At 37.8% G+C, this 72,089-nt stretch overlaps 4 protein-coding genes across 6 annotated transcripts; all 4 read left to right on the top strand.

Annotated features, from left to right (window-relative positions):
• Positions 1–25,716: 25,716 nt before the first annotated feature.
• On the top strand, positions 25,717–36,240 carry LOC110942590 (tyrosine-protein kinase JAK1). 3 transcript variants are annotated; one of them, XM_022184367.2, is made up of 10 exons: positions 25,717–25,840; positions 25,998–27,091; positions 27,209–27,259; positions 28,121–29,107; positions 31,004–31,894; positions 32,252–32,398; positions 32,530–32,636; positions 33,896–34,316; positions 34,469–34,605; positions 35,544–36,240. In XM_022184367.2, exons 2-10 carry the CDS (start codon positions 26,192–26,194, stop codon positions 35,953–35,955), a joined length of 4,053 nt encoding a protein of 1,350 aa, XP_022040059.1. In that variant the 5' UTR covers positions 25,717–25,840; positions 25,998–26,191; the 3' UTR covers positions 35,956–36,240. The 3 variants fall into 3 exon arrangements, with proteins under 3 accessions (XP_022040059.1, XP_035836234.1, XP_022040064.1); XM_035980341.1 differs by having other exon boundaries at positions 25,719–25,840; positions 30,989–31,894; XM_022184372.2 differs by lacking the exon at positions 31,004–31,894 and having other exon boundaries at positions 25,719–25,840; positions 35,544–36,229.
• A 1,435-nt stretch (positions 36,241–37,675) lies between these two features.
• Positions 37,676–38,986, top strand: LOC110929114. The gene has a single exon (XM_022175025.1). The coding sequence runs from the start codon at positions 37,676–37,678 to the stop codon at positions 38,984–38,986; it is 1,311 nt and encodes a 436-aa protein (XP_022030717.1).
• Positions 38,987–43,989: 5,003 nt separating this feature from the next.
• LOC110942565 (receptor-like protein kinase FERONIA) lies at positions 43,990–46,050 on the top strand. Its single transcript, XM_022184341.2, has 3 exons — positions 43,990–44,735; positions 45,518–45,794; positions 45,914–46,050. The coding sequence occupies exons 1-3, from the start codon at positions 44,077–44,079 to the stop codon at positions 45,971–45,973; spliced, it is 996 nt and encodes a 331-aa protein (XP_022040033.1). The 5' UTR covers positions 43,990–44,076; the 3' UTR covers positions 45,974–46,050.
• A 334-nt stretch (positions 46,051–46,384) lies between these two features.
• Positions 46,385–54,847, top strand: LOC110942552. The gene is made up of 8 exons (XM_022184327.2): positions 46,385–47,378; positions 48,693–49,583; positions 49,916–50,062; positions 52,222–52,328; positions 52,463–52,823; positions 52,910–52,981; positions 53,096–53,232; positions 54,074–54,847. Exons 1-8 carry the CDS (start codon positions 46,491–46,493, stop codon positions 54,477–54,479), a joined length of 3,009 nt encoding a protein of 1,002 aa, XP_022040019.2. The 5' UTR covers positions 46,385–46,490; the 3' UTR covers positions 54,480–54,847.
• The last annotated feature ends 17,242 nt before the right edge of the window (positions 54,848–72,089 follow it).

Genomic DNA, 72,089 nt, shown 5'->3' with positions numbered 1-72,089 from the left:
AGAACACCTAGATCTTGGTGATTTCACGGATGAAATCCAAGTTTTGAAAGATAGAAAGATGGAGAATCGATTAATGAACAAAAACGTACAAAGATTGGAGTGAAATACTTACCGGTTTGAGAGAAATCTGAGATTTAGTGAGAATAGAAGGCTGGTCGGTCAGAGCTTTTCCAAAAGTGGAAAGTTTGACAAAGACAGCCCTATTTATAGGCTTCCAAAAGAGGAAAGGGGCTTCTGATCGAGCAGCATTCCTGATCGAGTGGGCTGCTCGATCGAACAGCCTGTTCGATCGGCTAGCCTGCTCGATCAGGTTGCCCTGTTCGATCAGGAACCTTGGTTTTGAGCGTTTCGCGACGATTCTCGATATTTCGATTTCGATGGATGAGGAATAGAGTAGGATAGAGTTTCTATTCAAATTACTTTCAGTCCCAACTACTATATCTAACATATAAGTATCCTTACAACCTATCTTTCCAGTCGGTTTCGATTGAGTTTGATTATCCTTCGAGTCTCGATTGATTTGATTGATTCACCACACACTTTAACATAAAAGTAAACATGCACAAGTAACACGTAAGGCATACACACACGTATAAAAGTACTAAAATCCCCACACTTGCGTTCGATGATTGATTTGATTTGCTTGGTTACTGATTGATTAACTTTATCGCATTGTTACTTCCTATTATTCACAGTCGGTCATCGATTCGCGGTTCGATTATCGGTCGATTAGTTTGATTATACAACACTTACTCCACATAATATGAAAATCAAAATGAAACTAAAATAAAATAATCTTTATTGATCTTTAATTCCAATCACAGTCAACACTTGACTTTGACTTTGACTTTTGAAAACACGGGGTGTTACACCTATCCACCAGAAATTTGCCTTCAAGTCCTGGTACATCTTGTCAGCTCCAGGATGAACGGAATATCGGGAACTGTGGGCTTCCTGGAGGATAACGTCACGAAGACCTCCATAAACAGGAACCCATATCCTTCCATTCAATCTTAGAATTCCGTCTTTGCCATAGGATAACTGCTCCTCAGTTACCCCTAGCTTTTCATTTGGATAGTTAGCTTCTAACACAGCTTCTTTTTGTGCAGCTAACAATCGTTCGTTCAGGCTGTTCTTAATTTCGATGCCCTTGGCATTGATCCTTATCGGTTTCACTCTCTCTTTCCTGCTTAGGGCATCTGCGACTACGTTGGCCTTGCCCAGATGGTATCTTATTTCACAGTCATAGTCGTTCAGAGTTTCCATCCAACGTCGCTGCCTCATATTCAAATCTTTCTGATTGAACAGGTGCTGGAGGCTTTTATGATCCGAGTAGATCACAAACCTAATGCCATATAAGTAATGCCTCCAAAGCTTTAGTGCAAATACAACGGCACCCAACTCCAAGTCATGGGTGGTGTAGTTCTTTTCATGCACTTTCAATTGTCGTGACGCATAGGCAATCACTTTGCCCCTCTGCATAAGCACACAACCCATACCGGTGTGCGATGCATCACAATACACGACAAATTCTTCCATTCCTTCCGGCAATGTCAACACTAGAGCATTGCTCAGCTTTTGTTTGAGGATATCAAAAGCTTTTTGCTGCTTAGGGCCCCAATTAAACTTTATACTCTTCCTAGTTAAAGAAGTTAGGGGTGCAGCAATTCTTGAGAAATTTTCGATGAAGCGTCTGTAGTATCCTGCTAGGCCTACTGCGAATCTCCGTAGGTGTCTTCGGCTCCTGCCAGTTCATGACGGCTTCGACTTTGGCGGGATCCACCTGGATACCACGCTCGCTGACTACATGTCCAAGGAATTGGACTTCTCGTAACCAAAATTCACATTTAGAGAATTTGGCGTAAAGCTTTTCTTGATGAAGCAATTTAAGAATACATCGAAGATGTTTCTCGTGGTCAGCTTGACTTTTTGAATAGATGAGGATGTCATCGATGAAGACAATGACAAATTTATCCAAATAAGGCTTGCAAACGCGATTCATGAGATCCATGAATGCGGAAGGTGCATTAGTGAGCCCAAAAGGCATCACTAGGAACTCGAAATGACCATAACGAGTCCTAAATGCAGTTTTGTGCACATCTTCATCCTTGACCTTCAATTGATGGTACCCTGACCTCAGGTCAATCTTGGAAAAGTAGCTCGCTCCTTGCAACTGATCGAACAGATCGTCGATCCAAGGCAAAGGATACCTATTCTTGATTGTAACTTTATTCAGCTCACGGTAATCGATGCATAGACGCATCGAACCATCTTTGGAAAACAGGTGTTGGGCTGCCAAATGAATGGTGAGAGTTTGATCTCCGGAGAGGTATGAAAGCTGGAGGCTAGTTATTGGGCTCGTTTTCAGAATTGGGCCCAAATGAATGTTGGTACGAAGGAGAGGAGCTAAGAGATACTGATCGTCTCCCGGGTTCAACATAGAGCCTCCATGGCTCTTGCGGGCTAGTGCTCATGGTGATGGAAGGAGTGCGTCGATGTGACGGCCCGGCCTCGTGATCATGGCCTGTCATGTGTCCTTTGCCTCGACCGCGAAGGAATCTGGGTGGCATGATGACCTGCATAAAATATTTAGATAACAGCAATATAATAAAAGACTCAAAATAAAACAATTCAGAATTTGTCCTATGTTCAATGTCTAGACTTGGAACTCGAAGAATGTGCAAATTTGTGCACTGAGATTAAACACAAAAGACTAGTGTTTAATTCACTCAGTGTTGGCTCTGATACCAACCTGTCACACCCCTGATTTCCACGTGTCACCGGTGGGCCCGGTGGGGGATTACGTGACGCAGTTGATATCATCAAATGTCAAACAACACAAATTTATAATGCACAGCGGAAGCAAATGAAAATAGATTTATTTCGACTATTTATTTGTAATATCAAGTATCACAACCAGTCAAAATAGATCCACAGGCGGATCGAAATAAAAGAAAAACATTGTTCAACAGATTTCGCATCCCAACAGCTTGCGAGACTCTAAGATGCTCAGGAGAAACCAGCCTATTACGTATAGCACCTGCACTTAATCTTTTTGGGGAAAATACGTCAGTTTGCACTGGTAAATACAATTTAACCGACTCATTTTGAAAACATTTGAAATTTGGTTTTAAATGCACAAGGCACAAAACATTTTTATAACTTGGGAATAATTAAACAGAGTTTAACTTGTAAAAGATTTACATGTTTGTTGACCGTTCGGTCGCCCGAGTCGTGTCGGGTTTAAGGTTAAATGACACACCACATGGTATAAGTCCGTGGCGGGAAGCCAACGTTAATACCTTAAAATAATAGACAAAGTACCGGGTGTACGCCTACACCCGGCAGTCGAGGTCGTGGCCAAAAATGATGCCAAGGATATCCGGGACATGGTCATTAAGCTCCCAAAGGCACAAGAAACAAACAACACTAAATTTTTAAACGGGTCCCATTGGTAATACCCAACTACTAATGAGATGGAACCAACCGCCCGACCAAGCGGTATATTATATACCGTACCCCCAAGCCCGTATAAGGGAAAATAAGTTAAAAGTATTTACCTGAGCAAGTACAACCACAAATTCAAAAATGCACGTGTCTTTTACTGGGCTCCTATTCTGGAACGAAGGTTATAATAACCTATTAGAATCCTAACGGGTCTTTTAATATAGCTTAAGCTTAGACCGGTTAGTTTCAAAGAGTAATTATGGTTTAATCGCGAAGAGTGCGAAAACCGGGAAGGAATATGATTTAGACCCTACAAGCTTGGATACTTGCATAATATGGGTAAACTAAATATATTCTGAATTTTGAGACTTAGATGATATGGTTTGACCCGTTTCGGCTAATACGTGCGAACTAGTCACATAAGCCGATCCGAACGCGAAAGTGCGTAACGAGTAACCATATAAGCCATATGCAAGTTTTCTGAGACTAAATGCACCAAATATGTTGTAACATCAGAACGGTATACCCAAATATGCCCCAAATGTTTTTATACGCCAATTACGCCTCATAAGGGCATTTTAGTAATTTTACATAGGCTAAAAAAAAGGTAAAATGGGAAATCTGAGTTTCTAACCTTAGGCTACTGATATAATGTATATTTTTATAAAGTATATCAGTAGGCATTAGACCTTTTATATAAAATCTTATTTGACATATACTATGTCGTAAAAATGCCTAAAAAGGCGATTTGGAGCCATTTCCGGGTTTTTATAGAAAAGCTGGTATTTTTACATTTCCAGAAGGCTTAAAATATTATATTTAATATAACAAATCAGTAGAAATTGGTTTGAGGTCAAAAAGATTAGTAAAACTCATTTTATGGCTAAAAAGGGTATAATCGGCATAAACCGAATAATTCTTAGAACACTAGGTTAAGCTCAGCCTAAAATTAAATAAAAATTTCCAAAAATCCTAAAATATTATTTTATAACAGAGGGTATAAGATTTGGTATAAAAATTTGGGTTTTAGTATGCCATACGTAATTTACGCTAATTAACTAGTAAAGAAGTTCTTAATTACGCTAATGGGCATAACTCATGATCTAGACCTCAAATTGATGCCAAATTTTGGGGACAACTTTATATTTCAGTAACTAAGGTGTCTACCCTTTTACATTTTCAAAAGTTATGATTTTTGGACATTCGGGCATAATGGTCAACATATGGCATTTAGCGGAAACATGCATACGAACTAGATGTCTAATGAACCACATTGTATAATCACAGGAGGATATACTAATATGTTAATAGGTTCAAAAGAAGCTCTAAGGCAGATTCAAACTTGACTAAAACGGGTCAGAACTGAAAGTCAAAGCGAAAGTCAAACTATGCGACTTTCGGTTCCGAACCGGGTCTAAACAGAAAATTGTCGAGTTGAACATGTTGGAACATGTTCTTATACTTATTACCAAGTTATATAAATTTTCAAACAGGTTACATACAACCTACATTGCTAATTACGCGTTAAATCAAAGATAAGCATTCTGTTGACTTTTTCTAATTAGCTTTGACTCGACAATTAGCATGTTTAGAGTGGGAATCTGGAAATACCCTTTTAAGGGTTTGTTACCCACTTAATTACCTTCCTAAAGGTACTTTTAATTCGTGATTAGACAAAGCACATTATGCTTAATCACGAAGTCAAACCTTAATTACGACGGTTTGACTTTGCTTAATTAACTAAGCTAGAAAGGATTAGAGTGGGTTAAGGACACTTACAAGAGTCCTAAGTTGATTTAGAGAGCCTAAGAATTTGCCTTGGTGACCAGAGAAGTTCCAGAATGCTTGTAGCCAAAGTTCCAAATGAGTGTGACCAAATGATCAAGCTTGTGTTCTTATTTATAGTGAACTAGATGCCTCAAGATCAAGCCAAGCAACTCTAGGATGTTTGTAAGATCATCCCAGATGTCCCTAAGGGTCTATATACTGCCTAGGAAGCCCATAGAATTCAAATTTTACATTTTAAGTCGGTTACATGCTTTGGACAGGCAGCTGTCCTGAAGTTACTGCCAGCGACGGTCTTACGGACCGTAAGCTTCGGGCCTTACGGTCCGTAAGGACCCATGCGGACCTGATCCTTTAGCGCCCTGCTTACGGACCGTAAGCCATGAGCCTTGCGGTCCGTAAGCGATGGTCAGAAGACAAAAACTTTTCAAACTTTAAAGTCTTGACCATGCAATTTACTAAAACCGAAACATGCTTTGATTTTTCAGGTGTGGGACCATCTGATCAGCCTTTGCATGGAGAGAAGGCTCTTACATGTCTCCCATCTCTTTTATTTATAAAAGTCTTGGCACATTGACGGATATTTCAAGAAATGGTCTTGCAACTTTCATATGACTTGGTTAATATTAACCATGAGGATTTTATTAGATTTAGGAGTAGTGACAAACTTCACTTCCATTGTCCTTTATAAAGATGAACTTTATTTATCGAGAACAACCGGTTATCGTAGGAGATGATCATAAACCGATTTAAGGATCTTGGGATTTATAAAATGTCGGGTCACTCAGAGGTGATTTAATAACATGTTGCCCTTGGGTCGTTCAGCGGTAATTAAAATACATGACGCCCTTTTTAAATAAATCCTGCCACACCTTTCCTTTATTTAACCCGGTTTCTCTGACGCGTCTGTCACAGAGGACACGTGTCTTTATTTAATTGGACAGGAATTTTCGAGGTGTCACATCCTCACCCCCTTAAAAGAAATCTCGACCTCGAGATTTTATTGAAATAACTGAGGGTATTTCTCCTTCATCGTGGATTCTAACTCCCACGTATAATCGGGACCTCTATGGCCCTCCCATTTGACCTTGACAATGGGCACGTGCTTCCTTCGAAGCTTCTTCACCTGTCGGTCCTCAATCGACACAGGTTTTTCTATAAACTTCAAGTTTTCATCAATGTGCACATCTGTATGGGGGATGACTAGCGATTCATCCGCCAGACATTTCTTCAGATTGCAAATGTGAAACACATTGTGAATACCACTAAGCTCTTCGGGTAAGTTCAACTTATAAGCCACTGATCCTACACATTCGATGATTTCGAATGGTCCAATGTATCTTGGGCTTAACTTACCTTTCTTGCCAAATCTCATTACTCCTTTCCAAGGAGACACTTTGAGCAAAACTTTATCGCCAACCTCAAATTTGAGGGACTTCCGCTTACCATCGGCATAACTCTTCTGCCTATCACGAGCAGCTTTCAGGTGTTCAGTGATTTGGACAACTTTATCAGTCGTTTCCAGGACTAACTCGGGTCCTGATATTTGAACATCTCCGACTTCGGCCCAGCAAATGGGGGTTCTGCATTTCCTACCATATAGGGCCTCAAAAGGCGCAGCCTTAATGCTGGAGTGGTAGCTATTATTGTATGAGAACTCGATTAGAGGAAGGTGTCTATCCCAACTTCCTCCTAGGTCTATCACACATGCACGTAGCATATCCTCTAGGGTTTGAATAGTACGCTCACTTTGCCCATCCGTCTGAGGATGATAAGCCGTACTAAAATTTAACTGCGACCCTAGAGACTTTTGGAAGCTTTTCCAGAAGTGAGATGTATATCTGGTATCTCGATCAGAGATGATGGATACCGGTACGCCATGCAGAGCTACTATCTTATCCATGTACAGCTGGGCTAACATGTCAGAACTGAAAGTTTCTCTAATGGGTAAGAAATGGGCTGACTTAGTCAGTCGATCCACTATCACCCAAATGGTGTCATTTCCCTTTGGCGTTTTAGGCAACTTGGTAATAAAATCCATTGTTACCATTTCCTATTTCCAGGTGGGAATCTCAGGTTGTTGCAGCAAACCTGACGGTTTCTGATGCTCAGCTTTAACTTGGGCGCACGTCAGACATTTGGCCACATGGGTGGCTATAGACTTTTTCAAGCCTATCCACCAATAGTTTGCCTTTACATCCTGGTACATCTTGTCCGCTCCAGGATGGACGGAATATTTGGAACTGTGGGCTTCCCTAAGGATAACGTTACGAAGACCTCCATAAACAGGAACCCATATTCTCCCATTCAATCTCAAGATTCCGTCTTTTCCATAGGATAACTGTTCTTCAGTCACTCCTAGGTTCTCATTTGGGTAATTAACTTCTAGCACTGCTTCTTTCTGTGCAGCTAACAACCTTTCATGGAGACTATTCCTGACTTCAATGCTTTTGGCGTTGATTCGAATTGGCTTTATCCTTTCCTTTCTACTGAGGGCATCTGCGACTACATTGGCCTTACCTGGATGGTATCTTATTTCGCAATCATAGTCATTTAAAGTTTCCATCCATCGTCGCTGCCTCATGTTCAATTCTTTCTGGTTGAACAAATGTTGCAGGCTTTTGTGATCAGAATAGATCACACATTTCGTGCCATACAAGTAGTGCCTCCACAACTTTAGTGCAAATACAACGGCACCCAATTCTAAATCATGAGTGGTGTAATTCTTCTCGTGCACTTTCAATTGTCGTGAAGCGTAGGCAATGACCTTGCCTTTTTGCATTAACACACAACCCATCCCGGTGTGTGATGCATCACAATATACTACAAATTCGTCGATCCCATCAGGTAACGTCAACACGGGAGCGTTACTTAACTTCTGCTTCAAGGTATCGAATGACTCTTGCTGCTTAGGCCCTCAGTTGAACTTGCTATTCTTGCGAGTCAGCAAGGTTAGAGGTGCTGCAATTCTTGAGAAATTCTCGATGAATCTCCTGTAATAACCGGCTAAACCTAGGAAACTGCGAATTTCCGTAGGTGTCTTTGGCTCTTGCCAATTCATGATAGCTTCAACTTTAGCGGGATCCACTTGAATACCACGCTCACTGACCACGTGTCCAAGGAATTGGACTTCTCTCAACCAAAATTTCACATTTGGAAAACTTCGCATACAACTTTTCCTGGTGAAGCAGCCTTAGAATACTGCGGAGGTGTTTCTCGTGATCAGCTTTACTCTTGGAATAAATGAGAATGTCATCAATGAAAACTATGACGAATTTATCCAAGTAAGGTTTGCAAACGCGATTCATGAGATCCATGAATGCGGCAGGTGCGTTTGTGAGCCCGAAAGGCATTACTAGGAACTCGTAATGACCATAACGAGTCCTAAACGCAGTTTTGGGAACGTCTTCTTCTTTAACCTTCAACTGATGATATCCTTATCTCAGATCTATTTTAGAAAAGTAGCTTGCCCCTTGAAGTTGATCGAATAGATCGTTGATCCTGGGTAGGGGATACCTATTCTTAATAGTAACCTTGTTGAGCTCTCGGTAATCGATACATAGACGCATCGAACCATCTTTCTTCTTGACAAATAGAATCGGTGCTCCCCAAGGAGATGAACTAGGTCTAATGAAACCTTTAGCCAGCAATTCATCTAACTGTGCTCTCAATTCTTTCATCTCCGTTGGCACTAGTCTATATGGCGCTCTAGCAATTGGTGCGGCTCCAGGAACGATATCGATTTTGAACTCTACTTGTCTGTCTGGTGGCAAACCAGGCAGTTCTTCTGGAAATACTTCAGTGTATTCGGATATAACAGGGATATCTTCAATCTTTGGCTCTTGTTCATCGATGGTTACTTGTGCCATATAGATGACACAGCCATTCTTCAAACATTGGGATGCCTTGAGCATAGACAACTGCTTAGGCAATCCATGACGAGTATCTCCCTGAATGGTGAGAGGTTCACCAGATGGGGTCTTGATTATTACTTGCCTTCTACTGCATATAATCTGGGCTTGGTTACGCGATAACCAATCCATACCCAATACTACATCGAAACCGGCTAATTTGAAGGGTAGCAAAGATAGAGGAAAAGAGTGGTTCTTAATGGATATAGCACATCCATCTAACACAGTCGAAACTGCTTCTAAGGTGCCATCTGCTAACTCTACCTCATACTTAACACTAAGGGCTTTAACTGGCAATTCTAATAGCTCACAGAATTTACTATCCACAAAAGATTTATCTGCGCCCGAATCAAATAATACTCTCGCGTAAACGTCATTAATGAGAAACGTACCAGTTATGACATTGTCGTTCTGGATGGCATCCTGAACATTCATCTGAAAGACCCTAGCGTTGGTCTTCTTTCCTTCTTCAGCCTTCTTAGCGTTCTTCGGGCAGTTAGTCTTGATGTGCCCCTTCTCATTGCAACTAAAACAAGTTGCATCCTTTAACTTCTTGCATTCAAGAGTCCGATGTTCAGAGGACTTGCAAATCCCACACTTCTTGGACTGGGATCCTTGTTCAAACCTGCACCTCCCAAAGTGGTGCTTCTGACAAGTCTTGCACTTGGGCTTATCGCCCGATCGATTCTCATTCTTCCTGGCCTCAGAGCCCCTCTTACCATCACCGTTTCCCCTATGCCTCTTACTAGACCTATGAGAGTTATCATCTTCTCGTTTCCTTTTGTCAGCTTCCGAACTTCTTAGGGCTCTCTGTCTCGCTGCATCCTGAGTGAGAGACAGAGATAAGTCGGTGAGAGATCGAAACGTAACTGGTCGCGAGGCCTTCACACTGGCCTTGATTTCAGGGGCCAAACCCCCAATGAAACGCGCGATCCTTTTTGATTCAGGGGTTACCAGGTAAGGTACCAATCTGGATAAGGTGTTAAAGCTGGTGAGGTATGCTTGACAATCTAGGTTCTTCATAACCAAGGATAAGAAATCAGATTCAATACGTTCAACCTCATGCTGAGGGCAGTAGTTTTCCTTGATAAGAGCAACAAACTGCTCCCATGACATACTATACAAAGTAGCTTTTCCAGATGCCTGGATTAACGCTCCCCACCAAGCCAACGCCTCACCTTTGAAGGATTGTGATGCAAACTTCACCATGTCCCTCTCAGCACATCCACTGATGTCTACCACAGTTTCAATCTCATCAAGCCATGTCATACAGTCAACAGCCCCTTTCTCCCCTGTAAACTCTCGAGGTTTACATGACACAAAATACTTATACGTGCAGCCTTTAGCACGTGAGGTTTCATCAACCACAAGCTTTTTAGGGTGGACACTGCTTTCATTGGAGGAATGACGATCCTCATCTTTCTTTGATTTGGGAGAAGCGGGTGGCGGCTTGTTACGAACCTCAGAATGGTTCTTTGGCTTAGCATGAGGTGTAGACAGGGTTCTACTACGGGTTTCACTGAATTCACTGTACTGACGCGCCATGGCTTTTTCAACAGCTTCATTTACAATAGCTTTTAATTCCGCACCGGTCACTAAGAACCTTGCATCATCACGGTTCTCAACCGGATGGCTATTGGCTTCCTCTGATCTGGTCATGTAGCTTCAACACTACATATAATTAATAGACAAGGTTTTACTTAAAGGCTCTTTATAGTATTTTATGTTTTATTAACCAAGGTTTTAAATTGCCATTTTAGGTTAATTTTGTTAAAACATCAGGACGTTATCATCCCATAATACTTTTATAATTGGCACATAAGGCCTAGTCACAAGGACAATTAGGATATTTCAATAACCAAGATTTTTACAATTTATCAAGGTGTTTTAGGTCGAATCGTAATTCTATACCTTTAATTAACAGGGAGTCATAAGCTACCACTGTCCTTAGTCACGGAGGACATTTAATTATTGCCCATGGGCACTTCACTTTCAAAGAAGTGGCTTAAATATTAAGGGAATTCAGAAATTAACCCAATATATATATATGTGGCCTGTGTGACTTTACTGATTCACAGTTTGCCAAAAGCATTAACATACTAGATGTTAATAATTGGAATCTATTATGTGGGTTATACCATCTTGGCCAGGTTTTAATAACCTTAAGGCTAGGTTTTACCTCTAAGATTCTTTTATGATTAACGCAGATTAGTCCTAAATTGAGATGTTAATTATAGATCTTAATCTAATTATAGAACTACCATCTTGGCTCGTTTTAATAAGCTAGGTCTAGGTTCTCTTTAGATTTTACCAGTTATTTATAATGGCAGATCCTTTTCACATTTTATTTATTTTCATAATTTAAGCATGCAAGCAATAAAATAAAACTTAACTTAAACATCTCACACATAGTTTTAAGACAGTACGACAATTGCCCAAACGGGACTTCTACAAAATAAATAAAAATGCCCACGCAGGGGCGGGAAACAAGAACAAACCCACGCAGGGGTTAACTAACCAACTTGCTCACGCAGGAGCGGAATACAAACAATAATAAGCCCACACAGGAGCTAAATACTGAAATAACAAGTCCACGCAGGGACTGAATAATAACATAAATAAATAACAAGGGTTTTCAATGACCCCTTCTCTTCGACTTCCCCTTAAGCAAGTCTGACAATCCCTTGAAGAATCCTTGCCGCTCTCTGCGGTCTTCACGAACTTCTTGCTCGACTTGGTTTAGCCTCTCAAGGACTTCCTGCTGAATCGGTGGCGGAGGCGGCTGATACACCGGCGGAGGAGGTGGCTGATGCTGATACCCATAAGTCGGGTAACCAGTAGTCCATGGCCCTCCATATGGTCCTTCGGGATGAAGGGCATTGTAATCCCGAGCTACTTGGTATGGATCTACCTCTGCATAACCGTAGTTGTAGTTGTAGTGGGTATGCGCCGGCTGCTCAAATGGGTTGTATGCCGCTGACCCGGCATACGCAGGAATCGGGTTATCAAAACCCAAAGGTGGTATCACAGGTACGGAGTTAACATCTGGAAGAGGGCTTGACGGACCACCATTATATGGGTCTTCTTCCTCCTGAAGTGGCGGATAATGGCTGCCACTTGATGGCTGGGGAGTAGCAATCCGAACTCCACCTCGCACGGACATTCGTGCATTTGACCTTCTACGCCTCGGTGGCTCCGGAGGCGGCTGCTGCTGCTCTACTGGCGGTGGTGGCGGTGGCGTGACTGCCACAAACTGTTGACCCACTGAAGGATCCTGATGCTGATCATGATGCGAGTGCTCAGACGGGGTAAAATACCAATCATGCTGGTTGAATCTCTCCATGAAACTGTCCGGTCCTCGATACGGTGATCCATGAAAGGATGACCCATCTGATATTTCAATTGGATGATTTGGTGTTCCTGATGCAGGTTCCACAGGGTCGGTGTCCTCATCCATGTCGTTTTCCTCAGAAAAATGATCTCCCGGTCCAAGTGGGTTAAAACCCACTGGTTCAGGCAAAAGGTTAGTCGGGTTAAACCGGCTTTGGAAAACAGGTGTTGGGCTGCCAAATGAATGGTGAGAGTTTGATCTCCGGAGAGGTATGAAAGCTGGAGGCTAGTTATTGGGCTCGTTTTCAGAATTGGGCCCAAATGAATGTTGGTACGAAGGAGAGGAGCTAAGAGATACTGATCGTCTCCCGGGTTCAACATAGAGCCTCCATGGCTCTTGCGGGCTAGTGCTCATGGTGATGGAAGGAGTGCGTCGATGTGACGGCCCGGCCTCGTGATCATGGCCTGTCATGTGTCCTTTGCCTCGACCGCGAAGGAATCTGGGTGGCATGATGACCTGCATAAAATATTTAGATAACAGCAATATAATAAAAGACTCAAAATAAAACAATTCAGAATTTGTCCTATGTTCAATGTCTAGACTTGGAACTCGAAGAATGTGCAAATTTGTGCACTGAGATTAAACACAAAAGACTAGTGTTTAATTCACTCAGTGTTGGCTCTGATACCAACCTGTCACACCCCTGATTTCCACGTGTCACCGGTGGGCCCGGTGGGGGATTACGTGACGCAGTTGATATCATCAAATGTCAAATAACACAAATTTATAATGCACAGCGGAAGCAAATGAAAATAGATTTATTTCGACTATTTATTTGTAATATCAAGTATCACAACCAGTCAAAATAGATCCACAGGCGGATCGAAATAAAAGAAAAACATTGTTCAACAGATTTCGCATCCCAACAGCTTGCGAGACTCTAAGATGCTCAAGAGAAACCAGCCTATTACGTATGGCACCTGCACTTAATCTTTTTGGGGAAAATACGTCAGTTTGCACTGGTAAATACAATTTAACCGACTCATTTTGAAAACATTTGAAATTTGGTTTTAAATGCACAAGGCACAAAACATTTTTATAACTTGGGAATAATTAAACAGAGTTTAACTTGTAAAAGATTTACATGTTTGTTGACCGTTCGGTCGCCCGAGTCGTGTCGGGTTTAAGGTTAAATGACACACCACATGGTATAAGTCCGTGGCGGGAAGCCAACGTTAATACCTTAAAATAATAGACAAAGTACCGGGTGTACGCCTACACCCGGCAGTCGAGGTCGTGGCCAAAAATGATGCCAAGGATATCCGGGACATGGTCATTAAGCTCCCAAAGGCACAAGAAACAAACAACACTAAATTTTTAAACGGGTCCCATTGGTAATACCCAACTACTAATGAGATGGAACCAACCGCCCGACCAAGCGGTATATTATATACCGTACCCCCAAGCCCGTATAAGGGAAAATAAGTTAAAAGTATTTACCTGAGCAAGTACAACCACAAATTCAAAAATGCACGTGTCTTTTACTGGGCTCCTATTCTGGAACGAAGGTTATAATAACCTATTAGAATCCTAACGGGTCTTTTAATATAGCTTAAGCTTAGACCGGTTAGTTTCAAAGAGTAATTATGGTTTAATCGCGAAGAGTGCGAAAACCGGGAAGGAATATGATTTAGACCCTACAAGCTTGGATACTTGCATAATATGGGTAAACTAAATATATTCTGAATTTTGAGACTTAGATGATATGGTTTGACCCGTTTCGGCTAATACGTGCGAACTAGTCACATAAGCCGATCCGAACGCGAAAGTGCGTAACGAGTAACCATATAAGCCATATGCAAGTTTTCTGAGACTAAATGCACCAAATATGTTGTAACATCAGAACGGTATACCCAAATATGCCCCAAATGTTTTTATACGCCAATTACGCCTCATAAGGGCATTTTAGTAATTTTACATAGGCTAAAAAAAAGGTAAAATGGGAAATCTGAGTTTCTAACCTTAGGCTACTGATATAATGTATATTTTTATAAAGTATATCAGTAGGCATTAGACCTTTTATATAAAATCTTATTTGACATATACTATGTCGTAAAAATGCCTAAAAAGGCGATTTGGAGCCATTTCCGGGTTTTTATAGAAAAGCTGGTATTTTTACATTTCCAGAAGGCTTAAAATATTATATTTAATATAACAAATCAGTAGAAATTGGTTTGAGGTCAAAAGGATTAGTAAAACTCATTTTATGGCTAAAAAGGGTATAATCGGCATAAACCGAATAATTCTTAGAACACTAGGTTAAGCTCAGCCTAAAATTAAATAAAAATTTCCAAAAATCCTAAAATATTATTTTATAACAGAGGGTATAAGATTTGGTATAAAAATTTGGGTTTTAGTATGCCATACGTAATTTACGCTAATTAACTAGTAAAGAAGTTCTTAATTACGCTAATGGGCATAACTCATGATCTAGACCTCAAATTGATGCCAAATTTTGGGGACAACTTTATATTTCAGTAACTAAGGTGTCTACCCTTTTACATTTTCAAAAGTTATGATTTTTGGACATTCGGGCATAATGGTCAACATATGGCATTTAGCGGAAACATGCATACGAACTAGATGTCTAATGAACCACATTGTATAATCACAGGAGGCTATACTAATATGTTAATAGGTTCAAAAGAAGCTCTAAGGCAGATTCAAACTTGACTAAAACGGGTCAGAACTGAAAGTCAAAGCGAAAGTCAAACTATGCGACTTTCGGTTCCGAACCGGGTCTAAACATAAAATTGTCGAGTTGAACATGTTGGAACATGTTCTTATACTTATTACCAAGTTATATAAATTTTCAAACAGGTTACATACAACCTACATTGCTAATTACGCGTTAAATCAAAGATAAGCATTCTGTTGACTTTTTCTAATTAGCTTTGACTCGACAATTAGCATGTTTAGAGTGGGAATCTGGAAATACCCTTTTAAGGGTTTGTTACCCACTTAATTACCTTCCTAAAGGTACTTTTAATTCGTGATTAGACAAAGCACATTATGCTTAATCACGAAGTCAAACCTTAATTACGACGGTTTGACTTTGCTTAATTAACTAAGCTAGAAAGGATTAGAGTGGGTTAAGGACACTTACAAGAGTCCTAAGTTGATTTAGAGAGCCTAAGAATTTGCCTTGGTGACCAGAGAAGTTCCAGAATGCTTGTAGCCAAAGTTCCAAATGAGTGTGACCAAATGATCAAGCTTGTGTTCTTATTTATAGTGAACTAGATGCCTCAAGATCAAGCCAAGCAACTCTAGGATGTTTGTAAGATCATCCCAGATGTCCCTAAGGGTCTATATACTGCCTAGGAAGCCCATAGAATTCAAATTTTACGTTTTAAGTCGGTTACATGCTTTGGACAGGCAGCTGTCCTGAAGTTACTGCCAGCGACGGTCTTACGGACCGTAAGCTTCGGGCCTTACGGTCCGTAAGGACCCATGCGGACCTGATCCTTTAGCGCCCTGCTTACGGACCGTAAGCCATGAGCCTTGCGGTCCGTAAGCGATGGTCAGAAGACAAAAACTTTTCAAACTTTAAAGTCTTGACCATGCAATTTACTAAAACCGAAACATGCTTTGATTTTTCAGGTGTGGGACCATCTGATCAGCCTTTGCATGGAGAGAAGGCTCTTACATGTCTCCCATCTCTTTTATTTATAAAAGTCTTGGCACATTGACGGATATTTCAAGAAATGGTCTTGCAACTTTCATATGACTTGGTTAATATTAACCATGAGGATTTTATTAGATTTAGGAGTAGTGACAAACTTCACTTCCATTGTCCTTTATAAAGATGAACTTTATTTATCGAGAACAACCGGTTATCGTAGGAGATGATCATAAACCGATTTAAGGATCTTGGGATTTATAAAATGTCGGGTCACTCAGAGGTGATTTAATAACATGTTGCCCTTGGGTCGTTCAGCGGTAATTAAAATACATGACGCCCTTTTTAAATAAATCCTGCCACACCTTTCCTTTATTTAACCCGGTTTCTCTGACGCGTCTGTCACAGAGGACACGTGTCTTTATTTAATTGGACAGGAATTTTCGAGGTGTCACATCTAACAAAACCCTTGGCTAGCAGATCATCTAGCTGTGTCCTCAATTCTTTCATTTCCGTGTGTGCCAATCTATAAGGTGCTCTCGCAATAGGCGCGGCTCCTGGAATGATGTCGATACTGAATTCCACTTGCATGTCTGGTGGCAAACGAGGCAGTTCTTCCGGGAAAACTTCAGGATAGTCAGAGATGACTGGAATGTCTTCAATTCTGGGTTTCTCCTCACCGATAGTCACCTGTGCCATATAAATGACACATCCTTTCTTCAAACATCTGGATGCCTTTAGCATAGATACATGTGCAGGCAATCCATGTCGAGTATCTCCTTGGATGGTAAGTGGTTCTCCAGACGATTTGGGCTTGGTTATGCGATAACCAATCCATACCCAACACTACGTTGAAACCAGCTAGTTTAAAGGGTAACAGGGATAAAGGAAAAGAGTGATTCCTAATGGATATAACACATCCATCTAAAACAGTTGAGATTGTCCCCATAGTCCCATCAGCTAGTTCTACTTCGTATTTCACATTCAAGGTTTTAACAGGCAATTTTAACAACTCGCAGAACTTATCATCCACAAAGGATTTGTCTGCTCCAGAATCAAATAATACTCTTGCGAATACATCGTTGATAAGAAACGTACCGGTTATGACGTTGTCGTTCTGGATAGCCTCTTAACATCCATCTGAAAGACCCTCGCATTGGTCTTTTTCTCATCTTCAGCCTTCTTCACTATCTTCGGGCAGTTAGTCTTGATGTGCCCTTTCTCGTTGCAACTATAGCAAGTTGCATCCTTGAGTTTCTTGCACTCAAGAGTCCTATGCTCAGAGGACTTGCATATCCCACAGGCCTTTGGCTGGGATTTCTTTTCAAATCTGCACCTTCCGAAGTGGTGCTTCTGACAAACCTTGCACAAGGGCTTATCGCCCGACTGTCGGTCATTCTTCTTGTTCTCTGACCCCCTCTTGTGGTCACGATTCCCCCGGTGCTTCTTTCTAGATCTACGTGAATCATCCTCTTCACGTTTCCTTTTCTCACTATCAGCATTTCTCAACGATCTCTGCCGCACTGCATCCAGCGTGAGAGACAGAGATATATCTGCCACGGATCTGAAGGTGGCAGGCCTAGAAGCCTTCACGCTAGCTTTTATTTCTGGGCCAAACCCCCAATGAAGCGCGCGATCCGTTTGGGTTCCGGTGTTACAAGATACGGAACCAACCTCGACAGAGTGTTGAAAGTTGTGAGACATGCCTGGCAATCCAGGTTCTTCATGACCAACGATAAGAAGTCAGACTCTATCTTCTCAACCTCGTGCTGAGGGCAGTAGTTTTCCTTGATTAGAGCAATAAATTCTTCCCATGTCATGCTATACAAAACAGCCTTCCCAGAGGCTTGAACCAGAGATCTCCACCATGCTAGGGCTTCACCCTTGAACGACTGGGATACAAACTTCACCACGTCTCTCTTAGCACAACCACTTATGTCCACAACTGTGTCCATTTCGTCTAACCAGGTCATACAATCTACCGCGCCCTTTTCCCCAGTGAAATCTCTGGGCTTCCAGGAGACAAAGTACTTATACGTGCAACCCTTGGCGCGAGGTGCGTCATCGACCACTTTCTTCTTAGGGTGGACGCTATTCTCATTGGATGAGTGCCTATCGTCGTCCTTCTTAGGCTTAGACGGAGTCGAGGGTGGTTTGCTGTGAGATTTAGTGTGGGTTTTTGGCTCTGAGTGTGGTGTAGATAAGGTCCTGCTTCGAGACTCGGTGTATTCTTCGTACTGACGATCTAAGGCCGTCTTTACAGCGTTGTCTACCAAAGCTTTCAATTCAGCGCCCGTTATATGAATTTGGGCATTATCGTTGTCATCCTCTTTTGATTGACTATTAACTCCACTTGGGTCAGCCATCGAGATCTTGATCTGCTACAAGGAATAAGACAGAATTTTATTTAGGAGTTTATTATGGAATTGTCTTCTGTGGAAATTCATTAACCATGGTAAACATAGACCATATTTGGTTAATTTGTTACTTACTTTTGTTTAGGATTTGGATATAGCTTATCCTATTTACAAATAATATTGTTAGTGGCACAAAAGCCTAGTCGCAAGGACGTTTTTATAATATAAGCCGGGATTACAGAGAATCAAGGCATGAAGGTTTGAACCGTAGTCCTTTTACCTTTTCTGACAGGGAGTCATAGACTACAACTGCCTTTTGTCTTATATGACAATAAGTATGGCCCATAGGCACTACATCACTAATGGATGATTTAACCCATGATTTTTAAATAATTTACTTAGGTCTGGGAATCCTCTGAAGGATTCTTATATAAGAATGGCGCGTGTGATTTTAACGAATCACATTTGCCAAGAATGTTAACACGTTTACAGAGGTTAACAGGAAATCTGAACCTTTTAATCAGGTCTTACCATCTTGGCCGGGTCTTATAATGACACTAGGCTAGGTTTTAGCATTAAGATTCTTTATTTAGTAGGCAGATTAATTTAAAAGAAATGATTTTTGATTTATTTATTTCATATAATAATGTATAAAATGACAAAAATGAAATTTATAAGCTTAACATCCCATTAATCATAATAATGATTACACACTGCCCTAAACGGGACTTTTTAATGGACAAATACCTACGCAGAGGTTTACAGAAAACAAGTCCACGCAGGGACCAAATACAAGGATAGATGTCCGTACAGGGACAAAAAGATAAGCCCACACAGGGACTGAAAAGTCAATTGTCCACGCAGGGACTAAACATAATAAATGTCCACACAGGGACTAAAACAAACAGATGTCCACACAGGGACTTGATTTAAAACAGAAATTACATTAGAACATATAAAGACTAATGATCTCGCTTCTTCTTTCCCTTAATAAGTTTGCTAGGCCTTTAAGGAATCCACGATTGTTCTTGCGTTCTTGCTCAAAGTCTCGTTCCACTCGGTTTAGACGGTGGAGGATTTCTTCTTGCTCCAGTGGAGAAAAACGTGGCTGCTGCGACGGCTGCTGAACCGGAGGTCTAGGAGGTGCTGGATACCCATGAGTTGCGTATCCTAACCCCCAAGGATCCCCATAAGGTCTGTCGGGATGGAGGGCGTTGTAATTGGCCGCTACCACGTATGGGTCGGCATCATAATTATAGTTGTAGTGCGTGTGAGTCGGCTGCTCAAACGGGTTGTATGCGGTGGAACTGGCGTACGCTGGTATCGGATTGTCATAGCCGAATGGTGGCGGAGGTGGTGCAACTGGTGCAGAATTCACCTCTGCAGGGTGACCCGAAGGTTCCCCTAACTGTGGTTCTTCAGGTACTGGCGGAAAGTGACTTGCACTCGAGTGGCGAGGGGTGCTAAAGTGGAATTCCACTCCTCGGGTAGACATCCGCGCGCCTGATCTCCTACGCCTTGGCGGATCAGGAGGTTCTTGCTGAACTGGTGGCGGTGGAGGCGGTGGCGTAACTGCCACGAAACGCGAATCCTCGGAGGGATCCTGTTGCTGCTGCTGCTTATGAGGCGAGAAGTGGTGAGAAGGTGTGAAGTACCAATCACACTGGTTAAACCTCGCCTGGTAACTGTCGGGACCTTAATAGGGTGTTCCATGAAAGGATGACCCATCAGAGATCTCGTTAGGGTGGTTGGGAGTACCTCGTGCAGGTTCTATGGGATCCGTGTCTTCATCCATATCTACCGCATTATCTTCGGAGAAATGGTCTTCTGGTCCTAAAGGGTTATAACCTATTGGTTCTCGGACATAATCAGCTGGAGAGGTATAAACGAAGGTTGAGGGTTACTGGGATCGTTCTCCGAATTTGGTCCAAAAGAGTGACGGTATGACGGTGTCGAACTGTGTGAGGTAGACCGTCTTGCTGGCTCAAAGAGGTTTCTTCTACGTCTCTGAGGCTCTTCGCTCCTCGTGCTGGAAGGAGCTCGCGTGTTTGAAGGTCCGGCCTCGTGATCATTATGAGTGGTGATCGGCCCTTTGCCTTTGCCTCTTCCTCCTCTTCTAATTGCTGGTGGCATATTTCCTGCTTAACAATTCTTTAAATCACAATAAACAATAAAAGACAAGCTGGAATAACAATTCGAATTTGTCCTATGTTCTTGTCTAGACTCAAGTATGTGCATTTGTGTCATTGAGATTAAACACATAAGGATAGTGTTTAATTCACTCAACGTTGGCTCTGATACCAACCTGTCACACCCCGATTTCCACGTGTTTCACCGGTGGGCCCGGTGGGGGATTACCGTGACGTAGTTGGCAACAATATAGTCAAACCACAATATTTAAATGCACAGCGAAAGCATAAAGATAAATATATTTCAACTATCGAATGTAATATCCAAGTATCACAATCGCCGAAATATAATCCACAGGGGATCAAAATAAGATAGAAAAATAATTGTTCAACAGATATGGCATCCCAAGCTTGCGAGACTCTAACAATGCTTAAGGAGTGGCCAGCCTATTTCGTACAGAACCTGCATATAATCTTTTGGGGAAAATACGTCAGTTTACACTGGTAAATACATTCAACCGACACTTTTGTAAAAATGTTTAATAAAATTTATTTGAATGCACAAGGCACAAACTCTTTATAACTTGGGATAATTTATTAGTTAAATCTTGTAAAAGAATTACATGTTCACTATGCGTTCGGCCGCCCGAGTCATGCCGGGTTTAAGGTTAATAGACACGCCACAAAGCATAAAGCCGTGGCGGGAAAACCAACGGTTATACCTTTAATTAATATAGACACATTGCGGGTGTACGCCTACACCCGCGTGTCGGGGTCGTGGCCATTTCGTAAAATGATGCCAAGGATATCCGGGACATGGTCATTAAGCTCCCAAAGGCGTAAAGCCAACAAAACCAATTTTTAAACGGGTCACATTGATAGTACCCAACTACTAATGAGTTGGGGTCAATTGCCCGACGAAGCGACATTTTAAATACCGTAACCCAAGCCCGTATAACGGAAAATAAGTTAAAAGTATTTACCTGAGCAAGTAATAATCCTTAATAAACAAATGCAAGTTTCTTTTACTGGTCTCCTATTCTGGAACGAAGGTTTAAACAACCTATTAGCATCCTAACGGGTCTTTAATTTAGCCTTAGCTTAAACCGGTCAGTTTCAAAGGATATATACGGTTTAGTCGCGTGAACGGCGAAAACCGTGAATGGAATGTGGTTTTGACCCAACAAGTTTGAAGACCTGTTTTATGTGGGTATAATAATCACACTCTGGATTTTGAAGTGAAAACGATAAGGTTTGACCCGTTTCGGCTAGTTTATGTAAACTAGTTACATAAACCGAACCGTGCGCGCAAAACGCGTAACGGGTAACCGTAAGAGTCCTACACAGGTTTCCTAAGTTAATATGCTCTAAAGAGGTTGTGGTATCAGTAGGATACCTTCCATAATGCCCGTAACGAGTTTTATTCCATTATACGCCCCGTAGGGGTACTTTGGTCATTTTAAAGATTATAAAAGAGGTTTCCGAGTTCTACAGGAAATCTGAGTTTTCTGAACAGTTTATAAAGTCCAAAATACTCCATTTATTATTTAAAATCAGTAGCAACTGGAATCGGGTCAAAAGACCATGTAAAACTCAAGTTATGTCCGAAAAGGGTATATTCGGTAATTACCGAACCGATGCCATAACCGCAGGTTATGAGCAGGTTAAAAATAATTAAAAATCTTTAAAAATCTCAAAATATTATTTTACATCAGTGTGTAAAAGGTTTGGTGTCGAGATTTGAGTCTAGATAGGCTTTATGCTAAATGCGCCGTTTAATTACTAAAGTTTCCGTAATTGCGCTATTTAGCATAACTCCCATTCTAGACCTCGGATTGACGTGAAATTTTAGGGACATGCTTAGAAATCAGTAACTAAGGTTATTGTCCTTTCACATGCCGAAAATTCTCGTTTTAAAGTAAAAAGGGCGTTATGGTCAACTTTTAAGCTTTTAACGGAAATGTGCTAAAGACTCGAACAAACAATGAACCGGTCACAGAGGGTTATACCATCATGTAACCTGGTCCTAAGAGAGTCCTAAGGTATATCTAAAACATACCATAACGGGTCAGAACTGAAGTCAAAACAAAAGTCAAAGTTTTGCGACTTTTGGTTCCGAACCGGGTCAAAACAGTAAATGGTCGGATCAAACAAGCTTAGACTAGTTAATATACTTATTATCATGTTATATGAGTGTCAAAACAGGTTACACGCCATCTACATTACCGATTATGCATAAAATCACAATTTAGCATTCTGTTGACTTTTTCTAAGCAAGTTTGACTCGACATTCGGACTAGTTAGAGTGGGAATCAGAGGGTGCTCTTTTAGGGGTTTAAAGCCAACATGATTACCAACATATAACTACCTTTGATTCGACAAACTACTGGACCAATTGTGATTTATCGTCAAGTCAATCGTTAATTACGACGGATTGACTCTTAAGCTATAACTAAGCAAAACTTAACCAAGAAAGGGTGGAGCATACTTACAAAAGTCTAATGCAAGATTAGGAAGGCTTAGAAATGGCACTTGTGCTCCAGAAAAGCTCCAGGAATGCAGAAGTGATGAGTGAACACAATGTGCAACTCATTGGCCTTTTATAATGAATTTAATCCATTGAGATCATGACAACTAGGTCTATGATTGTGTCCACATCATTTACAAGTGTCTCCTAATGTTTAGGATGGGTTAGGGGTCGCCCATGTCTCTGAAAATATCTTACCATGCTTGTTTTACCGTTTACAACAGCCAACAGCCAAGCTGCTGTCGGTGGGCATCCCTTACGGACCGTAAGGCAAGGCCCTTGCGGTCCGTAAGCCTTTGTCAAAAAAAAAAAATTAACCTTTCGCACCTTACGGTCCGTAAGGCAGGACCCTTGCGATCCGTAAGCCCTTGTCAGAAGCAAAAAAAAATTAACCTTTCATGATTTGAACGGACAACTTGCAATGCATGATTTTGGGTCTGGAAATGTCAGTATGGGACCCTTTTAACCCATGCTTAATCAGGTGTGCCAACCCATCATGAAGATTATTGGCTTGCATAAAGATGAGGTTCATGAACAAAGATTTGAATTGCATTATTTTTCTTAGGATCCAAATTAGTAAACTTGGACATCCTTTATTATTAGTAATTATCGGATTAAGGTAATTCAGATGTTTGTTAATCATGTTAGGGTCTTGGGATTTATAATGGAGTCGCTCAGAGGTGTAAATTAACATGTCGACGTGTTCAAAAATCCTTACCATACATCTTTAATTAGATACGGGTTTATAATACTTTTGTCATATGTGACACATGTCGTTTACTTATTGGACACAAATTTTCGAGGTGTTACATTATTTGAGAAATCCTTGTCGTGCATGGAGCAAAGAAAAAATGAGAGATGTTATGTACGCTTGTATAATCATGCATAATATGATGTTGGAAAATGAAGGAAGAGTAATATGCCAGAACTATGTATCGAAATACGTTCAGGAATATCCCCAAGCAACAATGGAAGACAGAGTGGAGAATGCACATGAAATGCGGTCTGAAGCCGCACATAATGCGTTAGCGGTTGATTTGGTTGAACGCTCGTGGTCGGTTCGGCATATTCCAAACGAGAGAGAGGAAAAATCGGATGACGAGGAAGACGAAGATGACGAGAATGGTGAAAACGAAGACGGAAAATAAGACGAGTAGTATTATGTGTTTGTGTTTTATTATTTATGTAATTTTTATTTAATTAATAAAATATTATTAGTTTTAGTTTGAAAAAAAATAATTGGGTAATGATTGCTTTAGCCACTACACCTATTTATAAAAAATGACCCATAATACTACTTTGCTGACTGGTTTGCCACGTGTCAAAAAAACGCCTATACATATATTTGGTTGTACCACTACACTACCCTGGTCTAAATATAAATGAGTAAATTGCCATTTTAGTAGTACCTGAGTTTTGTCAAAATTTGTAATTTTAGTTCAAATAGTTTTTTTCCTCTGGGTCCATGACTTTTTCCTTTTCTTGCCATTTTGATCATCAAACCTAACTCCATCCAAAAAATTCATTTAAGCTAAGGGCAATTTGGTCAGTTTATATATTTCATTCTTTTTTCATTTTTTCACTTTTTATTATTAAACAAAATATAAAATATAAAACCTGCTTTTTATTATATCGTGATGTTCTAATAATACTTTGTTCTTCAGATCAATAAAACTTATCAATTCATCTCCTAGATCATTCTGTTGTAGTTGATAAAGATTATCACACAATTATAGTAGCAAACAATCCCATTAAAGAATTGTAAAAACAAATAAATCCCATCTACACAAATAGACCAATCAAATCTCATTAAATAAAAATCTTAAATCATATGCTCAAATGTTCATCTCTGGGCAAGCTCTGAACAATATCTGACTGGAGAATGATCACTGCTATTAGAAGACACATGTGTTGTTTCTGCTCTTGTTTCCTTAATCATCCTCAAAACCTCCTTCATTACCGGCCGATTTTCGGGGACAAGCGAAACACACACCAGGTGGTGATTGAATTTCCAGCAGCCATCCTCAACCACCAATTCACCAGATCTGGAAAACTTACTCATCGCCGTTCACCACCACATTTCACCGCCAATATCACCTTAGCTGCCATCGCCATCCACCTCCTCCGACCACTATTCACAATCCTCTTCACCGGAACCCTAACTTAACCCCAGCCGCCATAGTTCAACACCACCTTTCACTAGAACCCTAACTTCATCTCCAGCAGAGAAGAGAGAGAGAAAAGAGGGAAGAGAGAGATATAGAGAATGAGGGATGGGGTGGTAGGTTTTATATTTTGTTTTTGTCTAATAATAAAAAGTTGAAAAATGAAAAAAGTGAAATATATAAAATGACCAAACTACCCCTAACTTAAATGAATTTTTTGGATGGAGTTAGGCCAGATGGTTAAAATGGCAAGAAAAGGAAAAAGTCAGGGACGCAGAAGAAAAAAAAAACTATTTGGACTCAAACAACAAATTTAGACAAACCTCAGGGACTAAAATGTAAATTTACTCAAATATAAACCCTCATCATTGACTCTTACAGTCTCGTTTCTCTATAGTTTCTCTCTCTGCACGCCTCTTTTTTTTCAGATCTCAGATTCATCCACCATGTCTTGCTACAGAGGAAAGGAAAGTATGCTGGTATAATCTCCATTTCGTTGTAAAGTCAAGGTTAGTCATTTTCATTTCCTGTTTCTTCCGTTTTGCCTTCAGGAGTTAATAAATAACCAAAAATATTAGTAGTTTAGATTATCTATCTGGGGTTCAGGTTTTAATTCTACATATTTAGGTGTTGTTTCTTCATCTTTTTCTGTTTGATTTTTGGTAGGTGCTTGATTGATTGCATATTTTATGAGCAGTTGTTGTTCACCTATTTTGACCAGTTGAAGTTGATTGCGCGTTGACCGGTTGTATAATTGAGGCAGAGTAAACGATCCCAAAAAAAAAACATAATCCTCTTACTTACTTACTTGCCCCAACCCTTTTTCCTACTCTCCTAAATTCACTTCATCTACCGATGAGATGGACGTTCTTGAATATATTGATTCCTCATACATCCCAATAGAAGAGATAGAATTAGCCACCGACAACTTCTCTGATGAAAATCTCCTCACATGTGGTACATCTTATGATGTTTACAAAGGACAACTACTCTTGCAACAAGGGGACTCCATCAATATTGTTGCTAGGAAACGTCCACAAAGTGTCATTTTGGTTACCGAGATTAAGGTTCTTAAAGATCTCAAGCACAAAAATATCATTCCTATATATAAGCTATCTTTTACTGAAGATAATGAGGGAATTATCATAAACAAGTATGAGGCCAATGAAAGTCTCGACAAACATCTTGGTAGCCCAACGCTCACTTGGATGCGAAGATTGCTTATATGTGTCGGGGTTGCACATGCATTGAGTTACCTTCATTATGATGCAGCAGAAAATCATTATGTCATACATGGTAACATCAGAAGCTCCAAAATTTTGTTAGATCACAACTGGGAACCCAAGCTACATGGTTTTAAATTTGCTGTTGAAATTAGAAAGCATAATCTTCACCTTACCGGTAAGTATAATGGCTCCTTGCATTATATGGACCCGGCATATGAAGACACGAGAGGTTTCAATCATAAGTCAGACATTTTCTCCTTTGGTGTCGTGTTGTTTGAAGTCTTGTTTGGAAGAGAAGCATCTATTCCAAACGATGATAATTGGTATTTTGCTCGAATGGCTAGAGCACATTATGAAGAGAGAAAACTTGATGATTTGATAGATCCTGTTCTTCGAAAGCAAATGAACTTGCAATCATTGAACATGTTCGCTGAGATAGCATATTGTTGCATAAAGGAGAAGCGATCACAGCGTTCCGACACGAAAACGATACGCACAAGACTTGAGAGAGCATTGGAACTTCAACGCAAACATGTAAGACCATCAATCTTTTGACTTCTTTTCTACCTTTCATCATTTTTTTGTTAGTACCAATAATCTATAATTCTATTAGTTTACTAATTTTCATTTTTGCGATTATTCACAATGAAGGAACAATCAACGGTTGCAGCAGTTGAAGGTACAACATCCAACCACTTCAAGGTAAGATAATGATTTCCATTTTGATTATAATGATTGTGGTAAATTATAGGTACCCCAGACCAATGTTGCAAGCATGATATTTAACTAAAGTTACTTTTATGTATACAAAATGTTTTTTTTTTAACTTTTAATATATGTTTTTAGAATACCATGCGCGCACAAACACGTCTATCTCTATAATATATATATATATATATATATATATATATATATATATATATATATATATGCATGTTTGTAGCTAAGATGTGCTTTCGTGATTTTGATCAATATTATTAAACAGTCTTCATCACTATAAGAGAAAGCTAGATAAAGTCTAAAATCAAAGGGTTAAAATGTAAATACATGAAGTGGTAATGTATACGATAGTTTCTTAAGTTAGGTAACTTCTTGTTTATCATTGAGGCTTTTATCAAAAGCAAGCTAGTTTTATGTTGTACGTCAGTGACCTTCCAAGTTCCATGTGAAATCATATATCAAACCAAACAGTTTCATTTCCACACGGATTCTGTTTTCACTTGGTGTTTTACTTTTCTTGGAATGGAAGGAAGGTGAGTCGATTTTTTTATTAACAGAAACATATCATATACTTTATGCAACTATAAAAACTGAACAATTTAGAAGTTATTTTGGGCTTTGTCTCTAGTAACTTTTGATTATATAAAGGAACATTTCAATAAAGTGACAAAGACATGGTTATATTGCATTCTAATCCTTCCTAGCAAATATATGGTGCATCTCTCTGCTTCTCTTCTAACCCTTAATGTAATATTTGGGCCCCCCTTTGCTTTTCTATATATTTCATGAGTAATGTGATATTTAGGTGCATCTATGCTTTTCTGTTAACACGTAATATTGCAGGGGAAAAGCTTGGATCACTTGAGACTGCGATTGAATGACATTGAGTTGGCCACTGAAAGTTTTTCTAAAACCTACTGCATTGGGTCTGGTGGATATGGTATGGTGTACAAAGCAGATCTGGACCATTTTGATGGCATGAATTCTCCGAAAATTGAAGAGAAGAATAAAGGTGAATGTCGTAAGAAACATAGCTGTGTAGCTGTTAAGCGCCTTCATAATAGAGTAGACACACAAGGAGAACAGGGGTTTGTTTCAGAAATTGAAACGCTTAGTAATTGTAAGCATCCGAATATCGTCTCTCTTCTAGGATTCTGTGACGAAGGACGTGAGCTGATTCTCGTTTACGAGTATGTTGCTAACGGAAGTCTTGATGATTATTTGGGAAACATGGATGGCATAAATAATCTTGTTTGGGCCCAGCGTTTACAAATATGCCTTGATATAGCACATGGCTTAAATTATCTTCACACCCATACTCCAATGATAATACATCGAGATATTAAGAGTGCAAACATCTTATTGGATGATAATTGGGTGGCAAAGATTGCTGACTTTGGGCTCTCCAAATTACAACGTGCAACTCAACAAGGTACCACCCTTATTACCAACAATATTGCTGGTACAGAAGTGTACCTAGATCCAGAATACAAGAATACTGGTAAACTGAAAAAGGAATCAGATATCTACTCTTTCGGAGTAGTTCTATTTGAAGTTTTGTGTGGAAGGTTGGCATGTGATGAAATATATAGTGGGAGAGGGCTTCCATCAGTAGTTCGACAACGCTTCAACGAGGGAACATTTAAGGGAATGGTAGATCCAAAATTAATGGAAGCTGATGAAATCATTTCTATGCTAAAAGGGGGTGTCAACCAAGATTCTCTAGAAACATTCTCTAAAATTGCACATCAGTGTTTGGCAGAAACTCAATCCGGGCGTCCAACTATGGAAGTCATCATCAAAGAACTTGAAAAAGCATTGAACTTTCAAGTAAGTAATCTATTTCAAAATGAAACTTCCTTATTTGTTAAATAGTTAAAGTATAATCTGCCTTCACATTAGTTTTTAAGGTATAAAGCACAAACTCAAAAATGAAATTACCCCTAACTAAACTGAGTTTTTTTGAGTGAGTTAGGGTGTTGGATCAAAATGGCAAGAAAATGGAAAACTCAGGACCCAGAGGAGAAAAAAACTATTTGGACTAAAATGACAATTTGAGACAAACCTCAGGGACTAAAATGACAATTTACTCTAAAATATAATACACCATTTATTCATAACTCATACCTTAATTTTATTGTGAGTTCATGTATTTGCTTAACTTTAGACATAGAACTAGAAATTTGATGATATACGTTCAATCTAAATACATAAAAGAACTTTTTATACTACATATACAATCACAATGGCGGGGAATAGTACCATTCCCTATTGGCCTGTACAAATTACGATTTTACACCTAGTTTAAAATTACAAATTTGCCCCATGTTCGAAATCACGATTTTGCCCCGGTTTAAAATTACGATTTTGCCATCGTTTTAGCTTTTGATAAATTATAATTTTACCCCCAGTTCAGAATCCCAGTCTTACCATCGTTTTTTTTTTTTTGAGTTAAATGATTGGTTCGTCTTACCATCGTTTTTTTCTTTCTTTTTTTTTGAGTTAAATGATTGGTTCGTCCTTGGGACGAACCAATCATTTAACTCAAAAAAAAAAAAAGAAAAAGAAAAAAACGTTGGTAAAACTGGAATTCTGAACTAGGGGTAATATAGTCATTTTACACACACTTAACTGAGAAATTTAACATAGTTTAGTGCTAAGGACCACACGAGTGCAAAGATTACAAATACTGGGACCAATTCTGTAATTATTACCACTAGGACCAAGTCTACAATATTTGCTAACCACAGGGACGAACCAATATTTGCTTTTAATTGTTTTATTTTTAATCTTAGGGGTAATATAGTCATTTTACACACACTTAACTGAGAATTTTAATATGGGTTAGTGATAAGGACCACACGAGTGCAAAAAATACAAACATGGGGGCCAACTCTGTAATTATTGAACCACTGGGAGCAAGTCTGCAATATTTGCTAACCACGGGGACCAACCAAGCATTTAACTTTTTTTTTTTTTTTGCAAAACTATGGAAGTGTTTTGTTTTAATTGGTTGACTTGATATAATTTTTATTCATGTTAGGTTAGCACTCTCTCATTGGTCCTGAAAATTACAATTTTGCCTCCGGTTCAAAAATACAATCTTGCCATCGTTATAGCTTTTTTTATAGCAAAACTATTATGGTGTTCTTTTTAATTGGTTGAGTGATATTCAGCCTTCCGCCCCGCACCGCGGGCGGGGTATACTATAAATGGTTTGAAATCTTAGCAAATATTTGTATTTCGTGTTCGTGTGTTCCTTGTATGTGAAGTATTAAAAAGATTATGAAAAAAACTAAAAAGAAATGATAAAACCTATAACACATTTTTATCATTTCTTTTTAAATTATTAAACCAATGTCCTTACACACATACATATTTCTTCTTGAGTAAATTTTTGTTTTCGTCCCTGAGGTTTGTCAAAAAGATTATGGAAAAAAATTAAAAGGAAGGGAAAGATAATGGGGAATTTAAATATAATATAGAAAATAATAAAAATGAGGGAGAGAGTGGAGTAGGATTTGTTATAGGTTTCATCATTTCTTTTTAAATTATTAAACCAATGTCCTTACACACATACATATTTTTTCTTTTTAATTTTTTTAATGTAGTATCAGTGCTTTAATTACCAGCAAGTAAATTTTTTAATAAAGTTGTTGCATACTGCAATTGTACGTAAATTTTGTAAATTACAAAGTTGATTTTTTTAAGTGCCATGATTCACAGAAAAGCAAGGACAACCAACATATATCACTTAAAGCCATAAAGGTGGGCACACAAAACTTCAGTGATTGCAATTGCATTGGAGAAGTAAGATTTTGGAAGCTTTATGAAGGAGAAGTTGATCATGCTTATGCATGTACCCGCGTTGTTGTAAAGCGGTGGGATGAAAAGTATCATCAAGGACATATTCAGTTTTTGACGGAGTTTGAAACTCTTCTCAAATATAATCATGAGAATATCATTGGTCTTGTAGGCTACTGTAACGAAATGAATGAAAAAATCATCGTTTACGAGCATGCCAGTAATGGAAGTCTCGACAATCATTTGGACAATCCTAGTCTTAGGTGGATGAAACGCCTCAAGATATGCATCGATGCTGCAACTGGCTTGAAATTTCTTCATGGAGGTGGTGTAGAGCAAGAGGATCCGATGCGGCATAGGGACCTTAGAAGTGGTAGCATTCTACTTGATGGTGATTGGAATGCTAAAATTTCTAATTTGGAGTTCTCCAACAAACTTTTTGAAAGTGCTGAACATTTTGATATATACTCGTTGGGGTACATTGACCCAAGGTTCGAACATGGGGGTTTCTTAGGACAACCCTCGGATATATACTCGTTAGGTGTGATTTTATTTGAGATGTTGTGCGGGAGATTGGCATGGGCAGAGGGATGTGAGGATCACTCTCAATCGTTAGGTCCTTCCGCTGTAAGATACTACAATGATAAAGGAAACCTTGACAAGATGATATTTGAGGGTATAAAGGAACAAATTATGCCACAATCATTGACTACATTTCAAACGGTTGCCATTCAATGCTTAGAGTTTGACTTGGAGGAGCGGCCAGATATAGACCAGTTAATAATACAGCTTAAAAAGGCATTGGAATTCCAAGTAAGTTTTGATACATCTATTTGAGCTGGACTCTTGCTTCAAGTACGTTTGTAAGAAAACTATTTTAAAGAAACGTATAAACCTGTAAAAAAGTAAACAAAAATTAATAATCGTTGAACTATATGAAAAATACTAATACAAGTGACGATTGTGAAATAATATTTCTTGAAAAGGTGAAGATAAAATCAGGTTTTGAGATAAGTTGTCATGTGCTATTCTGTACCTGAAATCAATTTTTGTTGTGTATTTTCATTTTGCTTTTCAAGGAAAAAAGATATGTCTCACGTATTAATTAAAATGAAAATCAGTAACATATTAAATGAAAATTTTTTGATTGTTTAATTATTAAATGTATAGGAGGATTATGAAATATGGGAGCCCAAGCTGCCTATAGACTACAAAGAAATCATCCGGGAGTCAAAAACTCCAGAGTGCGACTCTAAAATGAAAAAGGATCTCTACGACATGTTTTCTAAAGGAATCCTCCTTCAAGACGCCAAAGTGGTAACCAACTCCTCATATTTCATTTTACCTAATAATATTCTTGTGTGAATAGCTAATAATTACAAATACTCCACATATTTAGGACTTGTGTAAGGGGTTTTTAAGTTTAATTTTTTTTGTGTGTGTAATAGTTGTTCTCCATCGGAAGTAACGGGGAAAGAAATGAAATGATATCAGCAAAAAGATTTTCATATAAGAACCATTTGTTACCTAAATGGCGATCTCTTCCCGAATCAAGGTTTCTCTCTCATTCCATTTGTGTATTTTGTATGATAATCTATTTTCAGTTTTATAATGGAATATTGGATTTTAATAATCCAAACTATTCGCCGTTTGCTGCCAACAGTTCCAACTTCAAAAATACCCACTGACAGTCCCAACTATTAACATATTGGCCTCTAATGGACTCGACTAATAGAAAACCCTAACGCCGTTAGTCTTCGGTCACCGGAAAAACGTTTTTTGCCGGAAAACTCATTTTTGGCCGGAAAACTCAACATTTTCGTTCAAAACCTCTTTGTAACCTTATTACGGACCTTTAGGAACCTTTTTCTAGTAAAAGTAGGGCTGGCATATCGTGTATACCCGTACACGATAAGACACGACACGATAAGACACGATACACGAAATCCCATACACGAACACGACACGATAACTTATCGTGTCCTTTTTTTCAAACACGAACACGACACGAAAACACGAAAATTACCTGTTAATACCTGTTAACGAACACTAGAGTAATCATGTATTAATGGGTATCTAACAGGTAAACATGTATTAACATGTATTAACGGGTATCTAACTAGCTAACAGGTATTAACATGTATTAACGGGTATCTAACAGGTAAACAGGTATCTTAATGGGTATCTAACAGGTAAACAGGTATCTTACCCACTCGATGTTAAGTGTTAACATGTATTAACGCTATACACGAACAGACACGATAAGACACGAAAACACGAAACGCTATACACGAACACGACACGAAAATTAACAGGTTATTTCGTGTCTACCTGTTTAGTACACGATACCTGTTAAGGTCATACACGATACCTGTTAAGGTCGTGTAGGTTCGTGTCGTGTATTCGTGTATCGTGTAAAAATTGCCAGCCCTAAGTAAAAGCCCCAATTATTGAAGTCGCTGGAAAACTCCTTTTTGGCCGGAAAACTCAACTTTTTGGCCGGAAAACTCAACTTTTTGTCCTAAACCTCTTTGTAACCTTAGATCGGACCGTTAGAAACCTTTTTCTGGCCAGAAACGGTTTTCCGGCAACCTGAGACTAACGGCGTTAGGGTTTTGTTAGTCAGGGTCCATTGGTGGACAATATGTCAATAGTTGGGACTGCCAGTGGTTATTTTTACTGTTAGCGGCCAGCGACGAATAGTTGGGATTATTAAAATCTAATATTCCTTTTATAAATGACAAACATTTTGAAGCCATTCTTTTATTTAAGAAAAATGATTAGCATACCTAATCCGTTCAATGCTTGAAGCAGGTTCCCGAAAGTAGCAGAGATGTTTTACGTATCAAATTTGAATATTCAGATCAAGATAAGAACACAATTCTTGTCTCCAAGTGTCAATTACAGGGTTCATCTCATCTTTAGATTTCGTGGTCCAAGAAAATCTCAAGCTAAACGGATGTATGTGAACCTAAAGTACCAAATGGGGAACGAAAGCTTGAATGCATATTTCGCAACATGGAGAGAAGATGGATGGATGATGATTGAATTGTTTCAATTCTTGAATTACAAGAAAGATACAGCTTTTGAGGTTCTACTAGAAAGCTTCTCACGATGCTATTGTGGATGTGATTCCATCTACATTGAAGGCATTCAGTTTCAAGCATATTCCGAAACACCCAAGAAGTTAAAGGAAGTCCAATATGTCGTGAAATCAACATCGAAGACATACAAGGTGCGACAAATTTCTGGCTACATGTGAAAAGTGTTTTAAAGATTTAAAAACTATGACTATATGTCGAAACACCCATTCTTTTCTGTAAAGAATTAAAATATTGTTTCTTGTTCTCATTATAAATCCGTAATCCTTTTATTAAACATTTACAGTTTTCGCCAAGTAAGATGAAGGTAAAGAAAGATCATATGACGTGGTTCGCGTTAAGTGAAATCAAGAGAAAGAAAGATGAGCTGCTTTCGGCAAAGAAGGTCGTGTACAACTCTTCTAACGTGGCGATCCAATCCAGGTTTGTTTTTTCCATTCTTCATATAAATATGCACTAATTGGTTCGTTTGCTGTTAAAAAAAACCATAAACTTTTATGAAAGTCTTTCAAAAAGCTAAAAGTTGTAAAGTTTATTAGAAATTATAAAAGAGATTAGCCAAAGGGGTCAAGGTTTTATATAAGTTAAAAACTGAGATGGTTAAAGGGTTATCAAACTTCAAAAAAACTAACTGGCCAAGGTCCTATACAATTAAGTTTATAAAAACAGTAAAGTGGTAAAAAGTTTTACAACTTTAATCATTAAAAAAAGCTGATCTTTTATTTTTGAGTTAACTTTCATTTTGCTCCCTGTGGTTCGGTCATTTTAACGTTTTTGCTCCAATAGTTTAAAAATAGCCATTTTCCTCCCCGATCTTTCGAGTTTGTCGCCAGTTTGCTCCCTGGCTCTAACTCAGTTAAAACGTTCAATTAAAAGTAGGGGTATTTCGGTAGTTTACTCCCTGGCTCTAACTCAATTAAAACGTTTAGTTGAAAGTCGCGGTAGTCGTGGTCGGCAGGTGGTAGTTGCAGGTGGTGGTGGATGGTGGTGGCCGGTAGAAAGAGTGGTTGGAAAGATGGGGGATCAGAAAAGAATTACTTATATACATGTAAATAAACAAGTTATAGGTTTATTTAGGTGAAAAGACTTACATGCCCTTGCTTTTATCTATAAAATTACCAAAATACCCTTCTAGTTAATGGAATTTTTGGATGGAGTTAGAGGTGGGGAGCAAAATGACGATAAGTTAGAAAAATCAGGGAGCAAAATGGCTATATTTAAACTATTGGGGCAAAACCGTTAAAATGACCAAATCACAGGTAGCAAAATGGAAGTTAGCTATTTCTTTTTATATAGTCATGTGATTGCATAAGTTTTACATCTCAAGTGTTATAGATTTATATAAAATATCATACATGCAGATTTAGTGGGGCGATTGAGTGTCTAAGACGACCAGTATTGCATATCAAGTGCAAGATTGAAAGCCAAATGTTGTCAGCAAACTCTCAAAATGCGTGCTACCTTGTGTTCAAGCTTTCAGAGAAGTGTTGTGGGTTGCATGGTCCGGTGATAGTACGAGATTTATTCAACTGGGGAAGCAAAGAGAAGGGAATTCTTTATTTTAGACATACAAACCCCTGGAATGTACTCGATACTGACTGGGTTCCAAGACAGAGGAAAGATGGATGGATGGAGGTTATTGTGTGGAAATTCAACTCAAATTATGAGCTTAAAAATGATCATCTTTTTGTTAATTTGAAACTCATAACTTATGAAGGAACAATGTCGGGCCTTATTGTACGTGGCATCAGGTTTTGTCCGATCTTAGTCTAGTCTAAGCCAGAAGCAGCTCGGTAGGCAGATCCATTTAAAGAACATAATCATATGCTTGGTGCTGATGTGGCAGTCTCAGTGTGAAGAATGGTACGGCTGAAGGATTGTCCAGGCTCAATGTTGATTTAGTAAATTATTTCGGTAAAAACTGTTGGTTCACTTCAAGGTTAATGGTAAAGTAGGTGCTTTGACAAGAAGTATGGTTGAAGCATTGATGATAAACAGGACAGTTGTAATCTATTGACAAAGAAGTATTGAATGAAGTTTCATGTTTTCTCTAGTTAATATTAGTTATCACCTATGTAGCACGGGGACTCCATTTATGTGGCCGTACCCGTCTCGGGTACTTGTCGGGGACGGAAACGCCATGGGTACTCGTCGGGGACGTTTCCCAAACGTTTCCAAAGTCGGGGATGTATCCGGTAGAAGTATCCAACCCGTTTCCATTTATTTTTAGAGTTTTAAGCCTTTCAAATTCCATAACCGCCCATTAAACAAATAGAAGTATCATATTCGGCTTCTCTAATCTCTAAACTCTCAAGTCTCATCATCTCTAATTCTCTATCGATTGCCGATCTCTCACCAGATGAACCGGAATTTGAAAATGATTTGATTATTGATAATTAATTACCTTTGGAAGATGTAGTATTTTTGGAATTTTTTAAAATATTTTTATTTTTTTATATTTTTTATTGCCGTACCCGTATCTTGGAATTTTGAGTTTTGCCGTTCCTCGTTCCCGTATTGTCCCCGTACCCCGATCCCGTACCCGTTCCAGTGCTACTTAGGTTATCACTGCCTTGTTGGGTTATTCAGTTTGTTTACGGGTCACGCGGGTTAATGGGTCACGAGTATGAGTCAACGGGTCATGATCAAACAGAAATTCAGCAGCGATTGATCAAACAACCTGATCGACTCTTTTCATTGGTTGGAAGTAAAACTACAATTACAACTGAAGAATGTAACCAGTGAATTAAATAGCAACCTTAACCTTAGACTCAGCTACATATGTGATTAGAGATCGACACCACTAGCCCTATCTGTAATCCTGATCCATAACTAAAAGCCGACTACTTTGCTAAACAAAACATAAAATAAACATGTTAAAAACACCCTAACTGTTGGCCCACTTGACCCGTTAAGCTGCTGACCCAGTTGACCCGCGTTAAATTGCTGACCCACTTTAGATTAATGACGTATTATTTGTATAGGGTGACGTTTTTAGTTGTGATAGTTGTGTCTTTTAGCGACTTTAGTAGGTTTTCCCAGCAAGGGACGACTTTGATGATTTGTTACAATTTTAGCTGAATTGATGGGGCCCATTTGTGTCTAGTGACATCTTTGGTTGTTAGGTTGATAGAAAAAAAAAATAGAAAACTCTTTATTTAACAAAGAATTTTGTATTTATCAACTTTGATGCCCGAGAAGTGGGCTGTTTGATAAATTGCTTACGTGGGCCTAGCAGTTAACAAGTTTTAGGCTTCTTTAATTTAGCTTTGGGCTGAATAATATCATAGTGGGTCTAGTGTATTGATCAGTTTTGGTTTTTGGTTCAGAAGTACAAGATTGTTGTATACCAAAAGAATATATTGCAAATAATAAGGGGAGTGCCAGTTCAATTCTTATGGCAGGTTTTAAGCGATAATTAAACAGATGTCAAGATTACACAAAGAACTCACTACTTCACTCGGCACTCGAAATCTCGTTTCATGATTATCTCATGGTGCTTGCATTAATCGAGATCGTTGACAACATTAAATGTGTTGCGAAAGGTGTTTCTCGGCTCGGGAAAAAGTGCACGGATCCGGTTTATCGTAATCTTGATCATGTTTTCGATAATCCGATCGAGATTGACGGTAATTGGTGCGGGTGGGAGTATAAGTTGAAGAAAATGGAGAAACGGGTTAAGAAAATGAAGAGATTCGCAGCTGTTACGTTACAGTTATGCGAAGAACTCGAAGTGTTATCCGAGCTCGAGAATGGTTTAAAACGATTGCAAGATAACAACTCAAATCAAATGAAGTTAAACGAATTTGAGAAGAAAGTCGCGTGGCAACGCGAAGAAGTCAACGGTTTGCGAGAAATGTCTGCATGGGTTCGTACGTATGACTACACTGTCAGGTTACTCTTAAGATCGCTTTTCACAATAGTCGAACGGGTGAAGGTTGTTTTCGGAATTTCAACCAAGTTCGTTACCCCGGGAGTAAACGATTTCCACGATGGACGACGTTTGATTCGTAGTACTTCCATTACTGCCCTTTCGAGTTATCCGGCTAAAAACTCGATTCATAGATCATTATCGAATCTCGGATACGAACAAAGAAAGAGTCTTCATATGCACCATCGTTCAAGTGTCTTTTGTGGGACCCAAACGCCAGTGACGACAAAAAGTTTGACCCAAATCGGACTTTTGAAAAAATGCATGACACCTGATCTTGACTCGCCAAAAGTCAACGCGACAATTGAAAACGCCGTTAACATCGTATTAATTCCCCATAAAGGATTACCAAAGGGTCAAAACGGTCGAAAACCGACCCTTGGTGATGCGGCTTTAGCTCTTCATTACGCAAACGTAATCATATTTATCGAGCGGTTAGCTATATCGCCTCACTTCATTAGCCCCGAGTCACGTGAAGATTTATATCACATGTTAACCACAAGTATTAAGAAGTCACTTAGAGAAAAACTTAGTTTTGAGTCTACGAACGATTATAATCGCGATGTTGCATACGATTGGAGTTCGTCGATGCAAATAACACTCGAATGGTTGGTACCGCTCGCTCAAAACATGATCAAATGGCATTCTGAGAGGAATTTTGAGAAGCAGGGTATGGGTTCTGGAGGAAATGTGCTTTTGGTGAATACTTTGCATTATGCGGATCAAGAAAAAAGTGAACATGCGATTATGGATCTTGTTTTGGGTCTTCATTATGTTTCGAGATTTGGTAGAGAGATTAATAGTAAAGCTTTTGTGGGGTCTACTTGTGATACGAGTTGTGATGATTATTTGTTTCATGATAATATTGTATGACTGGTTTCGGGTGTTTAGAGAGTTCGGTTATCTTGACAAAACGGCATCCGATGATCTTCGAGGTATTTTACTTATTTTGACCGAAAGATCTGGTTTTACTTAACTTTGATAACATTGCTTTCTCTGTAGATGCATAGATGTCTTTGTAAATAACATTTTATACAGCTTGTGCTTGGATTTTATCTTTTTGTGTAATTTAGTTTTATGCGACATGTTGTAGAGTATTAAGTGATGTATTCCACAATCAAAAGGTTGGAAGTTCAAATCATACAGCGGAAAAATAAAAATGACAAGGGTCAAGGTTATGCGCCCCTTGTTACCACCCCTAGCCTGTGTCTTGAAGGGTTGGGACTTGGGACTTGGGGGCAACAACCCGAACTCTAAATGGTACATAAACTTTGCTCAATTTGTCCTGCCAACAAGCACTTGATAACTTTTATTTGAAGGGTAACTTATGGAATAATAATAATAATAATAATAATAATAATAATAATAATAATAATAATAATAATAATAATAATGGTAGAGGATCCTGTAAAAAGTGCTCAAAGTGTAAGAAGTGTGAGAAGTGTATTATAACACTATATATAATACTATATAACACCATATAAACACCGTATAACAATATGTAACACCATATAATACCATATAACACTATGTAACAGTATATATCATTATATAACAAATATAACACTATAGGTTGTCTGACAGCATGTCTATGATAGATGTATAGTGTTATATTTGTTATATAATGATATATAGTGTTACATAGTGTTATATGGTATTATATGGTGTTACATATTGTTATACGGTGTTTATATGGTGTTATATAGTATTATATATAGTGTTATAGTACACTTCTCACACTTCTTACACTTTGAACACTTTTTACAGGATCCTTACCCTAATAATAATAATAATTAAGTTTCCATTTCTACTTAAAGTTGTCCAAAAAGATCATGACTTGGAGCTTCTCGTTTAGTTCGAAAAAAGCTCGTTCGATATGGCTCGGTTTAAAATTGAGTTGAGCTGGCTCGGTTCGGTTAGACAGCGAGTCTAGCTCGGCTTGGTTCGTAACGTTTCCAATTCTACTTAGAGTTGTCCAAAGACATAAAAGTTAATTCCATCGTATTCTCGGCTTTTGTGGTTTTGAAAAAAGTTAATTCTACCATCTTCATGGATTTTGTGGCTTTGAAATAATAAATCCAAGAAATGAAACTCTACCCACCACCTTTAGTGTAATATCCGCGTTTGTAGGGGGGGAAATAGTGCACGGTCCTCCCAACCGCCGGAGTGATCTCAATCCGGGAGCCGCTACCCGACCAAGCTAGCTCCGCGATGACTTCCCCCATGCTGAGTTCTTACCCTGGGCGACATATGTCACTCCCAAGACTCGAACCCGATACCTCTGGGAAGAGGCGGGTGTCGGTAGCCAACTGGGCAACCCTAGTTGGTTAATATCCGCGTTTGTATTAAGATGCATAAATATGAAATGTGTGCAAAGAGCACACTAGGCGAACATATACACACATAACCTCAACCCCCAAGTTTAGAAATGTTCAATAAGTCATAAAAGTATTTATTTAATAATATAAATTTAAGAACACACCACAAAATAAACTTTAAATAACTTAAATATAAGGAAAATTCAATTTTAATGATCTCAACTTTGACGTATTGATGTGGATTAATCACAACTTAGAAAATGTTTACCAATAGTCCCAACTTTAAATATATTTTTCTTTAGCGATCGATCCCAAATGACTAAAAATTAACCCAGTTAGTTTTTACTAACATGCGGTCCATATTATCAAAAATTTCAAAAACAAATCACATATCAACAAGAGATTACAAAATTGTAAGATGATTATAAGGTACATGAGAATAACTTAGTTAAATCAACAAGGGATATTAAATTTAAATAACTCCCTTTCACCAATTAGCCGATAACAATCCCAACTTGTGATTTGTTTCATACCACCCCCAACTTTCAACTTATTTTCCTACACCACTCCCAAACTAACCCAATTTGCTGACATTAGCTACTGCGTCACCAAACCAGTGTCACATCATCAAAAAGGCACGTCAGCTACCACATCATCAAAAAAGACAAATCAGATGCCACGTTATCAAAAATGGCACGTCACCATACAAGTTCCACATTAGCGAATAAGTAACTGGGTTAGTGTTCAGTTAAGTTAGTTTGGGAATATTGTAGGAAAATAAGTTAAAAGTTTAGAGTGGTGTGATTCAAATAAAAAATTAAGAGTGTTATCAATTAGGATTTTTATTTTAATAATTAATTAATGAATTGGAATTTCTAACTACAACAAAACTATGTGACGGCGGCAATAGTTGTTTCATTGTATTGGTTGAGTTGGGCGGCCACATGTCACCCATAACTTTGTTTTTTTTTTTTTTTTTTACTAAATTACGATTTTACTCCGTTTATATTTATAGTCACGCATGACACTCTCCTATTGGCCCAATAAATTTACGATTTTATCCCGTTTTAAATTTACAATTTTACCATCAGTTTAAAATTATGCTTTTACCCTCACTTCAAAATAAATCTATCCTTTTGCTCCCAGCTAAAAATTTACAATTTTGCCCTCGGTTCAACATTACGATTTTGCCTCGTTTAACTTTACACTTTTGCCATTAGGTTTTTTTCCTTATAATAATGATTCTGTCATCTAATCAAAATTATGTTTTTACCCTCATAAAAAAATAAATTTACGCTTTTGCTCACAGCTAAAAATTTCAATTTTGTACTCGGTTCAAAATTACGATTTTGCCCCCGGTTTAAAATTACGATTTTGCCCCGTTTAACTTTACAGTTTTGGCCTTAGTTTTTTTGTCACACAACCAAGTTACGATTTTGCCTTCAACCCCATTGGTCCATTTAATTTATGATTTTATCTATGAAAAAAATTATGATTTCCCCCTCAGTTTAAAGTTACGTTTTCCCCCATCGTTTTAATTTTTCTAGCAAAACTATAAAAGTTTTTTGTTTTAATTGGTTGACTCGATTTAATTTTTTTTTCGTCTAAAGGAGCTGCCTAACACTCGCTCATTGGTCCTGAAAAATTATAGTTTTGACCTGAGCCCAAAATTACAGTCTTATCATCGTTTTAGTTTTTTTCCTAGGAAAATTATAGTAGTGTTTTTTTAATTGATTGAGAACTATTCGGCCATCGCTCTGCAACGCGGGCGGGAAGTATCACCCTGCCATTGGTTCAAATGGGCGGCGAGCAATACCCATTGGACCAACCAGTTTATTATTTTATATCCATTTTAAAATTACGTTTTTGCCCACAGTTGAAAAATACGGTTTTGCCTCAACTTCAAAATACGTGTACCCTTTTGCCCCGAGCTAAAAAATACGTCTCCCTCGGTAAAATATTACGCTTTTACCCTCAGCCAAAATTACGTTTTCGCTCCGGTTCAAAATAAAATATTGTTTCCCCCCCCCCCCCCCCGGCTCAAAATTACGAATTTACACCAGTTTATTATTTTTTACCTACTATAAAATTACGGTTTTGCCCACAGTTTAAATTTACGTATTTGCCCCCAGTTCAAAATAAATTTATGCTTTTGCCCCCAGCTAAAATTTACGAATTTCCACTCGGTTTAAAATTACGATATCACCCTCAATTCAAAATTACGTTTTTGCCATCAGTGCAAAATAAAAATATTGTTTTCCCCTAACTAAAAATTAGGATTTTATCCTCGGGAAAAAAATGATTTTTCCACCAATATGACTTTACCCATAGCTAAAAATCGTGTTAAAGAACTGCCTAACATTCTTTTTACTTTTTATTTATAGCAAAACTATAATGCTGTTGTTTTTTAATTGTTTGAGATTTATTCGGTGACGTGCATCACCTAGTTAATCAATAAGATGTGTGGTGGTGGAAGCAAAGCAACACGCTTTTGGTGAATATCTATCTTATTCTTATTATCCACCCACATAACATAAGAATAAGAAGAAGCTGAAAGAAAACTAGAAAAGCATTAAACGGTGTGATCAAACTCTCGGAATCGGAAGTGCCGACAAAACTCTCTCTCTCTCACACACACACACCAAAACAAACAACTTGCGACGGTAACGGCGCCGTTGCATCGTGGTGTTAGTTGTAAAGGGAAGGTTAGTCATTTTGATTTCCTGTTTCTTCCGTTTTGCCTTCAGGAGTTAATAACCAAATATTTTTAGTTTAGATTATCTGGGTTTCATTTATGTGTTGTTTCTTCATCTTTTTCTGTTTGATTTCTGGTAGGTGGTTGATTGCATATTTTATGAGCAGCTGTTCACCTATTTTGACCCGTTCATGCGCGTTGACCTGTTGTATAAATAATTGAGGCAGAGTAAACGATCCGAAAAAAACAACATAAACATATATAGGCAAAAGATCAAATACAAATAATCTTAACATACTAAACATACAAATTGAAGGAAAACCCAAAAAGACAAGGTGACATTTTTGTAATTACCACCAACTATCAAAGTTACAACAAAAAATACCTAAAAAAACACAAATTTTTTTTTTAACATTTTTTATTAAAAAATCGCTACATTTCGTTAGCAAAAAAAAAAAAATAATAATAATTTTTTTTGGCTGCTACTAAAAGTAGCGATTTTTTAATAAAAATGTTAAAAAAATAAAATAAAATAATTTGTGTGTTTTTTTTTTATTTTTTTAGATTTTTTAGGGGGTTTAGTTTTTAGCATTTTAGCTTGGGTGGGGGGGGGGTTAGGTTTTTTTAGGTTTTTGGGGGTGGGAGTTAGGTTTTTTTTAGGTTTTTTTTTTTTTTTTTTTGGGGGGGGGGGGGGGTTTAGGTTTTTTTGGGGGTGGGGGGAGTGGTTAGGTTTTTTTAGGTATATTTGTAGAGTAACTTTGATAGTTATTGATAATTACAAAAATGCCAATTGTCTTTTTGAGTTTTCCTTCAATTTGTATGTTTAGTATGTTAAGATTATTTGTACAAGAACTTTACCCAACATATATATTACTCTCCTAAACTCACTTCACCTGCTTATAAATCTTTTGGTGTCGTCGGTGTTTATTTTGGTCAACAACACAAGCATCATGTCTTCTTCATCTACCCAAGAGATGAACTTTGAAGAATATGTTCGTTCCTTACTAATCCCAATAGAAGAGATAGAATACGCCACCAACAACTTCGCTGATGAAAATCTCCTCACACGTGGTTCATCTTTTCATGTTTACAAAGGACAACTCCTCTTGCAACAAGGGGACTCCATCAATATTGTTGCTAGGATATGTCCACAATGGGTCATTGTGGATACCGAGCTTATGTTTTTTCAACATCTCAAGCACAAAAATATCGTTTCTACATATAAGTGGACTTTGAAGGATATAGATAAGGATGATGAGGCATTCATCATCATCAACAAGTATGAGGCCAATGAAAGTCTTGACAAACATCTTGGTAGCCCAACGCTCACTTGGATGCAAAGATTGCTTATATGTGTCGGGGTCGCACATGCACCGAGTTACCTTCATTATGATGCAGGAGAAAATCATTATCTCATACACGGTAACATCAGAAGCTCCAAAATTTTACTAGATCACAACTGGGAACCCAAGTTACATGGTTTTAAATTTGCGGTTATAGCTAAAACGCATCATCTTCACCTTACCGGTAAGTACAATGGCTCATTGCATTATATGGACCCGGCATATGAAGACACGAGAGGTTTGAATCATAAGTCAGACATTTTCTCCTGACAGTAGGCTTCCAGGGAGGACATCGAACTGAGTTTAAGATTAACAAACCGGGATTGGAGGGCTGCACAACGAGGGCCTTTGTTATTGTGAAACAAATCTTTCACACGGTTCCAAGCTTGGAGAGCCGTGGATGGTTCTTCAAGAACACGAAGAACATACTCATCAGATAGAGTACTGTAAATCCATTGGAGCACAACCGCGTCGATCTTCATCCACTGAGCATAGGTAGGGTCGTCTTTAGCAGGCGGTTCATTGGTGATATGGTCAAGGACCTCGTACCCACGTGCGTGAAGGTTGAAAAGCTTCACCCACGCGGAGTACGTGACCTTGACACCATCAAGAATCCGAACCTTTTTGGTGATGTCTGTGACTGTGTAGACAGGGTGTAGGGGAACCGAAGGTTTGGTGGTGTTGGAAGAGGTGTCAGTTTTGTCACCCATTGAAAACAGGGGTGACAGAGGCGAAAAGAAAGGTGAACAGGGATGAAGGGGTTGGCTGGAAGTAGGTGCAGAGGGTCGAAACCCTGAAAAAAAAATGGATCGAAATCCGAGAAGAGACTGCAGGGGTATCAGCAAGGTATCGGCTCTGATACCATGTGAAATGTCAAAACTTGAATGAATTTCATTGAGAATGACCGAGTATATATACAAGATACTAGGAGAGATTACAGGAGCTAACTATGCTAGGAGAGATTACAGGAGCTAATTATGCACAATTTATGGAAATAATAATTCTATAGTCAAATACAATTAATGTAAAGATATTCCCGCTAATACTCCTTTGGTGTCGTGTTGTTTGAAGTCTTGTTTGGAAGAGAAGCGTCTATTCCAAACGATGATAACTGGTATTTTGCTCGAATGGCTAGAGCACATTATGAAGAAAGAAAACTTGATAATTTGATAGATCCTGTTCTTCAAAAACAAATGAACTTGCAATCATTGAACATGTTCGCTGAAATAGCATATTGTTGCATAAAGGAGAAACGATCACAGCGTCCCGACATGAATACGATACGCACAAGACTTGAGAGAGCATTGGAACTTCAACGCAAACATGTAAGACAATCAATCTAGCTAATTTTGAATTCTTTTTTTATTTTTTTGTAATAACTATTAACTAACAGTCTATAATTCTATTAATTTAATTCTCATTGTTGGGATTATTTGAAATGAAGGAACAAATAACACTTGTGGCTGTTGAAGGTACAACATCCAACCATTTGAAGGCAAGATAACTTTTTTCAGTTTGATTCAAGTGATTGCAGCAAATAATAGTTACCTTAGACCAATGCTACAAAGTACAAACAAAATATTTAATCGAAGTTACTTTTATGTATACAATATTATTTTTTAACCCTTATTTGTGTTTCCTAATATAAACATCACATATACTTTATAAACCTAAAAAAAACCTTGAAAAAGTAAGAAGTTATTTTGAGCTTTATCTTTAAAAATTTCTGATTCTAGAAACGAACATATCAATGAAGTGACAAAGACATGGTAATATTGCATTCTCATCCTTACTAGCAAATATATCATGCGTTTCTCTACTTGTCTTCTAATCCGTAATGTTAAATTCGGGGCATCCCTTTTTATGAGTATTGTAATGTTCAAGTGCATCTGCCTGCTTTTCTCTAACACGTAATATTGTAGGGGAAAGGCTTGGATGACTTGAGACTGCGATTGAAGGACATAGAGTTGGCCACTGGAAATTTTTCTAAAACCTACTGCATTGGGTCAGGTGGATATGGTATGGTGTACAAAGCAGAACTTGACCATTTTGATGGTATAAATGTTTTGGAAATTGAAGGAAAGAGTGAAGTTGAATTGCGTAAGAAATATGGTTCTGTGGCTATCAAGCGCCTCTATAGTAGAGTAGATAGACAAGGAGAACAAGGGTTTGTTGCAGAAATTAGAACACTTAGTAATTGTAAGCATCCAAACATTGTCCCACTTTTAGGATTTTGTGACGAAGGACGTGAGTTGATTCTTGTTTACGAGTATGTTGCTAATGGAAGTCTTGATAATTATTTGGGTGACATGGATAACGTGACTAATCTTGATTGGGCTCAACGTTTACAAATATGCCTTGATATAGCACTTGGATTAAATTATCTTCACACCCGCAAACCAATGATAATACATCGAGATATAAAAAGTGCAAACATCTTATTGGATGATACTTGGGTGGCAAAGATAGCCGACTTTGGGCTTTCGAAGTTACAGTGCACAAATCAACAAGGTACCACCCTTATTACCAACAATGTTGCCGGTACAGAAGTGTACTTAGATCCAGAATATGTGAACTCTGGGAAGTTGAAAAAGGAATCAGATATTTACTCTTTTGGAGTAGTTCTCTTTGAAATATTGTGTGGGAGGTTGGCATATGATAAAATCTATGGTGAGAAAGGGCTTCCATCAGTAGCTCGACAACGCTACAATGAAGGAACACTGAAGGGAATGGTAGATCCAAAATTAATGGAAGCTGATGAAATCATTTCTATGCTAAAAGGGTGTGTCAATCAGGATTCTATAGAAACGTTCTTAAAAATTGCATATCAATGTTTGGCGGAAACTCAATCCGAGCGTCCGACTATGGCAGTCATCATTAAAGAACTTGAAGAAGCATTGATTTTTCAAGTAAGTAACCTGTTTCAAAATGTGACTTCCTTATTCGTAAATTAGTTACCGTATGATCTATGTTCACATTAGTTTACAAGGCATAAAGCTCAAAGCGAAAAACTTTATATTACAAACTTTATATAAAATATAACACACCATTAATTCATAACTCATACCTTAACTTTGTTGCTTGTTCTATTATTTGCTGAACTTGATGACATGAGTTCAATCTAAATACATAAAAGAATACATATACCGAAAATGGTTTGAAATCTTAGCAAATATTTTTTTTCGTGCGTTCCTTATAAGCAAAGTCTTAAAAGATTACTGAATAAATATTAAAAGGAAGGGAGAGAAAATGAAGAATTTAAATATTATTTAAAAAAAAATGAGGGAGAAAGGGGAGTAGGATGTGTGATAGAGGCTTTTTAAAAATGCAACACGTTAGATAGGTTTTGTCATATGGATTTTGTCATTCAACTAAAACAAACACATTTTTAAGGTCTATTTTCTATTATGATTTTAAGAGTTAAATTTAGTGTTAATCTCATCTTCAGTTTATGAATCTATTTACTAATGTTTCATACAAAGTAATTATTACTTGAATTAGGGGTATGCATGGGTCGGTTTGGGTCGGTTTTGAGTCATAACCATAACCATAACCGAGATGTCGGTTATTGAAAAGTCATAACTATAACCGGTGGTTATGGCGGTTTCGGTTATGGCAGTTTTGGTGGTTATGGTGGTCGGTTATGGGTCGGTTAACCAAGTATATTTTCAATTGGTATTTTGTTATCATGAACTTAACATGGGCGTATAAACATCGCACATCGGAAAATGACAGGTGGTATACAACGCAAAAACAAATGTTTTGTTTCAGAATATGTCACAAAATATGCTTGAACAATAAGAGTAAATGTTCTTGTTATAAGATGAATCCATGATATCCAAAACAGAGGTCTCTCTATTTCCTATGGCTTATTTTTACGTCCATAAGACAAAAATTGAAACTGGTATACAATTTAATTAACAACCAGTCCTTTTTTGCATTAAATATCATTACCAATGTAAAAATTAGAATACAGTTGTTGCATATTTGAAAAAATATATATATACTTAATACTTCTCTGTCTTTGAGTACGTTAGATGGTTCAATTATTAAATCCAATGTCCTTACACACATACATATTTTTTTCTTTCTGAATCTTTTAATGCAGTATCGGTGCTTTAATTACCAGATGGTAATTTTTCTAATATAGTTGTTGCATATTGCAATTGTATGTAGTTTTTTGTGATTACAAAGTTGATTTTTTTAAGTGCCATGATTCACAGAAATACACGAACAACCTACATATATCACTTACAATGATAAAATTGGGTACACAAAACTTCAGTGATTGCAATTGCATTGGAGAAGGAAGATTTTGGAAGCTGTATGAAGGAGAAGTTGTGCATGCTTACGCATGTACCCCCGTTGTTGTAAAGCGGTGGGATGGCAAGTATCATCAAGGACATATACAGTTTTTGACGGAGTTTGAAACGCTTCTCAAATATAAACATGAGAACATTATTGGTCTTGTAGGCTACTGTAACCAAATGAATGAAAAAATCATCGTTTACGAGCATGCCTGTAATGGAAGTCTCGCTAAACATTTGGACAATCCTAGTCTTACATGGATGAAACGCCTCAAGATATGCATTGATGCTGCAACTGGATTGAAATTTCTTCATGAAGGTGGTGTAGAGCAAGAGTATTTGATGCGGCATAGGGACATTAGAAGTGGTAGCATTCTACTTGATGCTGATTGGAATGCTAAAATTTCTAATTTGGAGTTCTCCGTTGAAAGAGGTAAACTTGTGGATGATAATGCTTGCACCTCGTTGGGATACACTGACCCAAAGTACGAAAATGAGGGTTTCCTAACACAGCACTCGGATATATACTCGTTAGGTGTGATTTTGTTTGAGATGTTGTGCGGGAGATTGGCATGTGCAGAGGGATGTGAGAATCACTCTCAATCGTTAGGTCCCTCAGTTGTAAGATACTACAATGAAGAAGGAAAGCTTGATAAGATGATATTTGAGGGTATAAAGGAACAAATTATGCCACAATCATTGACTACATTTCAAACTGTTGCCATTCAATGCTTAGAGGTTGACCTGGATGAGCGGCCTAATATAAACGAGCTAATAATACAGCTTAAAAAGGCATTGGAATTCCAAGTAAGTTTTCATACATCTATCTCAGCTGGATTCTTGCTTCAAGTACATTTATAAGAAAACTATTTTTAAAAAAATGTATAAACATGTAAAAAGGTAAACAGAAATTAATAATTGTTGAACTACATGAAAAATATTTCTTAAAAAGGTGAACATAAAATCAGGTTTTGAGATAAGTTGTCATGTGCTATTTTGTACCTGAAATCAATTTTTGTTGTGTATTTTTATTTTGCTTTTCAAGGAAAAAAGAAATATCTCACGTATTAATTAAAATGAAAACCAATAACATATAAAATGAAAATCCTGTGATTGTTTAATTATTATTAAATGTATAGGAGGATTATGAAATATGGGAGCCCAAGCTGCCTATAGACTACAAAGAAATCATCCGGGCGTCAAAAACTCCAGAGTGTGACTTTGAAATGAAAAAGGATCTCTACGACATGTTGTCTAAAGGAATCCTCCTTCAAGACGCCAAAGTGGTAACCAACTCCTCCTCATATTTCATTTTACCTAAGGGTGAGAGGGGCACTCCCCTAAGAGGGGAGTCCCCTCTCTTACGCATAACCAATCCTCGTGTGCCACGTCAACTCCCCTCTTAAACTCCCCTAACACCCTAAATTGATGGCGGCACTCCCCTCTTAGGGGACTTGGCTTTTTATTTTTTTTTTTTGTTTTTTTATTTGTTGTAATTATGCATGTATATAAAAAAATATTAATAAAAATTAAATAAAATTTAACAAAAGACATTTCAAAGTAGAAAATAAAAATAAATATTAAATTCAAACTAGAAAATTAAAATTACATTCAAACAAGAAAATAAAAATTACAATAAAACTAGAAAATAAAAATTTTAGAAATCGCACGGCCACCCGTACTTGTTAGCGATGCCGCGCTTTCGGGCGAGGATGAACGGCAACATATTTGGCGGAGCATCATCGTGCGGCTTGAGTAATGTTTTCATATCTCGATCGTAATTGTAGTTTTTCATCGTCTCGTGTTGTTCCGATATGAGCTCACGAGCCTCCAACTCTCGTTTCTTCCTCAATTCAATCACCTCCAATTCCATCGCGTGCTTCGCTTCTTTCATGGCAGTGTACTCTTTGAATTGTGCCGCCAACTCGGCCGAGCTTCCCTCGGACGATGTCGCTTGACGCTTGTCTCGCCGTTGTGTTCTTTGTGGCGAGGGGTCTTCGTTCATGTCGGGTATGGAAGGGTCCACGTCAACGCTCTTTTTTGTGCCGAACCTTCCCCTTCCTCACCGAACAATGGGACTTGGGCCCATTTGTCGTGTTTTCGAACGACCTCCCAAGCCTCCACATGTTGAAAACCGTTTGGAAATCTCTCTTTAAATTCTTTTAAAGCGACTTTCATCACGTCGAGATCCTTACATCCGCTTCCTCGTGTGCGACCCTACATATTATAAAATAATAAGTGTTAAAAAATATGAACTTAGTAAAGAAAATTAAAAAATATACAATGTTAAAAAATATAATTTTTACCGCTTGTTGGTATAGGCCGTTGAAAAAGTTTATTTTCGTCAGCATCGGGTTTCATTTAGACCGTACTTGATGCACGGTCCGATTACTTCCACCAACGGTGGCGTTAAAATGATCTAAAATCTTACGCCAAAAACTATCGCGGTTTTGTTGATTGCCCTTCTTTTTGTTGGTAGCTCAATGTACCCACGCCTTCGCCAACGCCTCTTCTTGGACCTTTGTCCAATTTTGGCTCTTCATTTTTCTCTTTTTATCCCGAGCGTCATCTTCTTCGTTGCCCGCGTCTTCATCCACATTATATTCATCTTCCTCGTCCTCGTCGTCGTCTCCCAAATTTTGAGTTTCGGGCACTACCTCATCGTCCTCGTCGTCGTAAATAGGTAGAGGACGTTCGACATTTCCTCGTGTAGATGGAACTTGTGGGGAACGAAAACCATATGGGTCGAAGGCGGGGGATTGAGGAGGAGCATCCATTGATAACAAATTTTGAAAATATCTGAAATTGGGTGGTTGGGTGTTGTAAAAGGAGGGGTGTGAAAGTTGTTGGAAAAAAAACGGGGGTTGTGAAGTATATCCGAAAGGGTGTTGTGGTTGTGCACTTGCACCGCTCGAACCACCACGAGACGGTTGCGAGCCCCGTCCCTTAGTTTTTTTCTTGGCTTCGCGGGGTTGGTTCTCCATTGCTCGGTTTGAAGTGGGTGTGGTTTGAGAGTATAAAAAATGAGTGAAGTGGGTGTGATTTGAGAGTATAAAAAATGAGTGAAGTGGGTGTGATTTGAGAGTATAAAAAATGAATGAAGGGTGTGGTTTGAGAGTATAAAAAATGAGTGAAGGGTGTGGTTATTTATATTTGTTTAAAAAGTGATTTTTTTTATTTAATTTGACCGTTAAATATGACCGTTCCTCAAACAATGTGCCATTTCAACGCGGTGAATACACACCGAAACCCTTCCCCGAATCGGGTCCCCGCGTTGACGGCGGCGGTGTTCCCGATCGGGGTTAGGGGTCACCGCATTCACTCCCCGAGTGTGCCCCGGATACCCTAATAATCTTCTTGTGTGAATGGCTAATAATTATAAATACTCCACATATTTCGGACTTGTGTAAGGGGTTTTTAAGTTTAACTTTTTTGTGTGTAATAGTTGTTCTCACTCGGAAGTAACGGGGAAAGAAATGAAATGATATCAGCAAAAAGATTTTCATATAAGAACCATTTGTTACCTAAATGGCGATCTCTTCCCGAATCAAGGTTTCTCTCTCATTCCATTTGTGTATTTTGTATGATAATCTATTTTCAGTTTTATAAATGACAAACATTTTGAAACCATTCTTTTATTTAAGAAAAATGATTAGCATACCTAACCCGTTCAATGCTTGAAGCAGGTTCCCGAAAGTAGCAGAGATGTTTTATGTATCAAATTTGAATATTCAGATCAAGATAAGAACACAATATTTATCTCCAAGTGACAATTATAAAGTTCATCTCATCTTTAGATTTAGTGGTCCAAGAAAATCTCAAGCTAAGCGGATGTATGTGAACCTAAAGTACAAAATGGGGAATGAAAGCTTGAATGCATATTTCGCAACATGGAGAGAAGATGGGTGGATGATGATTGAATTATTTCAATTCTTGAATCACAAAAAAGATACTGATTTTGAGGTTCTACTGGAAGGCTTTTCACGATGCTATTGTGGAAGTGATTCCATCTACATTGAAGGCATTCAGTTTCAAGCAATTGACAATGCAAGTTTCAATTTACTCTTTGGTTCCCATTATATACTGTTCTATCAATTAAAAGTTTTCAAAATGTTCTTAAAATTTTTATGCAGGTAAAACACGAAGAAATTGAAAAGTTAAAGGGAGTCCATCAAGCCTTGAAATCAAAATCGAAGGCGGATAAGGTGTGATAATTTACACCTAATCATGAAGAAGCATGTTTTTAAGAAGAGTTTGTATTGTAGAATACAATTATTCATTCTTGTTTTTTTATAACGTCTTAATCTTTGATCAAACAGTTGTGGTTATATCCAAGTCCCATGAAGGTAAAGAAAGATTGCGTGACTTGGTTCTCGTTATGTCAAAAAAAGAGAAAGAAAGACGAGATGCTTGCTTCAAATGAAGATATGCTTTCTAATGTGGCAATCCAATCCAGGTTTGTTCTCTAATTTCATCATATAAGTATACACTAACTAATATATTTATTTCTAATAATCATTGTTTTGTTGTATAAGTTTAATAAAAAGCTAACAGGTTCAGAGTTTTATATAATTTATGAAAGACTAAAGTGTTTGATGTTTTAGTGAGGAATGAACACTCAAGCAGTGGCGGAACCAGCTCAAAAAGTTAGGGGTATCCTCATTTTTTTTAGGATCAGGGGTATCCTTTATATAACAGAAACGAAGTTGAGGGGTATTTTTACACTACGGAAATGGAGTTAAGGGGTATTTTTACACTATGGAGACGGGGTTGAGGGGTAGCCCGTGCTACCCCTATTTACACTCTAAGTCCGCCACTGCACTCAAGGGTATGAACCCTAGCCCTGACCAACCAACACACTGGCGGCACTTACCCATGACTAATTTTTTTTTAATTTATAAAAAGTTAAATGCCCCCACCAATCTCATGGTCAACAACCTCCTCAAACAAACTCAACCCTTACACTAATAAAGCTACTAGCTTAACCAACCCGCCTTGCTTACCCTAGGGGGTAGCGACGTTATTATGAAACTGGTTCAAACCCTTGATCCCCTATGCATGGAGTGCCCCTTCCCCCTTATATATAACTAAAAGGGTCAAAGTGTTATAGAAGTTCTAAAACTGAAATGGTTAAAAGCTTTATTAAACTGCTAACTGACTTTGTTATGACATTTACTACTTATTATTAACAACCCCTCTACTTTGAATGTTTACAAGAAGGGTCCTTATATTCTTAACCAGTAAAACCACAACAATCTTTAAGAAGTACATAACTATATGCTATGCCATACATGCAGATATAGTGGGGCGATTGAGTTTCAACGACAGCAAGTATTGCATATCAAGTGTGAGATCAAAACTCAAATGTTGTCAGAAAATACCGGAAATGTGTGCTACCTCGTGTTCAAGCTTTCAGAAAAGTGCCGTGGGTTGCATGGTCCGGTGATAGTACGCGATTTGTTCCACTGGAGAAGCAAAGAGACGGGAGTTGTTTATTTTAGATACCCAAACCCCTGGAATGTACACGATACTGACTGGGTTCCAAGACAGAGGAAAGATGGATGGATGGAGGTTATTGTGTGGAAATTCAATTCAAAATATGAGCCTAAAAATAATCATCTTTTTGTTAATTTGAAACTCATAACTTATGAAGGAACAATGTCGGGCCTTATTGTACAAGGCATATATTTTCGTCCGATCTAAGTTCGTACATGACAATTTTAGCCTTATCTTAGTCTAAGCCAGAAGCAGCTCGGTAGGCAGATCCGTTTATAGAACATAATCATATGCTTGGTGCTGATGTGGCGGTGTCAGTGTGAGCGAATCTCCCGTTAAGAATGATAAGGCTGAAGGTGTGTCAAGGCTCACCAGAGATGACACCCTGAATGTTGATTTAGATGATTCTTTGTGTAACACATCGTTGTAATCTATTGCAAGAAGTATGAATGAAGTTTTATGTTTCTCTTGTTAAAATGTTTGTTCTTATAGGTTTCATGCTTATCATTGAAACCCGTCACAAACTGTATTAACTTTATCTTTGATAAATATGGGAAATTTCCTTTGCAGCATGACATGAAGAAGTTTCTGATGGTGCCATCATATTGTTTCCACAGATTTTTTTATTTTTATTTTTTTTTACGAGAAACCTAAGTCAATTTCCATTCAAATTTAAAACTATGTAAAAAACATTGGATTGGTTGGTACCACTTGCTCAAAAGACGATCAAACTTACCACCGCCAATTACACATCGCGGCGCAAACAGGTCATGGCCACGTTAGTCGGCCTCGGTCTCGAAACCTTTGTTGATGGTTCAACCAGCCCACCCCCGAAACAGCTTCCCTATGATGCCACTAAACCCAACCCTGAATACACCCTATGGCTCCGCCAAGATCAGATCATTCTTGGCACGATTCTCGGTTGCTGCTCCGACTCCATTCAACACATCCTTGCTTCCGCTGACACATCCAGAACAGCCTGTGAACAAGTAAATGCTAGTTTTGCAGGCACCTCGCGGTCTCGCATCATATCCTTAAGTCTTGTCTTGCAAAGAACCCCGAAGGTACATGATCAATGGCTGAATTTCTGCACGATATGAAAGCAATTGCTGATGAACTCACCTTGGCCTGTGAACCGGTCACTCATGACGATCTGATCGTACACATTGTCAACCAACTCGGCGATAATTATGCTAGCTGTTGTCCTTAAAATGAGAGACACCACTATTATGTTTGTCGATCTTTTCTACAAACTCGTTGATCATGAACGGACTCTCCTGGAGGCGCAATCGGCCTCACCGGTGGTAACGGTCAACACGGCACAAAGGTTCCCATCCCGTCCAAATGGCAAGCCCAACTCAGACTCTCGCGGTACACTCCGGTTCAACAACAATGGGTCACGGTTCACTAAATCTCAACCACAACAAAGCTGGAACAATGCCCCATCTCGCGGCAACTGTAATCCATTTTTTTGTCAGTATTGCTCTATTCCAGGTCACGACACCAAGGAGTGCAGGAAGCTGGTGCGTTTTCTAAAAGAAAATAATATTACTATCTCCATGCCTACGTCATCAAGCCCGATGATCAATACCTCCTTAGCGAGATCAACTTCATAGCCTACCCCATGGGCAATGTTTGATACAGGTGCCACGAATATGCCTATCATGAAGGAGCATCCCTCCACACCCTACCCGAATACGGTGGCCCCGATGAAATTATGCTTGGAAACGGTACGAGTCTTCCTATCACTCATGTCGGTCAAACCACATTACCCACTAATTCTCGCTCTTTAAAATTAACCGATGTTTTACTAGTACCACAGTTACGTCATAAACTTATTTCGGTTGCAAAGTGTATTTGCCAACAAGACTAACCACATAGCCATGGAGTTCTTTGCCTGCATCGTTTTAACGTTGGGTGTACCAAATTTTGGCCTTCATCGAGTCTTCTTCAATATCAGCTCAGTCACTAATAACCCGACCTTGTTCAACCCATTAAAACTGAATGCATTATTTCTTGTTTTGATGTTTGGCAAGTGTATTTGCCAACAAGACCAACGAACTACTCTTCACAAGTTAGTTGCATCCATTGACATCAGGCCATTACTCATCTTAGTGATGTTACCATTAGTACAGTGGGCTGCAACTACCCGTTTGCTCAAACTTTTTGCAGCCTTGCACCTTGAGGACAAGGTGATTTTAAAAGAGGGGAGTAATGTTATGAATCGACTAGACCACCATGGGCCCAACTTAGCAGCCCATTTCATAAGCTTACTAAGGGAACAAGTCTATGGAAATGTGAAGGAAATATATAAGCCGGAGAGATTGAGAGCGAGCACATGAATGATTATTGTTAAGAAGTGGTTTCTTCTTCTCATCTCCCTGCTCTGTAATTTCTTGGTTTCCCATCCCCTTTCCTATCACTATCCTGCACTACTTTCAGTTTCTTAGTTGTAATCAATCGCAAATCAATATAAATCTACTACATTCTATTCGTGCATTGGCGGAACCAGAACGGTTTAGTTAGGGGGTCATTATAAGCTTATATTCTATACTGGTTCAAATTATGGGGTCCATCTCTAATTTTGTTCTTCAAAAACTCAAAATTTATAAATAAAAATTCAAAAAGTTCCGGTGATCGGAGGGTCAACGGACCCTCTTGACCCCCCTTTGGTTCCGCCCCTGTATTCGTGTTCGAATTATTGTTTAGTTGTGAATTATCCATGCACAACATCGCGCAATATATGACTGTGTTGGTTGGTCATATATAATGAGAGAGCAGAAGATAATAGGTTATGCGGTTATTTATCATAGTTAAATCGATAAATACATGTGTTATGTGATTTTTGTATCTTTCTACTTAAAATTGGTTATACAATGACTAGTTTAAGAGATAACACGTTATTATGCCAAATTTACGTTGAGAACTTTCTTGGTGTATTTTTAACAAGTTTATTTCGTTTAAATAAAAAATATCTATATATTATTTTTTTCCAATCATTTTTGTATAGTTGCGTCTCATATTTGATTAGACACGAATATTGAAAAATTTAAAATAGAAAGTAGATAATTGTTTATATACGAAGTTACTAACTATATGGATACTAGCTCCTTGCGACCAACCTGTTATGTTAAACGGGAAAAAACAACGTAAAAACGTTGAACCATAGACGTATGTTGCGTCGTATTAACTCACAAATTAGAATGAAATGTTAAACGAAAGATAATAACGTTGAACCACACACGCACGTTGCATCTTGTTAACTTGCAAAATTCAGAATGAAACGTAAAACAAAAAATTTGCGAAATATGATAAGTATAGGGACCAAAGTTGAAAGTAAAAAAATGTGAGATTAAATTGAAAAAGATGAAAACTTTTGGGTTAAAAATGAAAAATCAAATAAATTTTGGACTAAAAGTGTAAAATTTTTTTGAAAACACCCCTAAGCTTTGTGTACAACACCCCAATATATATACATGTTGAAAATTTATAGTATGTAAATGTTTTTGAATGTATTCCAAAACAAAATACTTGATTAGAACGTATATATTGAAATAAAATATTTTAATTAAAATTCGATTATTTGTTTTTCTCTATTAAAACAGACCTCAAGATGTCTTCATCTTACATACACACGGCCGCCATGTCCTGGATGAATATATGAAATTCTTATACATCCCCTTTGAAGACATAGAATCCGTTTTGAATAATTTTCCTGATGAAAATTTGCTCACACAAGGTACCTCTTTTAAACTTTACAAAGGACAACTCTTGCAATCAGGAACATGATCAATATTGTTGCCAGGAAGTGTCATCATCATTGGCTTGTGCTCAACGAGCTGATGATTTTGAAAAATCTCAACCACAAAAATATAGTTTCTATTTTTCGGTTTACTCACACGGAAGATGAGGAGGAGATAGTCATCATTAGCAAGGACGAGCCTAAGGGAAGCCTCGACAAACATCTAAGTGACCCAAAAATTACCCGAAAGACACCTTTGTCAAGGTCAAAAACACATTAAAACATGAGTATAAACTGAGAAAAGTAAAAAACTAAGTGAACTATCTGCCTAGAGAAAGCCGCAGAAAACCTAACCGCTCGTGCTTGTCATCTTTTTGCTTTGATATTTTTGTACCTTGAATCCCATGGCTGCCCTCTGTTTCCGTGCGTTCCAAAAGATGCCTCCAATTACCTCCTTGCTAATTCTCTTGTGCCGTAAAAAAAAAAAAAAAAAAATTGTAAACCAATCCTTTTGCTGCCAATCGTCTTTTTGGACAACCCACTAAATATAATCATCCAACCCAATTGTTTCTTTTCTTGTAAACTTGTTTCGTGGCCTGCTACTTCTAAGTGTGGCCCACCTATTCACCTAATTCCATTCCATGTGATATTAATTTAAGCCTTTTGTCTTCTCATCTGTACAAAACTCCAACAAATAAGTAAAATATGACTGCCTACTTAAAATACTAATTGAAGTGTATGAATTAACATAATTGTTATCACGATCATTTTTTTTCTTTTCTAGTGTATGAACCATTGCAATTAACCATAATAAATTTCATTTTCCAACCCCTACACTTAGTCACCTAATTGTTTTACTTTATAGAATCTACTAGGTTAGAACCTCGTGTGTTACACGGGTTGAATAAATGTAATGTAATTTAATATATTAAGTAATAAAAAGGTAAATATATTTATAAAAAAAACCCGTGTATTAGGTTGAATAAAACCATATATTACACAGGTTGTATAATATATAATTCAATCGGTTAAGAATAGGGGGAAGCGGAAAAAATAATGATTTGATATTGTGATTTAAAAGGAGAGAGGAGCAAACATATTATTATTTAATATGAGAGTAAGATGTTCTGTTACTTTGAAATCTCATATATGACCTTTAACTTCATATATTATATTTACTCTTTTCTAGTTTAATTTAGTTAGCTTAAATATTATATATATGGAGAATACTGAAAAAAATAGAAAAATAAAAACAAAAAAAGGGTAAAAATAAATTTAAGCTTAAAATGTGTTATATAAAAATATGAAAATAGAAAAATAAAAACAAAAAAAGGTTAAAAATAAATTTAAGCTTAAAATGTGTTATATAAAAATATGAACATATAAGAAAACTTAAAAGTAAAAAAAAAAGTGTAAAGTGACTATTTATTAACCTTTCAATAAAAAAGTGACTATTTATTAGATTGTTTTTAATAAATTGGGTATTTTTGATATTTTAACTATTTGTAAGGACATATATGATATTTTTGGTTTTTGTAAGGGTATATATATAATATTTTTCATTTTTTTGCTCGGAATATATGAAAATTTTCAAGTTTGTAAGGGTATATATGAAATTAATCCTATTATTATTAATAAAAGGTAATGATAAATTAAAAGATTAAAGATTAATGATAATTAAATAAATAAGCATTAGGGAATTAAATTTAATAAAAAGGAAAAACCAATCATATATGTATATTATACGTTCAAGGAATTCAAAATTTTAAAATTAAACTTCCTTAATTTTAGGATTTATAAAAGCAGATATATTTGAAATTTAAAGTATTTATCTACAATATAATAGGTGCTACAATATAACAGGTGTTGATAATTCTATTTAGGCGGGAAAACACATTAAAGGACTTTTTATTTAATGACATGTGTCCTTCATACGATTTACTTTATTATATGTATAAATTGTTTTAAGATTATATTCTTCATAACCTACCAAGTACAAATGCTAACAAAATTAACATATTTTATATCATATAGATGCATTTGTAACATAATTACTATTCAACACATTCTACCTAAAATGCACCGATCAACACTTATTAAATATTTTATATTTATGAAGTATTTAAATAAAATATAAAAACCTAAAAACAATAGTGAACTATTGAACACAAACGAACGCGTTATCGAACCTTCGCAGACATAAATGAACGAACGCAACATCTATTCATGTTCGTCCATTTAACTACACGGACAAAATTTCTTGTTCGTTTTCGTTTGTTTATAAATGAACCAACACAAACGAACTTCCTGTCAAATAATTCATGATGCACTGGTGTTTTGCTAAGAGAGAAGAGACGAAGATGATGTGAGAAGAACGAAACAGATCTTCGGTGGTAGTGGGTGTTGGTGTGATGAAGATGGTGTTTGGTGGGTGGTGGCGAGGGCAGATGGTGTGGGGATGGGTAGTGGATGGTGGTAGATGGGAGATAGACATGAGAAAAAAAGGAGATAAAAAAATCACTCTTTTTTAGTAATGTGTGCAATATATACACGTTAAGTTTTCTAACTTATTTTTTGATTATTTATTAAAATATTTTTAAATAAATGGGTAACAAGGCTAAATTGCCTTTGTATGACCTGATTTAATGAAAAAACTAAATGGGTATGAAGAAAATGTTTGCTCCAAAATTTTCTGAATGATCATTAATGGCAATGCAAACTACATTAAATAAACGGTAAATAACGATACAAACGGAAATAGTTGGAAGACTATTTCTTATTCCACACACAATTGGAAACGATAACAAAATAAAAAACCAGTTGACCCGTTAAGTTGCTGACCCAGTTGACTCATTAAACAACCGATTAAACCCAACAGTTAAAATGTTTGTTCTTACAGGTTGATGCTTATCATCAAGACCTGTAACAATTAATAAAATGCATTAACTTTAGCCTTTTGATTATAATGGGGATCGTCACAATGAAAGAATCATCATGGTTCACTTCTATCTGGAAACCTTCACCCAAACCCGCAACTTTAGACCTCGAAAAACCCGTTATTGGAATCATGTCATTCGAAGTCGCAAGATTAATGACAAAGTTATCTAACTTATGGCAGGTTCTAAGCGATAAACAAATGTCACTATTACAAGAAGAACTCAATGCGGATAAAAGGCGAAAACCTCGAAGTTTGAGGTTGGTGATAAAGTTCTGCTTAAGGTATCACCCTGGAAAGGGGTGATGCGATTTGGTGTTAAGCCCGAGATTTATAGGACCATTTGAGATCATCGAATGTGTAGGAGCAGTGGCTTATAAGTTAAACTTACCTGAAGAGCTCAGTGGTATTCACAACGTGTTCCACGTCTGCAATCTGAAGAAATGTCTAGCTGATGAATCGCTAGTCATACCACACACAGATGTACACGTAGATGAGAGCTTGAAATTTGTGGAAAAACCTTTGTTGATTGAGGATCGGCAGGTAAAGAAGCTTCGAAGGAAGCATGTGCCTATTGTCAAGGTGAAATGGGATGCCCGTAGGGGTCCCGAATATACGTGGGAGTTAGAGTCCACGATGAAAGAAAAATACCCTCAATTGTTTCCGTAAATCTCGTGGTCGAGATTTCTTTTAAGAGGGTGAGGATGTAACACCTCGTAAAATCATACCCAATAAAATAAAGACACGTGTCATGTAAGACAAACGTGTCAAGAACCCGGATAAAATAAAAGATGTATGGTAGGATTTAAATGGGCGACATGTTATTAAAATACCTCTGAGCGGCCAAAGATATAAATCCCAAGATCCTTAAATCGTTTTGATAAACATCTGATATAATAGCCGGTTGTTTCTAAATAAATAAAATTCCATTTATATGGAAATTTGATTCTTAAACTGTTACTACAATGATTAGAAATTTGCAATACTTGATTAAAGGAATTGAACTTGAGCTAAACATGCATTCTTGAGAATTCCGTCATTTCAAAGCTTGCCATAAAGATCCAAAATGTGAAAGTTCATGCAAAGGCCTGCCCATATGGTCCCCTACTGCAGAGAAAACATGAGAATTCAGACACTAGAAATTTGCATGGTCAAAATTTGGAAGTTTGCAAAATTTTTGGATTCTGGTCATCGGTTACGGACTGTATGGCTTTAAGCTATGGTCCGCAAGGATCGGTTACGGACCGCAACCAGTTAAGCATACAGTCCGCAAGAATCATGTCTGGGCGCATCAGGCCAGGGTCGGTTACGGACCGCAACCACCTAAGCTTACGGCCCGTAAGAGATGGATACGAACCTCAAGGGATTTGGCTTACGGTCCGTAAGCCTGTCGCTGGCAGCAGAAAATGGACAGCTGCCTGTTCAGCCAGTTCCACCGCCTTATTTAGGTGGTATTCTAATTCAAGGGCTTGATAGGCAGTATATAGCATCATAGAGACACCTGGGATGATCTTGTAACAATCATAGACTATCTTGGCTTGATCTTGTGCTCCTTAGTTCACTATATAAGGAGAAGGAGTTGTGACAAATTCACTTGCTCATTTCACTTTCACTCAAGACCCTTCTCTAGAGCTCCTCTGATCAGCAACCATCTTCCCTTAGGTCCCTAATCATATTTAGGACCATTGTAAGTGTTCCTAATCATTCTTAATTCAGTTTAGCTTAGTTAATTAGCTAAAAGTCAAACCATCGTAATTAAGGTTTGACTACGAGATTAAACAATAATTACTCAGTCAAATCTCGAATCAAAAATACCTTTAAGTAGGTAATTATGTGGGTAATAAACCCTTAAAAGGGTATTCTCAGATTCCCACTCTAACTATGTCAATTGTCGGGTCAAATCTTACTTTAAAAAGTCAACAGAATGCTTAATTCCAAATTAATGCATAATTAGCAATGTAGGATCTATGTAGCCTGTTTTATCATTAATATAACTTGGTAATTAATGTAAGAACATGTCTAAGCATGTTCAACTCGACAATTTCAGTTTAGACTCGGTTGGAACCGAAAGTCATATAGTTTGACTTTCTCTTTGACTTTCAGTTCTGACCCGTTTAAGCCAAGTTTAGGATTGGCTTAGAGCTTCTTTTGGACCTATTTTCATGTTAGTATAACCCTCTGTGATTATACAACTTGGTTCTTTAGACATCTAATTCATATGTATGTTTTCGTTAATTGCTTAAATGTTGACTATTATGCCCTTTTCACCTTAAAATGTGATTTTTGAGAATATAAAAGAGTAGACACCTTAGTTACTAATTTATAAACTTGTACCCAAAATTTGATATCAGTTGGAGGTCTAGATTTAGAGTTATGCTCATTAGCGTAATTATAGGCATTCTTAGTAATTAATTGGCGTAATTAGCATATAGCCTATCTAAACTCAAATTTTAATATCAAACTTTTTACCTACTGATATAAAATAATATTTTGGAGATTTTTATTTATTTTTAGGCTAAGCATAACTTAGAGTTTTAAGCTTAATTCGGTTATTGTCGGTTTTGCCCTTTTGGACTATAAAATGAGTTTTTTAAATCCTTTTGACCCCAAACCTTTTTCTACTGATTTATTATGTTAAATAAATTATTTGAGCCTTCTGGATTATTAAAAATATCAACTTTCTATACAAAACCCGGGAATGGCTCCAAATCGCCTTTTTAGGCATTTTTACGACATAGTATGTATCAAAACTAGTTTATATACATAAGGGTTCATACCTACTGATATATTCAGTAAATTTTCATTTTATAACAGTAAATAAATTTTTTAAACTCAGGTTTCCAGTTTTGACCTTTTAGGCTTATGTGAAGTTACCAAAATGCCCCTACGGTGCATAATATGGTTATAATTAATAAATTTCACATATGTATGATACCCTACTGTTATAAGTTTTTAAATTAAGTATATTTACTAAATAAACCAGACCTATAACTCAGATTTCAAATTTAACTCTTTTATACCCTTTAAATTGACTAAAATGCCCTTTCGGGGCATAGTTTGAGTTAAAAATCACTTTGGGTATAATAGAAGGTATCTTACTGATATCACAACATATTTAGTGCATATTAACTCAGGAAACTTGTATATGATTCATATGGTTACCCGTTACGCACTTTCACGTTCGGATCGGCTTATGTAACTATTTTACACATTTTAGCCGAAACGGGTTAAGCCATATCCTTATTGTCTCAAAACCAGAATGTGATTATGTTACCCATATTAAACAAGCATGCAAGCTTGTCGGGTCAAAACCACATTCTAAACCGGTCTTCGCCTTCCATGCGATTGAACCGCACTCTTTCTTTAAAACTAACCGGTCTAAGCTTATGCTAAATTAAAGACCCGTTAGGATTCTAATAGGTTATTATAAACCTTAGTTCCAGAATAGGAGATCCAGTAAAAGGTATTTGCACTTGCTAATTGTGACAATACTTGCTTAGGTAAATACTTTTAACTTATTTTCCCTATACGGGCTTGGGGTTCGGTATATAAAATACCGCTTGGTCGGGCATTTGACCTTAATCGATTAGTGGTTAAGTATTATCAAGATGACCCGTTTAAAAATTTGTTTTGTTTGTTTAATGCCTTTGGGAGTTTAATAACCATGTCCCGGATATCCTTGGCATCATTCAAAGAATGGCCACGACCTTAGCACACGGGTGTAGGCGTACACCCGCCAGTGCATTTACATTTATCAAGGTATAACCGCTGGTTTCCCGCCGCGGGACTATACTATGTGGTGTGTCTATTAATCTTTAACCCGGCATGAACTGGGCTAATAGACGCAAAATAAACATGTAATTCTTTACAAGTATTATATTCAAATAATTATCCCAAGTTATAAAAATCTTTTTATGCCATGTGCATTTAAATTTTTTTTAAACCTTTTTCAAAATGAGTCAGTTAAATTGTATTTACCAGTGTAAACTGACGTATTTTCCCAAAAAGATTAAGTGCAGGTACTACGCGTAATAGGCTGGCCTCTCCTTAGCATCACTTAGAGTCTCGCAAGCTTGGATACCAAATTCTGTTGAACTATGTTTCCTCTTTATTTCGATCCGCCTGTGTATCTGTTTCAACTACATTGTGATACTTAAATATTACAATATTTATTCGGTTGAAATAAATCTATCTTTTTTGCTTCCGCTGTGCATTTATAATGTGTGTTGTATGACTATGATGATATCAACTACGTCACGATACTCCCCCACCGGGCCCACCAGTGACACGTGGATAATAGGGGTGTGACAGGAGTATCCTAAGTTATCGGAATACTGTTTTTCTGTTAATATACCTGAACTGATGTATGCTATGCAGGGTTTAGGAGACAAAGCCATGTGGCCTCGGAAGAATCAACAAAAGGCTGATTGGAAGGACAAGTCCAAGTGGTGTGCCTTCCATGAGGATTTCGGACATGTTACTTAGGATTGCATTGCTCTGAGGAAAGAAATAAGTTACCTCTTAAGCAAGGGATATTTGAAGGATCTCCTGGGAAGAAAGAAAAACAAGGGTCAGGATACTGAGAAGGATCCTGAATGAGCAGCATCGCCTCCTGCGGATGCCAAGATAATTAACTTTATTTCAGGAGGATCCGACATTTGCGGGACTTCGTATTCTGCGGCCAAGAGACATGCAAAGGAGGCTAAAGCCGAAAGAGGGGAAAGACCAACCAGGATGACAACCCTCACAGCTGACAAAGTGATCAATTTTGATAGTGATGACAGGGATACTGTCCAGGATCCTCACCATGATGCTCTGGTAATAACATTATATGTGGCTAACCATTTTGTGCGCATGATATTGGTGGACAACGGAAGCTCCGTCAACATATTCCAACTAGAGACGTTGAAAAGGATGAATGTATCTCCAATGGATATCACTTCAATGTCCACTGTACTCGTCGGCTTCAGTGGAGAAGCCAGGAATACCGTGGGAGAGATTAAATTACCAGTATATGTTGAAGGGGTCAATTCAATACAGCGCTTCTGTGTGATGGACTCCTTATCCTGCTACAATATCATATTGGGCAGGCCATGGATCCATGATATGAAAGCTGTGCCGTCAACTTATCATCAGTGCATCAAGATCCCTACACCCTAGGGAGTTGTCAAAGTAGATAGTGACTAATAGGAGGCGAAGGAGTGCTACTCATCCTCCATGAAATCCTCTACCAAGCCTAATGCAGCATAGCAATTAAAGATACAGGCCCGGGAAATTGCGGAGGCTTCGGAGCAGGATGTAAAGAAAATTATCCTGGATCAGGATAATCCGGATATCTCGGTGCTCGTGGGAACCAATATCCCTCAGGATATTGAGGACCAATTGACCAACTTTTTGAAATGCAGGATGTCAACATTCGCGTAGAAGCACGAGGATATGACAGGTATTTCCAAGGATATTATAACACACAAGCTTGGTATTGACAGGTCATTCAAGCCTGTCCAACAGAAAAGAAGGAAATTCGCTCCAGAACGAAATGTGATCATTCAGGAAGAAGTAGAAAGGTTATTGAAGTCCAAAATGATCAGAGAGGTCAAGTTTTCAAGGTGGCTAGCAAATGTAGTGGTGGTACAGAAGAAAAATGGGAAATGGAGAGTTTGTGTAGATTACACAGACCTAAACAAAGCTTGTCCAAAAGACCCATTCCCTCTTCCTCATATTGACTCAATGGTAGATGCTACTGCCGGTCATGTGTTGGTGCATCCGTCTGTCGCCTACGTCTTGTATCGAGTCTTGTATCGAATAGGCTAGACCAGAGCACGGAATCCAAGAAATCTGTCATTGGAGGTGATTCCGCTCGAAATGACAAGATGTCATTTCGAGCGAAACCCTTTAACATCTTGATTCCGCTTGTACATGTTAAAGCCTGATTTCGCTCGAAAGGTTAAAACCTGATTCCGCTCATAATGTGATTCCGCTTGTACGTGTTCGAGCGGAATCGGGCTGTCTATATATAGCTGTGTCATTTGGAGCGAAATAATAGTTCTTAAGTCATTGTCTTCCGGTGAGCCACGAAGTGCTGCCGAAGTGTTGTCAGGACGTGTAATCAGATTATTGATCAATAAAAACAACAGTTAAAAGTGAATACGGCTGAGATTGCACCAAAACATTAGTTTCTGCCTCTTGTTTTGGACAAGAAATCTTCTGATCGACTCATTCGGGTCGGAACACGAGCCTACAAGTGGTATCAGAGCTCAGGAGGAAGAGTTCTTGCCATTTCAACTGTGTTTTGTGATTTTCTACACCTTCTTCTTCAAATTTGAAATTTTTTCACGGTAAAACAGACTCAAATTTACACAAGTTTCTTGTAATCATGTTTTGATAAACCCTTGTAACTTTCAGAATTAAAATCAAAGTAAAACTTGAAATTTTTGAGGTTTCGCTTGAAACAATTTTCGAAAAAATGACGTCATTGTGATTTTGCTCGAAATCAGCACCTGATTCCGCTCAGAACTTGATTCCGCTCCAGAGATTTCAGCTGATTCCGCTCCAAATATAGATTCCGCTCCAAAGTTAAGGTTGATTCCGTTCCAGTTGTTCATCACATCTAACTCCGCTCGAAAAAGATTCCGCTTGAACGAACTTCGTGAATCCGCTCCAAGTTACTTCGTGATTCCGCTTCAAAGTTCCAAGATTCTGATTTCGCTTGAGAGAACAATAATTGTTTGATTCCGCTCCAGAACCTGATTTCGCCTGAACTTGAAAAATTGTGAACTTTGAAATTTGAATTATGGACAACGAATTTTATAATGCCTTTGCTGGACCAATGAACATCACTCAGAGTGCATTGCTATAGAATGAAACGAGGACTTCACAGAAACCGCCTAAACTCTTGGATATTGATGATTACAATGCGTGGTCCGAACGTTTTGGCAATTGGGTTGAAGCTTATCACTTGGATGCATGGGACCACACTGAAGAACCATATGTAAGGCCCACAAAAAATGGTATTCAGACAACAATCAGAGAAATGAGTGCTGATGAGAAAAAGAAGTATAGAGATGAAAAATTGATGGTGAGTTTGCTTCAGCAAGCAATTAAAGAGGACATTTTGATATTGCTTCAACATGATGGAAGTGCTTATTCGATCTGGACTGAATTGGAAGCAAAATTTGTAGGAAGTGATGAAATGCTTAAAAACAAGATGTCTCTTCTGAAGAAAGAATTTGATCTGTTTCGGGGTTTAAAATCTGAAAACACCAAGCAAATTATTGAAAGATATTGTAACTTGGTGAGAAATATGTCGAAACTTGGCATTAAAAAGGATACTGATGAATAGATTGAAAAACTTGCAGATGCGCTACCACATGAAATCTGGAGAACTTTTCTGATGGTGCTAAGAAACAACAGAAAAGAATATAAAAAGCTAACACTAGGAGAGTTCATCAAACACCTGGAAGCTCAAGAGATGGAGCAGCGAAAGATTGCCAGGATGAAGAACTACGATGGAGAACAAGACATCAGCTTGTATTTCAAGAATGGTGTTACTGAAAAGAAAAATTTATCTCCAAAAGTTGAAACTGCTTTTAACGCAAAAGGTTCTTCTGAAAGTTCATCACAGGGATCAAGCAGTACAACTAGATTCTTTTCATTTCCAACATATGATCCACAGTTCACTACAACAAAGAGTGGCAAAGTTCTTCAATGCAACATTGCTTTAAAGCTTGAAAATGATCAGAATTATACTGAGGAGGTTGCTAAAAGCCACATGTCTTTGTTAGTTACAGTGCTTGAATCCTATGGAGGATTAGTTGCAGGAAGGATCGGAAATCCAATGCTCACAAAAGAGGATTACGATCAAATTGATGCCGAGGAAATGGAATTAATGGATATTAAATGGTGCATGGCTAGTGTGTTGAGACGGGCTTAAAAATTCAAACAAATTACAGGCAGAGATGATTTTCGCGAGGCACATGTTTCAACTTTAGGTTTTGATAAGTCTAAAGTTACTTGTTTTCGTTGCAGGGAAAAGGGGCATTTCAAGAGGGAATGCATAAATCGAGAAGCAAGTGGAGCTCAAAACCCTTTCGGAAACAACGACTACCACAAAAAGGCGATTTATCATCAAGTCACACCACATCCGTATCAACAACAACAACAAGCACTGCATCAGGCACAAACTACACATGGGAGAAGTGTGATTGAAGATTCAAAAAGAGCGTGTCTAGTTAATCAAGGAAAAGATGGTGATTTTAGTTGGGATAAGTATATTCCAATGTAAACCAAAGTGTGTTTGGCAGATCAAGAAGATGAAAAGTTGGCTGAAGGTTTCAGTTGGGACAATTTTTGCCCAGACAAAGAATCATGGCCAAAGAGATGTCAAATGTTAAAGCTTTTATTGCTAATGCTTATGATAAGAAATGGGCAGAAAAATGCAGAAAAGTCAGAGAAGCTGAAGAAGAAAAATGGAGAAAGATTGAAGAAGAGGAAGAAGAAGAAGAAGAAGAAGAAAGATTAAAAGCTGAAGCGGAAGCTGAGAAAAAGAGAAGAGCTGAGATGTTTCATATGCGTAGAACAGTCAAAGAAGTTCCGGAATTTGAAATCAAAGTTGATACTGAAGCAGTCAAAGTTCCTGAAAAGTGCTTAAATTGTGATTCTTTGATCAAGCAGAACAATGAACTGCTACACAACATTAAAAGGTTGAAAGAATCATATGATACTTTGAACAGAGAGATCAACAAGTACACCGAGTCAAACAGTGAACAAGCTGTAGCATTGAACACACTCAAAGGAGCTTACATGAGACAGCTTGATGATGTCAATTTCTACACAAAGAAGTGTGCTGAGTTAGAATTGAAATTGGCAACACAAAAAATTGAAACTGAATGTGTTAACAATTTATTAAAAAGTTACTCATGTTCTACTTTTGTTATTGACAGGATTTATCCGATTGTGGAGGAATTGAAGACGTTTGAAGAAGAAAAGATTTCATAAGGAAAGAAGTTAGTGACAAAAGACGAGCATGAAGTAAAAATTTCTGGTAAGAAATCAAGTGTGGTCTACTATAGATGTCCGCCCCCGGTCGAAAATGGATATTCGCCTCGAAATCCAAATTCCGAAAGAGTCAAAAAGGCAATTAATCTACAATGGGAGTCTGGGCCATCAGATAACTTGCCAGAAAATATTGATGTCACGTACACATTGTCTGACACTGATCATGAGTCAAAATTGATAAAAAGTGTGGTCGATCAGGTGTTAGATAAAGATGACGGTGAGGAGTCAAAAACGGAGTTCAAACCTGAGTCGAAGTCTGAGTCCGATGCGTCAAAGCCAACAATCAAAAAAGACAAACGGGTTTATGATAAAGAATTTTTGCTATCAAAATCTAATTTGAATGACGAACCGATCAAAGTAGCATATACTTTGAAAGATTCTGACAAGTTATATTCTGATGAGATTTTTCCAATAAGAAGTGTTAGATTTGATATGATAAAAAAGGTTTTCAAAATCACTGAAATTAATATTTCTGAAATAAAAGATTTAAATCTTTCTGGAAAACCTAAACAATACACTTCAAGAGACCAATAAAGAATTAACAAGAAAATGGGTTACAATTGTGGTTATAGTTTCCAAAAGAAACCAAACCATAATCGTAATTTCAAAAAGAAAGGTCTTAGATTTAATCAAATGAAAAATTATAAAAATAAAAAAGTTTATAAACCAAAAACTGTGTTTGTTTCAGGAAAAACGACAGAGGCTGAGAAAGAGCAAGCATTCAGAAAGCAGACGAATCAAGAGTTCCTTGCCAAGAAGCAAGAAGAATTGAAGAAGAATGTTGTTCAGAAGAAGACAGAAACAAGAACCTGTTTTCAGTGCAAAACTGCTGGGCACATTGCTAAAAACTGTCCTAAAACATTCAAACCAAAACTGGAAGTCTCTGGTAAACTGAAAGAGAAAATTGTTGAGAAAACTGAACTTACAACCAAAAATTTTACAGGCTTTGAAAATTCAACCTTTGAAGTGGGAGAATGTTTAAAGAATGCCTTAAAAAGAAAAGATAATTTGAAAAATCAAAAATGGGTTGTTAAGGGTTCAAGAAACAGTTCCGGTGATGAATCTGATTCCATAAAATCAGAGGAGCCGCAGGTTGTTGTGAAAGATGAAAAGAAAGTTCTGACAGTGGATGATGTGAATTTTCCACCACTGAGTGCTAAAAACTTCAAATTGAAAATCGGAAAAGTTGAAATTTCAAATCAATTCTTTCCTAAAAAGAAAGAATTGGATGTTGAAAAAGCCTCTAACCCTGCTGTGAAAAAACATTTTTGGTAAAATGATTGAGGGGAAGGCTAAAGGGGTAAAAGAGTTTTATCAAGCTAAAAGGAAAGATATAACCCCAAATGAGACTGAAAAGGCTACACCCAAGGCTGGTCAGGCTTGGGTGGATATATTCTTCGTTGAATAGAAACCTAACATGCCGGAGCTCCCAAGTTGGTAATCGCGGAGCATGATTCGGCATCATTGTTGAAAATGTTTGTTAAAATTTGTTTTGAGAAGTGTGAAATGCCAGAACTCCCAGGTTGGTAAGTGTGGAGTAGGAATCGGCATCTTGAGAATTCAACCGACAAGAGGGTAACTGGTTGATAAACAGGTTTAAAATGTTTGTTTAGTGATCCTATAAGTGGTTAAACAAGGTCATTAATTTGAACTTTATTTAACTTTCATTCAAAATATTGGCAAAACAATGTGATGATTTGATCCCCAAATCTACAAGTGATAAAATCAACAAAACTTATTTTCCGGAAAAACCATTTTGATTAAGACAAACTTAAGTGTTTTGAAATCATAATGGGAAAATAGTTTATTGAGAGGGGGAGTTCTGATTGTTTATGCCAAGCGGATAGAGAATTGAAGTGATTCAATCAGTTGTCATGTTCTTGTACAGTTTGTTTTCAAAATTTCAGAAAATCCAAAAACATTAGAAAATTTTGAAAAAGCAAAAAACATGATAAAATGAAAAATGAGTTTTTATTGCATAAAAGAGGAAATGATAGTACATCAGTGGACTATCACAACATGCTAAAGAAATGTAAAGTTAAAAATGTGATAAACAATCTCACTGCGGATGTGTCAGTAGATTTTT

The sequence above is a fragment of the Helianthus annuus genome, chromosome 11, assembly GCF_002127325.2.
Source record: "Helianthus annuus cultivar XRQ/B chromosome 11, HanXRQr2.0-SUNRISE, whole genome shotgun sequence".
Lineage (NCBI taxonomy): Eukaryota > Viridiplantae > Streptophyta > Magnoliopsida > Asterales > Asteraceae > Helianthus > Helianthus annuus.
The sequence above is the reverse complement of the archived record's forward strand: the minus strand, read 5'-3'. Positions and strand labels throughout refer to the sequence as shown.

Bases quoted from the DNA above. Each gene is read 5' to 3' on its own strand.
- LOC110942590 (XM_035980341.1), top strand. From the start codon at position 26,192: ATGGACGTTCTTGAATATATTGATTCCTCATACATCCCAATAGAAGAG. The intron at 27,092-27,208 runs GTAAGACCATCA...TTCACAATGAAG, and splicing joins TGGAACTTCAACGCAAACAT to GAACAATCAACGGTTGCAGC. The intron at 34,317-34,468 runs GTGCGACAAATT...AAACATTTACAG, and splicing joins CAACATCGAAGACATACAAG to TTTTCGCCAAGTAAGATGAA.
- LOC110929114 (XM_022175025.1), top strand. From the start codon at position 37,676: ATGGTGCTTGCATTAATCGAGATCGTTGACAACATTAAATGTGTTGCG.
- LOC110942565 (XM_022184341.2), top strand. From the start codon at position 44,077: ATGTCTTCTTCATCTACCCAAGAGATGAACTTTGAAGAATATGTTCGT. The intron at 44,736-45,517 runs CTGACAGTAGGC...CCGCTAATACTC, and splicing joins CATAAGTCAGACATTTTCTC to CTTTGGTGTCGTGTTGTTTG. The intron at 45,795-45,913 runs GTAAGACAATCA...TTTGAAATGAAG, and splicing joins TGGAACTTCAACGCAAACAT to GAACAAATAACACTTGTGGC.
- LOC110942552 (XM_022184327.2), top strand. From the start codon at position 46,491: ATGGTGTACAAAGCAGAACTTGACCATTTTGATGGTATAAATGTTTTG. The intron at 50,063-52,221 runs GTAACCAACTCC...TGTGTGTAATAG, and splicing joins TCCTTCAAGACGCCAAAGTG to TTGTTCTCACTCGGAAGTAA. The intron at 52,982-53,095 runs GTGTGATAATTT...TTGATCAAACAG, and splicing joins CAAAATCGAAGGCGGATAAG to TTGTGGTTATATCCAAGTCC.